This window comes from Bombus impatiens, unplaced genomic scaffold, assembly GCF_000188095.3.
Source record: "Bombus impatiens unplaced genomic scaffold, BIMP_2.2 scf_0442, whole genome shotgun sequence".
Lineage (NCBI taxonomy): Eukaryota > Metazoa > Arthropoda > Insecta > Hymenoptera > Apidae > Bombus > Bombus impatiens.
This window is the reverse complement of record NT_176861.1, coordinates 1,695,562-1,767,650: the sequence shown is the minus strand read 5'-3', so window position 1 is coordinate 1,767,650 and position 72,089 is coordinate 1,695,562. Positions and strand designations below refer to the sequence as shown.

General features: G+C 36.2%; 2 protein-coding genes across 2 annotated transcripts in view; both read right to left on the bottom strand.

Annotated features, from left to right (window-relative positions):
• Nucleotides 1–36,216: 36,216 nt before the first annotated feature.
• Nucleotides 36,217–52,735, bottom strand: LOC112213034. Its single transcript, XM_033321401.1, has 4 exons — nt 50,837–52,735; nt 50,664–50,777; nt 36,424–36,546; nt 36,217–36,360 (listed from the first exon to the last, which is right to left on the bottom strand). Exons 1-4 carry the CDS (start codon nt 51,422–51,424, stop codon nt 36,217–36,219), a joined length of 969 nt encoding a protein of 322 aa, XP_033177292.1. The 5' UTR covers nt 51,425–52,735.
• A 1,050-nt stretch (nt 52,736–53,785) lies between these two features.
• The window catches only part of LOC100742153, a 90,319-nt gene continuing 72,015 nt past the window's right edge, over nt 53,786–72,089 (bottom strand). Inside the window, exons 7-17 of the mRNA XM_033321400.1 lie at nt 63,316–63,435; nt 61,215–61,384; nt 60,384–60,574; nt 59,899–59,931; nt 58,945–59,063; nt 58,618–58,804; nt 58,220–58,417; nt 56,010–58,127; nt 55,803–55,906; nt 55,492–55,694; nt 53,786–53,866 (exon numbers count right to left, since the gene is read on the bottom strand). Coding sequence (XP_033177291.1) covers nt 53,786–53,866; nt 55,492–55,694; nt 55,803–55,906; nt 56,010–58,127; nt 58,220–58,417; nt 58,618–58,804; nt 58,945–59,063; nt 59,899–59,931; nt 60,384–60,574; nt 61,215–61,384; nt 63,316–63,435 — 3,524 coding nt within the window. The remainder of the gene's footprint in view (nt 53,867–55,491; nt 55,695–55,802; nt 55,907–56,009; nt 58,128–58,219; nt 58,418–58,617; nt 58,805–58,944; nt 59,064–59,898; nt 59,932–60,383; nt 60,575–61,214; nt 61,385–63,315; nt 63,436–72,089) is intronic.

The following is a 72,089-nucleotide window of genomic DNA, read 5'->3' as shown; positions in this document are numbered from 1 at the left end:
CAATAACGCGGATTTACTTAAAAACATCGAGCCAAAATGTTGTATATAACACGAAAGAGCAAAGGTAAGATCAAATTGAAAAGTTTCATCAGGAAGTTGCACGGTTTTGCCGGGGATTTTCGCAACTTTCCAAGTCTGCGAAGTTTCCGTCTGAAACACTGTCGATATTGATAAGAAGATACGTTGTACTTTATATTTACTGTCTGTGGCTTACGCTATCGGTTCTCATACCACCTATCGACATTGTATCCTTAAATTTTCTACTGTTTCTCTTCACGTTACAATAGAGTACACTAAGTTTACTACGCTGAACAACTGTTATTTCTGCGGATTTTTATATTTCAAGCTTTGGTATGCTACGATCAAAGTTTTTGCGCAAAACCAGAGGAATTTTAGTTGATTAATTGGTTAATTAACCATTGTTGGAATATTTATTGGAGTTGTTAATTGATATTGGTTAAAACTTTTGGCACTTTTGGGACTGACGAGACAATAAACTTGAAAGGTATTTTGTAAACAAGCTACACGATTATTGTAATCTTCCTGAGTTACAATTTGTGTATTATCCTTTGCAGTTTTGCTGACGTCTAGAGGCATAGAATAAAGACTTATTATTGTGCTCATTATTGAAAGAAAAATCTGTCTCAGAAGGATCAATCACTGTATTCTGCTCGATAAAAATTGAAGTACCAGAGAAGTTACTACAAAGACAAATAAAGCAATACATATGTGGATACTTTCGTTAAGATCTCAGTTAAGAATCCCATAACAACGCTATATACCATAAACTTGTATCTTAGTCAACTTTATATTGATTTATACTCGTTACACTTATTATTTAGTCAACATATCCATGTTGGCGAATGAAATATCTTCTATATAATTCGATATTTCACGAATAGCGTAGGAGACAAGACAATATTCTCAAGCAACATCTATGAATTTCCATCTTTTATCGAAAGATCAATTCAACAAGCCAAAGTGAAAAGGATAGGTAAATAAGCGAAGAGAAAGAAGGACAGGACGAACAAGTCGTTGCAACTTAATTTGCTGCGAAGAGAAAAAATCACGAGGAAAAATATTTCAATCTCCTTAGTACTTCGAATCGAGCACCCTTTGAATAAGAAATTCAATTTGTTCTGTATTCTTTCGAAATGAATGTAATTTCACGGCGTATCGCTATGTCCCGGTTAAAGTAAACACTTGTGCAATATGCAGGTGAGTCGACGTAGCTAACATAGAACAACACGCAACGTGCTATTTCATTATTGTTCCTACACTGTTTCATAGAATATCGCGGTATGATCCGTTCCTCGAGTAAACATGCTTTTCCTTCGCGGAATGATGGCTTCTTCATCGTAAACGGTTGGATAGTTTGTCGTCAAACGACTTTATTCCATGAAATATGAGTAGCCGAAGTTCACTAGGTTTCGCACGGAAGATTCAATGTATACATGCACATTCAATTATCCAACTAATTATCAAACCGCTGTACTACTTTTTGTGTAACGTGTTCTTATGTCTTGTGAAACAACAACACAGAGAACCAAGGTTGTTAGCGTGCTTTCGATATGTAAAGGGGAAAAAACATTTTCGAGAGATGTAACCGTTTTTTTTTATGCTGTACTCTAACAAACATACCATTAGGGATTATGGTTTCAACAGGAACGAAGACGAATCCACAACAAGAACGCCTGATGTGGTGTTCGAAACATGTGAAGCGGAAACGGATATGGAAAGACACGAGATATTATTTGCTGAGACCGTAACCATTTGCATTGCTTATACTATCTTTCAAAATAAAGAGGAAATACAGTTAAAGATATATGTTTTCGTATTTTTATAAAACAAATAGGACTACTTATAATCATTAAAAAAATAGTTCACTTTTTTAATGTTTTTCACAATCTTATTCAACAGCGAAAAGCTTAAGAACGTGAAGTAAAAATCACGAAATTATGGGAAAAAGGTACGTGCCAATTAGGATCCGCGTAGTATGCAAAGAACGTGTTAAATTACCAAATGAAGCAATTACTTGTGATTTTACGTTCTTTTACTCTACTAACACGAAGAACTAACTGGGTAATATTTTGTGATTATTCCCTAATGCGTCAAGGAACCATCGATTTAGAGAAAATATTTCTATAAAATATTTCTCCAAAAAAACATATACGACACGTATCTTTCCCATCGACAATTATTCGTACAAACATAATGTTCACCTTAAGAACTGTAAACATGTCCTCTCTAATGTCTTCAAAATAATTAAATATAAAGAAGCAATATAAACGCGAATAATTGAAAACGATAGAACTATTAAACAATCGTTTCAGTGTCGAACGTCGTCATTTCTTATCCGTGTTTGGAACACTTACGGAAATAAGTGAACGATAATTTCTTTGTCGACGCACCGGCATCATCTATTATATTACAGGCTGGACGCGAGGACAATAAATCGAATGACGTATTGGTCGCCTTCTTCATCAGCATCTTCTACGTCATCTATTATGTGGAACGTCCGCTCTATTGAGCAACGCGACGGGATAATGCGTTTTGAATTAATCGCTGAAAGAAAATGCCCAGCGGGCTTGAGCGCGAAGGAAATAGGAGGGATGCTTTGCCGCCTCGATTTATTCTTACGCAGTCTCCCTCGTTCAATGGCCATTCGTCAATTACGCCCTCCTTCGTAATAGGAATCAATAGGTCGAGACGAATCCAAGGACCAAGGGTCATTTTTTCGACGTTACAGGCTGTATGTTTCTTTTTAACGGGCAATAAGGAAAATATCGCTACACTTTACAAGATATGCCACGTACGGTATTTTCTCAACCTGCACTGGTGATGAACTAACGAGTATTATGTGTGTAATGTGCTGAGATATATGTACGTACATAGAATCGAGGAAACGTGCTAAAATGTAAGATACGAGCCGCTTATTTATCAAATCGGTTAACTTGACAAAACAAAGCGGATAGAAAATAAAATGCCACTTCCGCGATGCTCAATTGCGCGTAACTAACATTTACAGGTTTTATTTATGGTATAACACCTACCTTTTTATCGGTAAACTAGAAAATACGCAAAATGTGAATTCCAAAGTATTCAAAAATACTTATGGCAATATTTCGCACGCGCATCTTGCGGGAGTAGTAGCGGGACTTTAGTATAAAAGTTGATGTGATAGCTATAATTAAAATATAAAACGTTTTGACATTCAGACTGTAAAAACTTTAGATGAAATATGGACCCCTTCCCTCTAGTTTCTTTCTTTTTTATCTTTTTTCGTTTATACCTTTCTTCTCAGCTTATTTCTTTGCTTTGTATATCCGCTTTTCTCTTGCTATGTCTCTTTTTCGTATTCTTCTTGCTGTATATTTGCTCAGCCAATTTTGAATAATTCGAAAGCGCGTTCGAAGCTTTGGATCAGATTAAATTTTCTTCGTATACGAACTATATCCGTCGTTTGTTCGTATCGAAGATTATGCTTCGCATACTAATCCTCGATAAATTGAGAAACCGAGTAACAAAACTCTCGCCTTTTTCTCTCGTAAATTTGTCCCGTTATAAAACGACTTTACCATTTATGAGTAATGACATGATTGCACATACGAATCGGTCGCATGTTAGTAACGTGGACCAGTTTACTCGATGTATCAGGCAATGCTCGTTAAGCAATTCACGAGCTGCACATGCGTGGCAACGTGGATCGTTACCAAAATTAAAGGACTGACCTGTACTTGGTGCAACGACATTTTTCATCATTAGAAGCAACTTATCGGCGAAAGAAGAGTCGTTTATCAAGAAATCATCACGCGAATTAATTAGGTTCTAGATTTCTTGCAGTTTTATACCACACACGTTACGAACTTCTTTTAGTATAGTTCGAAACCTCTACTAGTGAAACCTCTACCTCATTTTTGTCTGTAATAACAGTAGAAGGCAAAAAATTAATTACCGTTATGTCAGAACACAAATTTTTATTTTACTTCTTATTTCTGGAATTATAAGTCTGCGTTGACGGTCTTCAGTTTATTTAGAACCACGATAAGAATAAGAGTATTTTAAATGCTTGTGAAAAAGAAATTCGATCAATCGTTGGTCCATAATTTTTTCTTTCATCTGATTGGTATGTACGATATTTTTGATTCGTTAGTACGGAAACATAATTTTGATTATGGAATTTGAGAGATCCGGTTTTATTAACGCTTCATGCATTTTTTTTTTTATATATATATATATATATATATATATATATATATATTTGAATCGAAACCTTTGCTATTTATTCGTGCAACTTGATACGACCAGGCAAAGAAAAAGAGTACGATTTACTGTATGGTTAGCAATGACGAAAGAAGAATGAATTACATAGGTTAGTGTGTCATTATTTTCAAAGCCGATGTCGTTTTAACTCGCTCTACCATGAGCAAACAAATGTTCGCTACGTGCGCAACATTCTAAGCACCTGGTATTTTTCAAAGAAGAAAGAAATTTCTGATGGACGAAATTCGTTTCTCTGCAAATATACTGGCTTAGGAAAAAACTTAATCGAAAGAAATTGTCCAAATATTACAAGTAGACTGGAAACGTTTATGCATTTGTGGAAAATTTAGAGATGTAAAATTAATGTATAAAGAATGTATAAAGTACAGTTATAATATGCACTGTACGAAACAAATCTCTAATTAGATTTTCTTCCTCTAATTATATCCATAAAAATATGATGTACAGTTTAATTGTAAGTTATATTTCATACTTTGCGACCACATTATATATGTAATATATGCTATACTTGCTGTTTGTATTACATATTTTTTATGGCAATAAATTTCATTTCTGTCCCTTGGTGCATCCCTGTTAGAATTTAAGAATGGAAAAAAGTAAAATAAAGTTTATAGTAGTTGAAGATAAAATATGAAGTTAAAGCTACACGGTAATGTGACACTTAAACACAAATTAATGATTCCCAGATAACTTTAAAAATAACTGTGTAAATAAAATACGTGAAATAAGAAGTTTGTTTATCTCACAATGTTTATTACGCTCGACGTAATACCTTCTTTCTTGTAAAAACTCCATATACTTTTTCTTACTCGTTATTTCATCGTTACGTCGTAATTATAACGTCTGATACAAAAAGGCTAATTAATTCTTGGAATAATATTGACTTCTGAAAAGTGTGAATGGAATAACTAAGATTTCTTATCTGTCTCTTTTTGGCTCGTTCGTTGAACCAGGCGAAGATACGATCGAAACACGAGCGAAACAGTATCGTGTCCCTCGTGTTTCTCGCGATCGATTAGACGACACAGACTTGGTGCTTCTTTTTAGCGCAAAATTTGACACAAATTCCCGCTACGTGCCCCACACTGCTGTAATTCGATATTATCCAGGTAATTATGAACCGTGGTCGTACCAATTAAAAAACTGTGTCACATTACCGGGATTACACTGTAATTAGACGCAAACCTGCGCGACGTCACAAAGGGAAACAGTGGCAAATAAAGGTGGAACTGAAAGCAATCTTACATCGCGGTTTATCTCGACTTCTGATATTAATTACCAAGAGATATAGAGTCATTGATATAAAATAAATAAACGTAATATCGCGTGCGTTGTTATTATTATATATAGCCAATCGACGGCCTGTGTGAAATAATCACATTGCACGATGTAAACACGCGTAAATATGATATACAGGGTGGTTGGTAACTGGTGGTACAAGCGGGAAGGGGGTGATTCTACGCGAAAAAAGAAGTCGAAAATATAGAATAAAAATTTAAAAATTTGAAAATTTAAAAATTTGAAAATTTGAAAATTTGAAAATTTAAAAATTTGAAAATTTGAAAATTTGAAAATTTAAAAATTTGAAAATTTGAAAATTTGAAAATTTAAAAATTTGAAAATTTGAAAATTTGAAAATTTAAAAATTTGAAAATTTGAAAATTTGAAAATTTAAAAATTTGAAAATTTGAAAATTTGAAAATTTAAAAATTTGAAAATTTGAAAATTTGAAAATTTAAAAATTTGAAAATTTGAAAATTTGAAAATTTAAAAATTTGAAAATTTGAAAATTTGAAAATTTAAAAATTTGAAAATTTGAAAATTTGAAAATTTAAAAATTTGAAAATTTGAAAATTTGAAAATTTAAAAATTTGAAAATTTGAAAATTTGAAAATTTAAAAATTTGAAAATTTGAAAATTTGAAAATTTAAAAATTTGAAAATTTGAAAAGATTCTACGCGAAAAAAGAAGTCGAAAATAAAATTTGAAAATTTAAAAATTTGAAAATTTGAAAATTTAAAAATTTGGAAATTTAAAAAATTAAAAAGTAACATTAATCGAGACAACGATCTATAGTGAGATCCGTTATAACGAGACGTGATAAAGTGCACGCGTACCGAGCGAAAATTCAAAGTCGACTTTCTCGAAAACAAAGCCTCGAACGAAAAATTTTTATTCTATATTTTCGACTTCTTTTTTCGCATAGAATTCCCCCTTTCCGCTTGTACCACCAGTTACCAACCACCCTGTATAAGTATTTCAGAAAATATGTTCTTAATTTTAAATAAACAGTGTAGAAAAAGAGTAATCAAAGTTCCTTGATTCTTATATACAAAAACATTAAGACATTTGCATAAAAATAATAAAGAGAGCCTCGTCCGTAATATTACTCGCCCGTATACTATATACCATAAGGTACGAAATTTACTTTACCTATATAATTTTATGATACTAATTTTCTAAACTATGTTATTCCATAAATAATACCAACATTATAAAGAACGAAATACGAGAATTTGGAATAGAAAAAGAAAATACGTATGTTTGTAACTATTTGTATTTCGTAAACTATATACATATTTTATCTCGTGTTACTTATGCAGAAGAGTTTGAATAACTTATTAGATAACCTAATAATATTAACGTATGTTATGGAAATTTCATCTCTGATGGAAAACGCGTAATGTAACAGAAATTCTGTTTAACGGAGATAAAGTTGGATTAATTAAAATTATAACAGGGTACCAGGCTCTCCTATCAGCCATATGTGTATATTCATTTCAAATACTTAATTAAGAACCGTGATGAGCATTCCGTCAGTCGTATTTTAAATTTCGAATTAACGCTACATTTCGGAACATCAAATTCGTAAACATATGTATTTTCTTGTCAAGTTTTGTACACTGCCATAAATAATATTTAAAATATACAATTCCAACCTTTACTATAAATAATATTTAATAATTATATTAAACACGGATTTATTCGTCAACACCATTGTTTTATCGATCATCTTAAAGCCATGGTCAAAAACTCGCAGGAAATATATCCAGAGGAAGCTACGTGTTCTACTACATAAATCATCCGATTAAAGTTTCACGAAGGCCTGTTTCGAAGTTCGTCGACTCCAGCAACGAGGATTCACGCGATACAACGGATTCGCTATTTTCACGCGATACAGGGCAAAAGGGGCATTCCTGTGTGAACAGATAAAACATCAAGATTTTGGCTTAGTATAAACAAAAATTTGCCAGTTCCTTTCCAAACTCTTTCTGCTTATCAGTAAAAACTTATCCCGCTCTCCCTCTCTGCTTATCAGAAAGAACGATTTCAGTCCCATAACGGTGCTTCAGAAAACTGTTCTCATTAAATTCCAATAAAATTTGAACTCATAATACCTCGGTCAATTACGATGATCTTCCAGTACGATAAGAAAGATAACGATAGACGCGTTTCAATTGTATGATCGTATACTGAAAGTATATTGTATAGTGAGAGTTTCGACATATCGCTATATAGATTAGGTTTATTGTAAAAATTAGATCAAACCATTCTTAGTAATAATTTATTACCTCTAATTTTAAAGATAAAGGTAAGTAAAAAGAATATGTACATGATACGTCTTTTCTATCATTCCTGTATCAGTCGATGGTAGCATATTTTACATCTTTTACGTTACGACGATATCTAACCCATTAAGGACGAGCAATAATTTTTATCGCGTAATATCGTAATATCAAAAGCATCAATTTCTTTGAATTTTATAAAATCCTAAAATTTAGACAAAAGAGAAAGAAGTGAAGATATTAGGCGTGCAAAAATTCCGTAACGTTCTCTTTTACAATCATAATGCGAAGAAACAGAATTCCAAACTGCAGATTCATCGAACAGGTACAAATAAAATATTACGTTAATAAAACATGGACCATATTACCATCTTTTCTCTCCTCTTTATCTTGTTCTTCCTTGGCTTTAAATAATACAGACGTAATCTTGTCATCAGCATGAAATAACACACAAACCCTTAGACATTCGCGGAATGATAAACCATCATCTATCCGATCCATCTTCTTGATTCAACTAATTCACTTCTTGCGACAGTTTCCTGCAACTCGTTCCCTTCCAGATTAATCTCTTTGGTGGATGTTAGTGTACAAATGCGTGAAGCATTAACTGACAGTGGCTGTATCCCTCTAGGAAAATGCGTCGTACTATCAACGTGGACGTAACGAGAAGATCAGATAAGGGATTAGACGAGCACAGGATTAAACTGGTTTCTAACAAGTGACAAAAGTCCGGCAAGTCGGAAACTTTCGGTAATAATTAAAGCGCGATATGCCTGTACAGCGTGGCGTATAACTGGCAGTAGTTAAAGTCGAGGTTTCGAGAGACAGCCGCAACAATGCGGTCGTGTTACGCTGAAACTGTACCGAGAAAAGTGATTTATAGAGATAGCGAAAGACACGTTTGGCTGATGTCGTCGTTCGCTGTGGTTAACTGAACCTCGTGGTGTCATCGTATTCTCGCCAATGGAAAGGGAACTGCGGGCAAATGTTACGCGAATCGTAATTATTCAGGGACGCTTAAAAGGAATTGTGTGAAAGGGATTAAATAGCGGAAATTTTGATATTCATCCTTTTGTACCTCGAACTATCTGCTTCGAACGAAAATGTGCAAGGGAAAATTATAATCTTTTGATTCTATTGCGACTTGGATTAATATGGATTATGTTTGTTGGTTTTTCTATTACTATTGTAGGAGCTTGACTTTTTAAATTTGTCGTGTATCGTACTTTTCATATTTTAACTTTGTCTTACATATTATATAAACGCAAGAACGTAGGTTATATTGATCCAGAAGTTAACACGTGGAACAGAACACGTAGATATATCTTTCTCAGGGAAAATCTTCTATCGAACGTAAATTTCAAATTTTCTAAAAGCTTTTTCAACTACGAGAATCGATTTGATCTTATTGTGTCAGACTAAAGAATCATATAGTACATATCGATTTTAGAATAACAGATATACGTAACACATTATACCTGTAAATGTAAATCTAAGCAAATTTTCGATATTTGACACGCACGAAAGATTTCAGTATGCTCGACAATTTACGCAGAGACAGTCGATCGAACCACGGAAATAACATCGTGGCAGACATATCGACAGAAGTTGGTTCACGCGCATAAATTTGTGACTAATACATATCGAAGGAAAATAGAATGCGCAGGAGATTGTACTTCCTGTATGCATAATATGCATCGAACTGAACGTTCAATCCGCTTGGTTCTACCTATACTGGTTTCAGTTGCATTTACAACGATATCAACGTAATATCGCATATCCGTGAGCCATAGCGGAGCGAAAAAATTCGAAATAGATACCGCCTTGTATATCTAAAATACCGTATCCGATGAATGAGAGATTTCGAGACTACGAACGAAAGAAATCGTGTAATAAAAAGAAAAGAAACTAGTAGCGTATGTTGAATCGATGCAAAGAGGAGAATGAATATTTCGTTCGTATTTCACTCGATGTCTTGTATCGTTGTACATTGGCAATCTTACCAGTTTTTTATTTTTGTACACTATGAAAATTTAATGAGACAATTTTCTCGTATCGAGTACTCATTATGACAACGGAAACATATCTGTAAAAAAGACGCCGAGTTCGTGAAGTCGCAACTTGTTTGTTCGTAAAAAGGGTCGACACCTAAGAAGAAGCTCAGTTTGGACAGGACAAGATCTACAGTTTCGATTGCTCCCAAATACAGAAAATACATTTTGAGCTTGGCAAGTTTCCATAGAGCTGTACATTTTTTACGCGAATGGAAGAAGACAACGAGGGATTCCAATGAGCAAGGAAAAGGTAAAAGAGGATAGTCGATTTATTTCGGAGACCACGTTCGAAAGGTGCAAAACAGCTTAAAAGCAGATGAAAATTGCGAGGAACTAGAAACGGTATCCCAGAAACAAGGAACTAAACTATAGAGACTAGTCTCTATAAGAAAGCTTGCCAAGTTCAAAATGTATTTTCTCCAATTAGAAACAAACGAAGTTGTAGATCTTGTCCTGTCCAAACTTGGCTTCTTTTCAGATCTCTATCCTTTTTAGGGACAAACAAGTTGGAAGGTCAGGAAATTGGCACCTTTTTTATAGACATGTTTTTGTTATGATTTCATTTATTTTTGCTTTTTCATCGACTTTAGGCCACCGCTCTGAGTCCTGTCTTACCGTGGCTTGTGCACCTATTCGCATGCTAAATTTTAAGTTTCTGACACGTCCGCAAGAGAAAACAGTGCTTGAAGGGGATTTCAACCTTCGGATTTTGAATTCTTCGGTTCCCAGTTTTCTCATATTTCGGATACAATGATCTGCCTTTGTGGCAAATTTGAAATTTCTAAGTTCTTTACAAATGCCAATTAGATTTGTCAGCCAGTCGGTCAGTCGACCAATCAATCGGTGAATCAGTTGGAACAAGGAATCGACGATTTTTCAATCTTTGTAAATCCCAAACGACTTCAGGTAGAAATGCGAAATCGTAGTAGCATTTTCTCAAGGTTAAATCCAAGATAAAGTAACATAATTTCCATGATCTTAGCATAATGTGAGGCTGTGCTACAGGGCGGAGAGGTCAAAATCGCTCTATGTCGTTTCCTGTAAAGGTTGCCGTGTTGGCAGATGGCGAGCGAACTTAGCTGGTGCACTGCCGTGCACCTCGATTATAAGAATACAATATTCGAGGGCAAAAATATGGAACATTCTGGAGAAAAGTAATTTTGTTCTTCTCGGTATTAAAATATAAGTTATTTAAATCTGCTGGAGTTTCTTATAAACATGTAATGGTTTCGAGATAATATAAAAAATATGATCATCATGCTTACCAGAAAAATATTCTCAAGGATTTTGGAAAATAAGTCAAAAGCGTAATAAATTATTTTATTCATAATCTAACAAATGTGGCTACTTTTTCGTTCGTTTGAACGTAAAACCACTAATATCGTAGAATTGAAAAATACTCCCGAAAGTTTCGAAAAATATATCAAATGGACAATAAATTATTATTTTTTTTCCGATTTCTTTTTTCTTCAATTGCGTATAAAATTTACCGATATTATAGATCCACCCCAATTTTGAAGTTTCAAATTCGACAGAATTTTGGACAATTGTTTTTTCACTAACATTTTTGAATTTTTTAACAGTGTACATAGCTTTCTCTCTAACAATATGTCCAAATCGTTCAAAAATTCTACCTACAAAGTAATAACAAGTCGCTTACAGACTTGTCTATTATACCCTCACGATGTTATTCAGGTTATAAACGAGATAATTCTTTATTTGTACTCGCTTGTATATGCGTTAAGTCGCTAGAAAGTTAACGAAGCGTTTAATGGTCAGTCAAGCACGATGACTATAATCTTCGTTCATTGATATAATCTGTCACGTGTATTACGTTGCTAGGTCAACGAAGATTAAACGTAGCAAAGAAAATTTTCCTGTACGAAGTACGAAGTGATTCTAAGATCCAGATATTGTGAATTATGTTTCACTTAACACTAGTTACTGTCGCTCAAAACGAAGATCAAACTATTGTAATTCGATTCCAAGAATTAATAGAATACAAAGGATGATCTTATCGAAACGAATATAAAAGTAGCATTGTAATAGTAGCAGAAATTACAAATTATGAATTATTATTAATTATTAAACTAGAACAGCTGTTTATGAAAATTCCGATAATGGCCGCTATTTAAACTTACATTTTAAATTTAGTAATTAAAATTAAATTTAAAAACTAACGAAATCTTCAGACTTATTAAAGCAACAAACATTAACGTTCTGTGAGGCAATGTTAGTGCAAGTGTACGCTGAACACTATGAATATTTATTGTATTTTCTACGATATACGTAGATAAATACACGATTTTATACAGATTAAAAGAAAATCGTGTATCTGATAAACATTGCCATATAGTGAAAAACAGAAAATTCCACAGAAGCTTATTTCTTCTTTCAATCTACATTCGATTTGCATATATAAATATGTATGAAAATCGATAAAAGGTAATAGAAATTTATTATACATAAAAGTAGCGTCTAAGGAAATTCAAACCCGATTCTCTGATCTAGTATTTTACTGATCTTAGATTTACTGATTTAATGAGAAAACCGAACCATTATGCGACGATCAATATATTTTAACTTTATCGTATCATCCTTGAGGTATGATATTTCAGCCCAGCGCACAAGTTTACTTTCTCACAAAATCATTTCAACACGCTAATCCTTAATAAATTGTGTATTGAAATTTAAGATTCTTCCGCCATTTCTTCCTGGGTAACCATATTCGGTAGATAAATAGGTTAATAAAATAGAATATGAGAATAGAATCTTTGAAGTTTGATCGTCAGCTTTAATCCAGCGTATCACTCTTCGGCTACTGTGAAGATTCATTTGAACATAGATCTATTTCATTCAACACGTTATCGCTTCTGCACCGACCGTTTAATGAAATTTGAATTGAACATTGTCCAATCAAAGGAAATACCTTTATATTCATTAATAGTTAGCGGAAGACACAGACATTTACAGGCAAATGTAATTTTCAAATTTTCAATTTTAAAAGCGTGTCGTTACTGTTACGTATCGATACTACTGTGTTGTAGATTTTTATGCAACTTTGGAAAGTTTAAGACTGCAAAAATGCGAGAATCAAGATATGTAAAATTATACTATAATAATTCATTAGTAATAAGAAACATATAGATGTAATATTTCACGAGTTTTTATAGGTCCTATTCTTTTAGTTGCATTCACACAACTACAAATTTACATAAACATCTGCAGTCTAATTATCCAATCACTTTACTTTCACCAAATAACAATAAACATTCAACAAATAATAATAAGTGAACAATCCACTCAAGATATATCTTCCACTCGTACATAAAATAGAAAAGGCATTGAAAATTCAGTATTTAACGCAACAACTTGTCATCGAGATACCATCGATATACGTGTAACCGAGCCACATCTAATAAGATTTTAAACCTGGGACAAGAAATAAATTTGCACGTCTGACAGATATCACGACTATCTCAGACGTTTTACGGTACAGCTTTTATCCCTCCGTGCTGCTATTTCAGCAGAGAAACAGTATCTTTTCCAATAGCACATCTAAAACGATAAACAATTACGATAGCGGAAAAATAGTTGGAGCTGGTCGTCCTTGCGTTTAAATTGACAATTTCTCGATCCATAGATTCTGCATCAAATCGATATACATATGTATGTAAGTGGAATAAGAACACTCGATTCTTCGCGAAGAATTATTCGAGAAGATCTCTGTTCGTGCAGCTACGAGCAAAATAACCGAAATGAGCTTCGAATCGAGGAAAAATAAACAAGCGAAACGATTGTGAACGACGGTAGTTTACTCGGAAGGTTTTGGTAGTAAGGGTACCCTCATATGGACTGTCGGGACCATTGCCTAGTTCCAACAAAGCTCGATGATTAATCGCGTCTGTAACCGTGGCCAACAGAGTCAATAAACGATCAGAGAACATTTTACTTTGTCAATGACAATCGTCGTTTTTTCGCCTCGGTTAACGAAACGAAATTGTGAGAAAGAAGTAATTTTTTGGTTTAATCAAGATTGCTATGCATAATCACTACGTTGCAGATATTACTAAGAGAATTCAATATGAATAGAGATTTATTTCGTTTATTAAATGTTATTAACGAATATTTTAGTTTGTATATTTTACACGATACGAATTTTGTATATCTTTAAATAAATTTAAATAAATAAATGATATGATGTAATGTAATGTAAATAATATATACAGAATATTATTACGAACAGTAGCATATTTGTATGTACATTTCACCGTCATAGAATATCACATTATGACAATGTGATATTCTATGCCCAACCCAATTCCTATGGTTCAAAAATTTCTGTACTTTCGAAAAATATATAATAGAATCGTTATCAACGTTGCATGATTTCTTGTTTCAATTTTATGTTAAAGTTTTGCTGAAATACTTGTTGAGATAAGACTGAGATCGCATAAATATAAAATATCCAAGATAACAGTAGAGTTAAAGTTGTAATTCTTAGAATAAACCCTTCAAGAAATACGCAGATTTCTCTCTTCTCGCATTATCGTCGCTGGTAACCACATAGGTGCAGCTAATGCGACGTTAAAATCTATCTAAGAAAGAAAATACCGAGGTTCTCGTGTGATATTATATATTATATATTCACGCAGTGTAGGAATATTTTTAAGGACGGTATTATGCGCTTGCTAGTCCGTAGTACATCGCACAGATCGAGTGCTTTTCAGCGGAATCTCGTGAGCTTGGAGAAAATCGTCGAAATTTCAGTAACGTAAAACGACTGAAGAAGAACTTGGGTTTATCCAGGGTTGTCAGTCGCTTAAAATCACGACATATATTTCTCGGATAATATAACTGCGAGTACGTGGTGCGTCACGTAACGTTGGAGTCGGTATAAGTTTGTCAACAGATAACTCAGATTTCAATATTTTTTCTCTTAATCTTCATTTCTTTGTATCAATGTGACTGTATTATTGTTTTCACTTGAAACGCTTAAAATAATTGAAAGGCTTCAATTTACACAAATAAGCAGAATAACGAAGGTTATATTTGTTCAGAAAAGGTTTGTTGCTTTAGTCCTGAGGAAACTGGATCCGTTAAATCTGAATATGAATAGAAAATATTTCTAGTCCTCATTGTTATGATTTAATATTATAAATATAATTTAATATTTTTTGTATATTTTGCAAATTTTTGTATATTTTGTCCATTAACAAAGAACTTAGAATTCATGAATCAGAAATACATTTCAAAAAATTGCATTTTCAAAAAATTCAAACATTTTATAGAAGCTAGTTTTCTTCTAACATTATACATTCTTCACGCATATTTCACTTTAATACGCTTCATACAAAATTTTGCCTTTCAATTATTTTCTGCGTCAGTCGTCAGTACCAAACACAAAAACTAAATATTCCATTAAATTCAAGGAAACTGGTTCTTGAAATTGAAACAAGAAATAAAAAGAACATGTCTCTTTATTTCATACGTGACATTCCATGGAACCTCTCTTCACATTCCTCCGACCCTCGTCCTTCCCATCGTAACAACGTAACTGAGGCAGAGGCCGAAATCTACCGGATAGGTAGAAACGTGAGTTTATGGCATGGCACTTGGAAAGTCGCGTCATGTAACCGAAAGTTTGAATAGCAATCAGTGAAACCGAGTGGACCAGGTTGATCGTGCTACATTTCCAACGAAAAACGGTTCTGTCAAGGGAACGTGAAAAAGAAGTAAAAGAACAAGTCGATGTAGCGAAAACGAGAAAAGGTTGTTGGTAAGGAAAGAATCTGTTTAAGAAAATAGTAAAAGCTGAATTGTGAACACAACGACTCTAAGCGGTCGGTCGTTACGCGACGGTCAGGACGTTAAATGAATCATGTACGTTGACCTAGGGTTGTCCCACGAGAAAAGGAAAAAATATTTTTATTCGTCGGTAAGTGGACTTGAGTACCACAAGAGAAATATAGGATAAGTCCACTTTTATTAATTTTCTGTCTTTTATGTCACTCGCTGGGTAAAAAGCTATATTTCATATGAAATATCATAGCTACAAAAAGTATTAGCGCGCAATTGTACATTTTTATTACAGCTCTTACGTACTAATTCATTACGCGGGATTACAAGAGTATTTAGATATTCAGCATGGAAAGCTTTTATCTCTCCACGTTGCATCTATGTGTTATGTAAAATATGTTGAAATTTCGTTACTTCTGTAATAAGACACGATTATCGTGATTATATCGGGGTATTTTTAAACCAATCTGAAAATATATACAGGGTGATTGGTAACTGGTGGTACAAGCGGAAAAGGAGTGAAAAATTTAAAAATTTAAAAATTTAAAAATTTAAAAATTTAAAAATTTAAAAATTTAAAAATTTGAAAATTTGAAAATTTAAAAATTTAAAAATTTAAACATTTGAAAATTTAAAAATTTAAAAATTTAAACATTTGAAAATTTAAAAATTTAAAAATTTAAACATTTGAAAATTTAAAAATTTAAAAATTTAAACATTTGAAAATTTAAAAATTTAAAAATTTAAACATTTGAAAATTTAAAAATTTAAAAATTTAAACATTTGAAAATTTAAAAATTTAAAAATTTAAACATTTGAAAATTTAAAAATTTAAAAATTTAAACATTTGAAAATTTAAAAATTTAAAAATTTAAACATTTGAAAATTTAAAAATTTAAAAATTTAAACATTTGAAAATTTAAAAATTTAAAAATTTAAACATTTGAAAATTTAAAAATTTAAAAATTTAAACATTTGAAAATTTAAAAATTTAAAAATTTAAACATTTGAAAATTTAAAAATTTAAAAATTTAAACATTTGAAAATTTAAAAATTTAAAAATTTAAACATTTGAAAATTTAAAAATTTAAAAATTTAAACATTTGAAAATTTAAAAATTTAAAAATTTAAACATTTGAAAATTTAAAAATTTAAAAATTTAAACATTTGAAAATTTAAAAATTTAAAAATTTAAACATTTGAAAATTTAAAAATTTAAAAATTTAAACATTTGAAAATTTAAAAATTTAAAAATTTAAAAATTTGAAAATTTGAAAATTCGAAAATTTGAAAATTTGAAAATTTAAAAATTTTAAAAATTAAAAAAATAACATTAATCGAGACAACGATCTACAGTGAGATCCGTTATAACGAGACGTGATGAAGTGCACGCGTACCGAGCGAAAATTCAAAGTCGACTTTCTCGAAAACAAAGCCTCAAACGAAAAATTTTTATTCTATATTTTCGACTTCTTTTTTCGCATAGAATCACCCCCTTTCCGCTTGTACCACCAGTTACCAACCACCCTGTATATATATTTAGATGCATTTCCAAGTTTGCTAATATAATCATGATAATTCAATCTGTTTACAGTACTAATGAAACTTCAAATTTGCTTTCTATAACACACGAAATCTATTCGTCAGATGCTGAAATATCTTTCCACTTGCTTACGGCCATAAAAATTTAATACTATGGAAATGAAATACAGAATCTGAGAAAAACAATTTCGAATGTTAAAATTACTCTCGAACACAACATGAGAAATATGTTCGACTTATCGTGTTTTTTGATCTGTACACTTCAGTAGAATCAAAAACAAGGACAGTGTGACACAGTTATCTTCTCTGTCTGTTCTATCCGATTGCAAGGTGTACGCCACTGTTTCATTGCGGATCGTGCTTTTCGAAACAGACCGCGTGTGCATCTGTGCTTGGTGTTTTCAGATCTGTGCTCGACTTTGCGTTTTGCTAGGATAAAGCGGGAGAGGTATTAAAGGAAATGCCTCGGTGGCTCGCATGACTAAAAGTCGGATTTGGAAGTAAAAGGCTCGGGATTATGTTTTGTTCTCGAACAACTACTGTAACGTGTAACTGTTGCCCGGAACGATATTAAAATCGGTGTTAAAAGGGATATTACGTATATGTTATACGTTACAGATGTTTAAACTTTAACAGCCACGAATAATGGATTTCACCGTAATTGTTTATATCTCTGTTGAAATTGAGGTTATTATTATTATTACCGTTATTATGGAATTAACGAAATTATTTAAATAATGGATTTTCGATTAACAATCGCTTGTATTTCTCTGGAAGTTATTGTCTGAAACCCACTACCAGAGAATTAATCTTATCGATATTATCTATATATATATTTAATAAGTATTATATATAATATATAATATAATATATATTATAATTAATCGGAAAGAGTACTTGGGCATCAAAATGTCTATGAACAAGGCAAAATACCAAACTTTTTTAATTAAGCGCTTCTCAGTGATAATGAAACTGACGATAGAACTGAGAAGCACGCTCCGAGAGTATACTCGTACTTCCATGTAAAGTGGCTCTTATATAAACTCTTTAAGTCGCGTTCCAACAATATACTTTGCCTACGGTGATGTTATTTAATCAGTAACAATAACATGAAAATGAGGGGGGCATTATTAAATCCCTCTCGCACGATTGAATTAACCTTATTATTGAAATTTTACATCGCGAAATTTTAGCGAAGTTTTAAGTTTCAAATTATGCTAATTACACCCGTCTAAAAGTCGTTCACTGCTGTTTAGATTATTTCGTAATTTATTTCCGAAAATATAAATTCCAAATAACTTTTTAAACAATCTTGCGATTACTAAAATTTCAATTATCTATTCCACCCAAATAGAATTCGAAAAAGGTTGAAATTGATTTGCAAGTAAAATATCTTCTCGAAACGAAGAACTCTCGAGGTCCAAGTTATCGTTCAAAAACGATCGGTAAAACTTCACACATATTGTTTTACCTTCAGAGAAAGGTGTAAAACTTGTATTATAAAAAAAGGACGACAAAGCCAGGGAACGATGAAAGTGCCTCACCTTCACTGCCAGAAACTTTCCTTTCTTAAAAGCGTCCTATTCGTCCAGCAAAAATTCGTCGCCAGCGAATGAATAATTATCGTATTAGTTTCACAGCAACTTCACGAACAGAATAATCCACTTTCACGTTCTAAAACTCCGTTCGCCAATATTTTGGAAAATCTTCGACGCCCGTGTAATCCATCATTTGCGGTATTTACATGCAGCCGTGAAGTGAATGCAGTCTATGTTTCCGCGAAAAGTAGCTCGTCAATGTAATCGCTCTCGTTGGATATTAATACTAAGTTTCCACTAGCTTATCCATCAAGAAACTGTTTTCCTCGCTGGAGATTACACCGTGGTTTCATAATGTGTTCACGATGCGTATTTATTCGAATACAAAGCTCTTTACTTTCGACTCATTCAGATTTGTTCAACTTGCCTTTGTCCACGAAAATTACGTAATTTCATTATATAACGGAAAGTTAATTAGACGATGGACTCTCTTGTATATATCGATTGATTCGTTCGATGATAAAAACTCAGCACATTTCCCACGTGAAATAGCAATTAACAAGCTTGCCAGAACCGACTGGTAGGATTTGTTGCGTCTTGTCGGTTGGAAAAAATGTTGGATTTAATGGAACGTACGCTTTTATCTCGTTATCCATTATCGCGTTTTTCCACGTATAGATACTGCCTCGGAATCAGGGTAAAAGCTTTTCAACTTTTGCTTCCTGTTTCGAATTCATCTTGCAGCTACAAATGTAAAATCCGCTCCAGTGTTTCGGAATTTTCGTACCAGCTAACGTCCGAAAATGGAGTCTGCTGCATTTTTCTCAATTAATTCGTTACAAAGGGAAATCGTCGTGAAACATCCGATAATCTGTTTCGTTCAGCTTTCATCCTTACGTTTCACTCGTGAAATTACGATCGATCGTTGTTACAGTTACAAGACGAAATCACAACCCAGTTGTAGATAAACTCGACCTAAAATCCATTGTACAAATCTTCAGTTATGTAAAAAGAGTAACAGAATTTTATGCATCACAAGTTGCAAATTATCAGCTCTAGTTAATTGTTCTATCCGATGTAAAACTGTGAAATTGCGGGATTAAAATCTATTAATCTGTTATGCAATCTTTCGCTTGCCAATTCACTAATATTATCGCAATAATAAATATCGTTGAATGTCGATGGAAAAATTCTGTTCTTTTGTTCTTTGAATGGCAACGCGTTAAAAGGTATTGGTCGTGCCTTTCCATTGCTTTCTACCTGTATTATTAAATACGTCGCTGTTGAATTTTTTTAATTTTATTATTGAAATATTCTTCTTTCTTCTTGTGCCGGAGTATTGAACATTTTATTCTGCGAAAATTACCAGCGTATCTAAAAAAAGCTTCGAAAGCTACTTACGTTGAATATTTTCTTAACCAATACTCTTTATAGCAATTTATTAATCACTTCTTTCTAGATCGTTTATTTGATATTTTTATTACATTAATATATTAAATATTTACATTGTATGTATAGACGATCTATTTCAAGGATCTACGATTTCTAGAAATCTCTGGATGAACTTATAAATGTACAAAAATAATTCGGTGAAAAAATAACTTTTCTGATCAACCTAATATGATTGTTGGTAACTTACTACGTAAGGCAACTCTGACAGAGAGATGAAAACGATCGCAGCTTTAAATACTCGATTTCCGTTATTAATATTTTATTCCGTGACCTAATTAGGAAATTATTCGTTATAAATTCAGGATGACCGATACGCGACACGTTTAACGAACTAGACGTGCAGCTGCACGTGAAAGAGGCAACAAACGGCAGGTTGAAGGGTACAGTTCGCGTTATTATAAACCGCGAATCGTATGACAACTGCGGTTACGAGCGAACTTTCGCCATGGAAAATTCGAACTTTCCACTTCGCGGTCGTTCAAACAAACTCTCAATTATGACCGGTAAAAACGACACGAGTGAAACTGGAGACGTGCCAGGAGGCCACCGTGCAACACGTATGCAACCAACGTTCGTCATCCCTGAGATCCGACATCATTTCCAATCATTGTTTTCGCTTGTCGAGCCAAATAACTATGCCAGTTATATCGTTGACGTCGATGTTGAATTACGACGCTGCTCTTTTGCGATGATGATTTTCCATTATTCATCGTTGCTGTTGTTTTCAATTTTCGCTCCATATTATGTATCATATCATGTATATGTACAATAACATACGCGATACTTGATTATGTTTACGATTAGTTTGACGAGGCTCAGTTACACGGTTTAATTATAGCGCTTGTGTTTCATGTTGGAAAAGTTTGCGTAATAAATTTCGCCAAAATGGGAACAATTGTATCGCGATAGCTTTTTCGATAGATTTATTTCTGATACTTTTGCGATATTTTTATTCGACGATGATTGTGTCGTTCGATAATTTTATAACATATAATAATACGTTATTAATATAAAATAATTAATATAGAATAGGGTTCTATAAACCGAGTATGAATTTGTAATTTATTTCAATAACGATAGGCTTCGATATATAAATTGTATCGATTGGTAAAACGTTAATACGAATGTATTGACTTGAGATAAGACAAATTCATTGATAAATGGATTGATGTATAAATTCATATACGAGCAATTTTTGATATGGGATTTTGTATAAAAGCGATCGAAAATTACCAATCTATCAAATGTTTATCTTCGCGTTAATTCTACCAATCCTTCGCTGTATTTCCCTTTTATTTCTATTATATCATATTATATTGTATTATATTACGTTATATTGTTTTATCGATTTATTAAAATTTAAAGACTATATTTCAATCAGTTTTATTCTAGGAGCAAGATGAAACGAGCTCCGTGTACAATTCCCAAATTCCATATATGACAAGCTCACTATCAATACCAGAATTTCCCTTTTATTTCTATTATATTATATTATATTATATTATATTATATTACGTTATATTGTTTTTTCGATATTTATTAAAATTTAAAGACTATATTTCAATCAGTTTTATTCTAGGAGCAAGATGAAACGAGCTCCGTGTACAATTCCCAAATTCCATATATGACAAGCTCACTATCAATACCAGAATTTCCCTTTTATTTCTATTATATTATATTATATTATATTACTTTATATTATTTTTTCGATATTTATTAAAATTTAAAGACTATATTTCAATCAGTTTTATTCTAGGAGCAAGATGAAACGAGCTCCGTGTACAATTCCCAAATTCCATGTACGATAAGCTCACTATCAATACCAGAATCCACAACGATAAGAATTCATCTACGAACCTATGAATCTTACATGGACAAATAAATTCTTCCTTCCTTGCCCTAGCTTAAACTCATTCTACGTTCATCTCCTACTACAAATAGCGCATACGATTAATCGAATTTTCAGTCGTATCAATTAAAAAGCCAACTTTCCCATTCATCGATCTGAGACTGCGTTCCTCTTGAAAACGCCACAAAATCCCATTACTTCTGCACCACTTTGATCCAAAGAAAAAAGCAACAAGCGCATAGAGGGGAAGCGCATAGACGCAACCACGTCCAAGGATCCTCGCCTCGAAAAACGTTAAACGAAGCAAAAACGCAGGCAGAATGTTTACAAGCGAGACGAGGCTTTCAGAGCCAGTGCTGTATCCATCCCCGAAAACCTGGTTCAGCACGCAGTTTCCTCTTTGATCCCAAGCGTAATAACTTCTATACTACGAAATAAAATAACGATGTTTCGTCTCTCTTTGCGGTGCTTGGTCGTCGCAAACGTCGCGATACGCGTACCTCTTTCTCTTCCACGAGTTTAGCCAGATCCATGGTACGTTTCTTTTCTGCGAAGGAATTCCGGCGGATGGCTGGAACAGAAGGGGGATCCGAGATGGATACACAACGGCTAGATTTTCGGTAGTTCAGAGCCAACAGCGGAAAGCACTTAAAAGCGTTTGAAACTTGAGTATCTCGTTGGCGGAGAGAGAGAGAGAGAAAGAGAGAGTGAGAGAGACGGAAAGGAAACGGGTCGACAGAGACAACTTATCGCCGGTTTCGCGATTTATCGCGACGAAGGGAACGAAGAGGCGAAAAAGAAAACGGGAACATCAGCGCGGAGACGCGTGCGGATACGTGTAACCGTTCTCACGCCGTTGTCTTCGTAAAAGCTACCATTGTCGCTTTTATTGCTGTGTCGCTCGACCGTTTTGCGTCTTTCGACGATTCGCCACTGTCGTCTTTCTGGGTCGAGCATTGAAAACGAAACGGAGCTCTTTCTCGGTTCACTTGGTTCGGTGTCGCGCGTCTTAACGTTCTCTTGTCTTGTACGTCGCTTTAGGATAATCTGGCGTGTTCGCGTGTTCGTATTTTCTTACTTCGGAGTAAGTAGCGACGACTGTGATAACTCGCACGTCGAGACGTTGGTTTTCACCATGCAGGATGAAAGTTGTAGTAGTTAAGCAATATTTGAAGATCACGAAGTCCAGCTTGAGGAGATACGATCGCGCGGTTTAAAAAGATTTCTTCGCGTTTTAACGTACCCTGCACCGTTCCAACGAAGAAATACTTCGTTATCTCTTGTTGCGTGCTTGTTCATGGTTCTTAAAATTTTACATAGTTTCTTCAATACCTTCTGTATAAGAGAAATAAACTTGAGAAAGGTTCGGAAATTCGTCATAGAAAGTACTTCCTATTTCAATTGATAGTCACAAGCTAAATTAAGTTGAATTTCGTGAAAACATTTGACCCGTTCGCATGTTCACGACGATAAGGAACACGAATTCATTGTTACAATTAATCAGTTAATCAGATATATTCCACAATTATTCTCCGTCCTTTTATTTCGTTCTCTATCATCCTTTTATAAAACATCCATTCTAACGACCTTCGTTATTTAGATATCAAACTTACAAGAAACATATTCTTTGTAAAATGATTTCGTACAGACGACACGCTTACGAATAGTCGCGGAATAGAATTTCGAGATATGAAATTTCCAAATAATCCTCGTACCAACGAGTGGTTAATTGTTTTTTAGGTCAGAACGACTCGACCAATCGATCTCATGTAGGACAATATAGCCGCTTATGCCATATGGCAGATCTATTAGAGTCTGTCCCGTTGACTTCAGTTTCGTATCACGGCAAATCAATCCGCCTGAATGCGCTTTACCGCTGAATTTCGGCCAGGCCGTTCCCGTCACTTCGGTAGCGTGGCAACCGTTCGGCAACTTCCCCCTGTGCACGAGTCAATTCCGCGGATCTATCGACCGGAGACCGACATATTGCCGAACATGAGCCCCTACCCGAGGACCGAGAAAGTTATGAAATCGCAAATGATCGATCGATCATCCGATTTTCCGCTTCAAGGGCATTCTATGCCGAAGAAACGCGTATCACCAGGTCTAGTTTCCTTGGAATGTTAGCTAAGGGAATTGCGAAATCTTGGACACTTGCCACGTGAACTGTTTTGCGACCAAAAGTTACAATTGGGATGGAGCCTCCTTTGTTTTGCTTGCGGAAAGTTTCAAGTACTTTGCAGGATGATAATAATCGTAAATGTTGAAGATTATGGCACGGTCGTGGGTTTATGAAAGTGTTTTCATTTTGCGAGTTTTAAACGTTAGAAAATCGAAAAATTAAAAAATTTGAAGATTAAAAATTGTTTAAATTCGAATAGTCAGATCTTCCAAATATCTTCATCTTCGAATTAAAATTGAGTCTTGGAATCTTTGAGTCTTCGCATTGTTCGATCCACGAAAGTTATTTAAATATTTGAATAGTTGAATACTTGAAAATCTGACAAATTATTTAGCTTACGATAAATGGTACTATATCTTCTCATGTAGATCGTATTAAGACAGCGTTAAAGGTAGTAATTCAAGTTGGCTGTCAATTAGCGATGATTAGAATTCGAACGATCGAATGTGGCTAACATGTGAAACATTTTTTAATCGACGAATAATAGATACTAAATTTTCAATATTTAATCCGGTAAATTGTGTAAATAACATTGTAACGGTATAGAATTCTGTCGAAGCATTCGATAAACGGCGATTTGAAATTCTAACCAATCAGCCTTGAATTCGGTATTTCATCAGTTTCCAAGTAATAATGGATTCGGTCGAAATTTGCAAGCAGCAGATGTTACCATGCGGAATGCAAGAAGCTCGTGCCAGCGAAGACTTTATCGATGTTCCATTTTGCAATGGATTAATCAGCAGATTAAGACGAGATTCTATCAAAATTATGTAAATGCGAAAATGACAACTCGCAAGATCCTCAGACTAAATATCAATTTACATTACATACATATCTATTTCTGAGTGTTAAGTTTTTCAATTTAATTCTACCAATTACGATGTAATTTAGATTCGCTCGTGTTCCTTACTTATACCAGTCGTGTTTCAATTAATCAACGTCGCTCGACGAAGCAGCTCGTGATTTTAAGATTAAGGATTCGAGTAGAAGCAACCAGGCGAACATCGAGAAACGGAACCTATCTCACGTTGTATCTTTTGCAGATTCAGCATAATACATTATACGTATACGTGTATAGTAATGGTAAAAAAAATAGGAGAATCGGGATTCGAGTCCGAACCCGTGACATTTGTCTTCCGAAGAATAATAATTGATAATATAAAAATACGATAATAATTCATTTCGTAGAGGACCTGTGTAGAGGATGGTTGGTCGATGAGGTTTAATGACGAGATTGCTCGTCGTTGAAACCGTCGAATATATTTAAAATGATAATTAAATTAGTACAGATAATGTTCGCAAAGACGCTCGTACTAACGGGTTCGCTAAGACTCGTTAATTAGATCGCCGATGATTCGTTGATAACTGGTTGATAACTGATCGACAACTGACTGTAACTCCTTTCCTTGCGATCACGCCCGCTTATTTATACTGGTCGGAAAGTTTTTCAGGACAGAAAAAGTTTTTCAAGCCAGAAAAAAAATAAAAAAAAATACATAAAAAAAAGCTCCGCTCCCCAGAGGCTTAAACCCAAAAACTGCAACATACAACGAAAAATGTAAAGCGCCGATACAGCATGGCTACGTATCGGTACCTTTGCCTAACATACCATTACAAAAATTCATGTTTATTGTGAATAATGTACTTAAAATCTGTAGTTTTTGGACTCGATAAACTCCTTTGTAAAAATACTGGTAGGAAAATTCAAATTCATCTTTGTTCGACAGTTGAACGTAGCAGCGACATTGTTTTGCCCGGAGTTTATTTATTATTACACAACATAAACAACAACATGATTTGAATTGTCCTGTAACTCATGTGCGGCTACAATTTCATTTTCCCAGGAGGAGAGTCGCATCTCATGAATATTGATACACACGCGATAGAATTTCCAATGAAAACATTTAATCTTGAAAACAAAACTAATATTGTAACTGAAACACGTGTGCTAAATAACTTGATAAATGTAAAAATCGATCGGATAAATAAGTTCTCAGATATGTATACGTTGTAAATAGATAAGTGTGCAAGTGAGTGGACAGAGATACCGATTGGCAAATCGAACGAATTCCAGAGGAAACGAACGACGAATCAAATTAACGATTGTACAAATAGTTGGAACGTTTGACGAGCGGAGTTGAAATTAAAACACATAAAAACAAAGTATCCAATCTATTTGAATGTGGATCACCGATGTGGATATAAGATAAACTGACGAGCAAATAATTGTAGAATAGAAAGATACAAAAATAAATAGGCAGGAATTGAGGGAAACGAATTTATTAATCGACGAATAAATCAATGCGTAGAACTTGAACTTTGGACAGTGCGAATTCATTAAGCGGCAATCGAGCGCGAAGGGTTACGACCATAAATTTCACGCGACGACGTATTACACTATATAGAAATGTTGGGTTTCGGGGCAAGTTTCGGCTTGGAAAAAATGTTAGATAAAATAATAAAAAATACACTTCGATAATACAACCATAATGATAATTTAATCTACGCAATGACGTTCGCTCAAAGATTTTACTCTGAATTATCCGAAAAATTATTTTTCCTTTGCCAATTTTGCACTTTCAATTCAACGAAGTTCGCTCTGGTTAGGTGTTGTCAATAGTTTTTCGGACATGGTGATAAATCATGTTGTTACGATTTTTATAGTAAGTTCTTATGACAGTTTCTGTGTTATTTTTACGATTCTATAAAAAAAGATGAGCCTATTATGTTGTTTTCCTATTTTGCAAAAGTTCATTTTTTCTCTTTCATTGCTTCTTTTTCGCTAATTATTGTAATTTTTTTCATTCGCTGTATTATCCCGTCAAAAAGTACATTGGCAAGCCGTCCTATTTTAAACGTCAGGTAGATTCGCTTTGTTCGCGTGATAATCTCAAACACTTCTCTTTCGTATTTCTATTAGTCTAATCTAAATATTCAAAGATACTTCGTACCTTCTTGTCATGAAAATATTTAATTGACGCGATCAAAATCCTATCTGGTAAATCGTAACGACGCGTTTGATACGATTTCTTTCGTAACAAATAAAAGAACAAACAGAGACAAGTATAAAAGAATACATTTAAAAAATTTGCAACGAATCATAAAATAGAAAGACGCATCGTTGTCAGATATTTCGCGGTAGAAGCTGCCGGTCGAATCGCATGAATGCAAAAGATAACGGAAAAAATCTCGACGAGATTAATGGGTCGATCGATTCGCGGTTGATTCGTTTCATGAATATTCACCCGTGCCGATGGATTCGCCGACTAATCATGATTAATCGTATACATATTTATGATTTACGGTTAACCCAAAGCGATTTAAAGTTTACACACGACGAGATGCCGGTCACTATTTATACGCTATGAACACGCGCAGCGAATTAAAATCGACATAAAGTTCAATTCTGCTCGTCGACTTGTCGCTTATCGTCACGAATCTATCCACTTATTGGTATTCTAGTCGGTATTCCAGTTTATCTACTGATTTCGTTCACGTCTGATAAATCCGACATTCCGGATAATAACGTTCGAGAAATTTAATCGATTCTTATTGACCACTGTGAGAGGAAAAATCAGAGATTCTCGTTCGTTATGACATAATAATCGAGATGGAAAGAAATGATTTATCTATGGGACGGAAAATGATATCTTTCATGTACATTTCAAATCAGGTAAAATTATTGAAAATTCAAAGTAGTCGTCACGTTTTTTAATTAGATATTGTAATGTATCTTTTGATCTGAATGTTTCAAACTCTATCGAGAAACTTTCTAGGCATACCAATGCTATTCTTAATGAATATATCGCCATTTAGTTCGTTTCAATACTTTTTCATGGACGTAGAGATTCGATATTTTCTCACGTTACAATGTCAGTGAAATTTCAAGATGTTTCGACGCGAAAGCTTTTTGCTCCAGGTACACAAGTACTATCGTGAGCTAGTGTACTGTATAGCAATGAAGCATTATGCCATCCAAAGATGCGAATGGAATCAAATCAATGGTGTTTGACTACTTTGTTGTATGCATTTCGATATTGTCCCGACGTTGAAGCTCGAGAATCCTCAATGGGAATACTTTATATACATGGGAAGCAGGACCGAGATGGCAGTGTGAGTTCTTTGGGTTCCTATTCTGCTTCTATTGGTAGCCAATACGTAGAACGTTCGAGTTTGACGCCTCAATTCACTCGCGAGATGACGATGAGTAATAGGAACGTGTGTTAGGGTAAATTGTTCTCTTTACGTAGGACGTGTTGGAGAATTGCGTGGGCGTAGCTCGATTAATATAGAAACTTGGAATAAAATACCACATGATTTGTATAATCACGAAGAAGGCGAAAATTTCTATATAAAAGTTTAGTTTATGTTACATTAATGATGGCGATATACATATTATTATATTATTCATGGAAAAGTATATTTATGTAATGTTAAATACGTAATAAATAATATATCTATTTTATACAAAATTTCATTTATTGATGTAAAAAAAGACAAAGCATACCAAGTGGATTCAATTGCAGCAAATATTTGCTATGATTGATCTATACTACTTCATCGAATGGATTCTAGAAAATGAAATAATAAAACAAATAACGTTGGACTGCGATGGTTTACAAAGAAAACGCAGCAATGTTTCGCAACTGTATGACGAACATTTAATTGCCTCATAAGACCGACACTATAAAGAATTTTTCATTCTTTTGATAGTAAATACGAGGCAAAATGTAAATTAAATTAGATAGCTGAAAAGTACACGAATTTTATTAGAATTATGTTATTTATATTTTCGTTCTGCGCAATTTCCATTCAATTTCATTCCAAAAGAAAAACATTTTTATTTCCTAGAAAATTAAACTCGGTTTCAAATAACGCTTGTCATATGGTATAGAATAAAGTATAGAATTTGCCCTGCTCCTATCTCTTCTCCCATAATTTTATACAAAGAATCGGAATTGAAGCAGAGTTCTCTATTTACCGGATCTCATTTTTCACACAAATTCTGCTTTGTTCGTTTAACATGCTGCCACATAGCCAATCACAAAAGCAACTATGTTTGATATTCACAATCGGTATACTTTAATCGACGTTACGACCAGAGAAGAGAAACTAAATACGAATCCATTTTCGATAAATATTTGTTATTCTACTGTACAACGATGATCTAATAATTGGAAAACGAAGATAGCACATTGCGCGAATATATTTCAAATGACCAAGTATATACAACGTTGGCCATAAGTATCAGAACACCTACTCGTTACGTTTATTGGAAAATCTTAATAAATTTTATTTCATTTACTATTTTCTATTACATTAAGACGTTTATAATAAAATATCTAGAAACCATCGCTTGTATTAAATATCAGCGAGTCTTTTAATACTTATGGCCATCAGTGTACAGGTATAGTATCATCATAAAAAATTCATATACCATCCACCGAAATATTTGCAACTAAATGTGTCTCCTGATTTCTTTCTCGTCTTTCGTCTTTCCATTCGCCTCGTGTTTCTTCATAATCTTTTCTCGTTCGAGTCACGATGAAACCAACGGAAGATACCGGTGGTTGTCGCTGTCAGGAATTTCGAACGAGCTCGACTGACTTTCCTTCGCGTTCTATTCGAACCGTCGTGGCTGGCGAAAATCACCGGGGGCGACGGAGACCGATTCTCTGATTGCTCTCCGCCTAGCGTCGAACTGCGCGTCGCATTCCGTGCGTTTCACGAACCGAGCGAAAACGCCCGCGAAATGAAACCCGTGAGAAAAAAGCACAGAGACACAGAGAAGGAAGAGAAAAAAGGAGGAATTCTGATATCGTCGAGGTTCGGGTGAAAAAATAAAAGAGCATCTGTCGGTAGTGAATTTTCGACAAAGCCTTTTCCATAGAAAATGGCGGAGAACGTTTCGAGGGCGAGAACGTGACCTGGCTAAATATGATTGAAAATCTTGTAACGAAGTATCAGATTGTGACATACGAAATTAGACTGTTGGATTTGATCGCGTAACACGTTTAAATCTGTCTTACTTTATACGAATATTTTTATCTGCATAGATGTTTCGTATATTATTTTACAGCTAAGAATGTTTTCATTTATATAAAATTTTAATTGGAAATGTTTTTTTAATTTTAATAATTTTAATTTTAATTGTTGCGATTTAATGTTGAAGGGAAATATGTTTGCACGAGCTGTCAGTGATCGTGACGAGGAGAAACGCAAAGTGAATAACACACAGTGTTCTCGCTTGGATCGTCCAAACGATAATCGATTAATTTAAAAAGAATTATAAAAAAAACTAATTGTGTAAAAAGTAATTGAGTCTTTGAAGGAACAATTTGGATGCAATAATATATAACGAAGAATCTGTCGCAATCTATTTGGACATTATCTTGTAATTTTGAATTAGTAGAATTAGTACATTATGGCGATGTCTTTGCTGAGGAGTTAAGTATAAATGAGAATGACAACGTTACTGAAGAATGAGATTAGAATCGTTGGAATTGTAAAAGAATTATAAACATAAATCGCATTGTAAATTTAACTGATTGCCAGACTACCCATCGACCAATTTGTAAATTTCTGATATCGACGTTTTCTGAGATAGAGACATTTTACAATTAAATATCAAAATATAAAAGTGCAAGAACAAATTCACGATATTACGTAAACGATGCTGAAATCTTTATTTAAGCTTATAACCAATTTATATTAATATAAATTCTATTACAAAAAGGGAAAAAAACGTAGAGGGAAAGAACACAAGAATCCTGCGATCAAAAATCATATATCAAATGTTCATCCTCGTCAAAAGGAATCAAACACATCACCTTAATAACATATCGACGAAAGGATTTGTCGCATCGAACGTCCACGAAACGTGTCCGAGTTTCACACTCTAGGAAATTCGACAAGTTGTTTCGAATGTCGTTAACGATCCAAAGGGACGATAGACATGTCGAGATACGAGAGTCGCGTGTCGGATTTACGTAGAGAAGCGGCGTCGGATAAAACCAAACAAAGCTGGCGGCCGTAATGAAGCCTCGATCAAATTGTACGAGACAAATCGGCGGAACGGTGTGATTCGCTTGCCGGTAAATGCAATTATCGATACACGAAACGAGCCAATGATTTCCAGCCTGGCATGTGTCACAGTAACGCGTGCCATTTAACGCGTGTCCAAGTGTCTGGCGGAAAAACCATGTGTACACACCGTATTCATCCATGAAAAATAGATAAACCTTAATAATTATTAGGAAATTATTAAAACCTTTAGCAATCGTTGTATCATTTGAAACCTTAAATTACAAAGATACATATACAATCAATCGATCAATCAATAACAGACTCGTTAATTATGTACAATTAAGTTAAATATCTTTGTCGTTTATATCATACGTATATCGCTTGTTAATAAACGTTTCAATCATTCTCGACATTTGTATCGTTAATTTTCCTATTGCATTTGTCAGTATTTGGTTCTGAATTATGTAAATGATTGCACATATTTTAACCTATATCCTTTTCATATCTTTGATCGTATCTCAAGAAAACTGCAAAAGCAGCATTCGAAAAATTCTATAACTGACAACCTTTTTAGATACAAAATAATGAAATGATGTAATTACTAGAAAATTAAAAATTTAGGTAAATATATAACTATAATATTCTAGCGAATCCATGTGTACTTAGAGTCTTGCTTCAAAAGGTAATGAAAAATGATTCGTGATAAGTACAAATGGAAAAACATAATATCACATTCAACAACATTATTGCGACATTTTATAGAAACAACAACTACGTTTACCGCGCAAACTACGTCGCAAGCCACAGTTTCAAGGCATTTGCGAGATACGTAGTTCTACACAGGATCGCGTACCAAACATTAAACATCGAACGTGCACGTCTGAGCGCGGTGAGATCAATTATGCGACCTCAACCCGGTAACGACAGTCTCTGCGCAAAGGCAACTCCAGCTAACGAACAACAACCGACCTGCACAAATTACTATGACCCGTATCTTTTCATATTTATCTAATCAAATTCCTATCCAATCAATTGAACACACTGGAAACTCAACGAGTCGCGAGGCTACTCGAAAATTATGATATTTATGGAATCTGGACCGGAGCCAAGTAAACGCATAGAGAATGGTCGTTCCTGGCGATAGTATGCTGTTGCCATTATCGGCTCGTAATGAGCTGCTCGTCGTCGATCCACCTGCAACGGAATCACCACCGCGAGCCACCGCTAATAAACCGAAGTACGTTCGACTGTCGGCCGATTATTCCGATCGGACCACGAGTTCGTCGTTCTTTCCAACATCGTCCCTTTCTCGTTCTAGATTTTGCGAGCTCGTTGCGGTGATCCACGAAACCGCCAACTACCGGTCACCGGATATTTACACTTTCTCGCTCGACGAAACGCGTATAATGGCGGAACAAGAGGATCAAGGTAGAAGAGGCGACGCGAATTAACGTAATGAATAACGATCGGCCGGTCGTATCGTGGCCGAAATTGACGCTATTCGATGTACGCTGGCGATGCAACCGCGCCGTGTCGTTACCTGTCAATTACGAAAATCGTAATAATCCGTTAGTAGCGGCCGTCAAAGCCGACGACAATGAAATTTCAGGGGCTGTCCTCGCGATACCGTGTCGTTTCAATTTCGACCGCGTTGCGGGATTAATCTTTTGCACGATTAGAAATTCATAAAGGTGGGTTCGCTTGCTTGTTCCGATTATTCTACAGCGTGAAACTGTGCTGTTAACGACAAGCGCGGCATCGGTAATGGAAATCCAGGGGAGCTATGATTTATCAAATTGAATTGGGCGACGTTCTTACAAGAAGCATTGTGTAACATGGTAATGTTGGTGTGTTTGGGATATCGATTTAATTGTTTGTAACGGATAAAGTGATTTGTTTCGTGGAGACGACGGTTCCGAAGCGTGTCTCACTTTATAGAAACAGAGTTTTTATCGTTTAACGAGTTAAAGACACGAATAGACGATGTATTTAATTGGAGGGCCGAGAATCACATTGGTGCGAGTCGATCCACTGCTTGTTTCTATGAAATAGCGTTTTGTATTTATCGATACGAGAAGATTGCGTGTTCTCGAGTTATGAAAACGTATCGTGACAGGGAATAAAGTTATGGCTTCGTTAATTATGGAACTAAAAAGATGATAACACTTAACACTTGAAATATGTGATCGTAATTGATCTGAAATATTTGTATTTAAGTCGATTTAAAAGTATCACGTAAAACTCATTACAAATTGCATTCGAAAAAAGAATTACTAACAAAAGTATCTTCACAGACAGTAGAAAGTTCTGCAGTAAAATACAAAGTAAAATAGCGAATCAAATTTAAAATTTCAGTTCTAATAGTATCAAAACCAGAATGAATTCTACATCCGTCGACGTTTCAATCCTGTGCAATATGAAATCCTTTTCTTTTAACATTGCGCTATCCGGTACAGGTAGAAACCTCTGGTTATTGCATAACACGGTTCTAGATCCCAAGAGAGGATAATATAACATTGATCTTTGTCACTGTGGCGTTCTCTCGGGCATCGCATAGGTTTTAAAGCTGTCAGATAACGTAAGACCATTTATTTTATAATCCACCCTTTGTACAAAATATAACACACAATTTCTCTCGTGCAACTTTGATATGCACGTAATAGTTTCCTTTCATTTCGTCCTAATGTTCGCATGTTACATTAACTCGTGTAACTCCGTGCTATGAAATCAATTATTTTCACCTAGTTACTTTCCTTTCGTTACCTTCTACTTTATCGTTATAATAGATTGTTAGATTTTCCTCTTTCTCTCCTGTAACATTATAATTTCAAAGCCAATTTCCTGGTCGCCGAAGCGATTTTCTATACGCGAGAAACACCTGCGAATTTCGATGTCGATCAAAAACGAATTTCTAGCGACCGTATCGAGAAGGAGTTACGTTTCCAGCAAAGAACTTCCACGGAACGAAGTTCTAGATATCGAGGAACTCTCTTGCATAGCCCCAAGAGAGAGAAGTTGACGTTCACAGCGCATTCATCTCCGGCGTGTTACCAGTCTGCACGTTACATGACGGAGGGCGCGAGTGGACACGGTCTCGTGTGCGGAAATCGAGCCTCCTCGCCCTATGGCCTCAAATGGAGAACACGAACCGAAATCCAAGCGGACGATTCGCACGCGAACCAACCCAAGGACGACGCTTTTTCACGCGAGCATTTCTGTCTTTATACGCGGCTCTGTAACCTCCTCTTCCTCTCCGTGTGCCGGTTCCTTCTCGGAAACTATTCGCCGCTCTTTCAAGTTCCTACATATAATACTTTTCAACCGAAGATACGGACAAGTCGGAGTTATAGGGGATTAGGCGCCTACTTCGTTGCTCTCCCCGATATTTATTGGATTGGCGATAACGAAAGCTCGTACTTTTCCATCTTCCTCTTCTTCTTTTTTTTCTTCTTCTTCATCTCCAGTACCCTGCTTCTTCTCGCGTTAGTAATAACGATAAAAACTCGGTACACTTGCTTTCGCGTACACTGCAGGTACGCGATTTAAATGTGACTGTGACCGCAAATTATCGAACCGTCCCTTCACGGTTAATCAGAATCGTTGCTTGAAAAATCGTTAAAAGTGCGCCTAATAATTTATGCCGCGCCAATTCTCGTCCCTTCTCCCTTCTGCCGCGCTTGTGTTATGTCCTTTCTTTTCCTTCCTCGTCCCTTCCTCTCGACGATCCTCGCGCCGCGATCACGCGTGTGTTCGCGATACGAAGAAGCGGCCTTATAACCCCATGAATAGTGCACCGTGCGGAATGAACGATTGGTAATGTCGCCGTGGAATCTCGTTTGCGTGCGTGAAACGCTTCCCAGGGAGGACCGTTCCGCGGAACGAATTTGATTTAACTCGAAATTCGCGCGCACGCTTTATGACCTCGACGAACTTTCGGGAATAAAGTCGGATAAAAGCCGCGCATCTCTGCCGATGAGGAGTCTACCTTCGCTCCTTCCCGCAAGTTCTCCGCACCGCGGATTAACAGAGCGTATGTCAGGAAAATAAACACGTAATCGAATGGCACGAATAGAATCAACGTCGCGAGTATCGTAACGAGACGTTGTCCCGAACGCCTGATTCCCAATACGGTAACGTTTGTCTCAGCTACTGATAATGGAAAATGGAGAATTCAATTTTTGTCTACGATAAGAAAAATATCGACATTACGTAAACTTGTCTACGATGATACTAAAACTGATTTTAATACGATCTAAACATCGAATGAGATGAAAATTATTTGTTGAAGATTTCGACGTTCTGTCAATTAAAGAGAAATTATATTCGTCGTTCTCATATGTAAAGTTACTTCACCAATTAACATAAAACGTGCGTGTATTTGTAACAGAGACAACACTGTCCTTTAAGTCTCGTGCTATTAACACCAACACTAAACACTAACACTAACACTAACACTAACACTAACACTAACACTAACACTAACACTAACACTAACACTAACACTAACACTAACACTAACACTAACACTAACACTAACACTAACACTAACACTAACACTAACACTAACACTAACACTAACACTAACACTAACACTAACACTAACACTAACACTAACACTAACACTAACACTAACACTAACACTAACACTAACACTAACACTAACACTAACACTAACACTAACACTAACACTAACACTAACACTAACACTAACACTAACACTAACACTAACACTAACACTAACACTAACACTAACACTAACACTAACACTAACACTAACACTAACACTAACACTAACACTAACACTAACACTAACACTAACACTAACACTAACACTAACACTAACACTAACACTAACACTAACACTAACACTAACACTAACACTAACACTAACACTAACACTAACACTAACAGTAAACACTAAACACTAAACACTAAGTACCAAAACATCAAAACACCAAAGCATCAAAACACCAAAGTACCAAAGTATTAAAGCAGCAAAGCAACAAAGTACCAAAGTACTGAAGTTGAGGTACTGAAGTTGGAGTACTGGAGTTGAAGTACTGAAGTGCTGAAGTTATGAGGTACCGAAGTACTGAAGTACTAAAGTACAAAAGTACCGAAGTTGAAGTACTGAAGCGCTGAGGTAGTGAAGTACTGAAGTACTGAAGTGCTGAGGTAGTGAGGTACTGAAGTACTGAAGTGCTGGAGTGAAGTAGTGAAGTGCTGAATGCTGAAGTACTGAAGTGCTAACGCACTAAAGAACCACCAAAGTATGAAGGTACTACTAAAATACTACAAAGAACTAAAGTACTAAAGAACATGAAGTTGAAGTCGAAGTTGAAGTCGAAGTTGAAGTTGAAGTTGAAGTTGAAGTTGAAGTTGAAGTTGAAGTTGAAGTCGAAGTTGAAGTTGAAGGTGAAGGTGAAGGTGAAGTTGAAGTTGAAGTTGAAGTTGTAGTACTGAAGTGCTGAAGTAGTGAAGTACTAACGCACTAAAGTACTACCGAAGTGCCGAAGTACCACCAAAGTACTAAGTGCTAAAGCACCAAAGTACCAAAGCACTAAGCGCTAAGTTCTAAAGCACTATTTCACGCGTTTGCGATAACATCGCGCTGGGTAAAAAAAGTAATCACACTTGGCATATCGTTTCACACAACGTTGAAGTTTCATTCAAAAAATTGACAAAAAGGAAAATAAAGGGGAGGGGAAAACAGGAAAAGCCGTATCAACGTGGTAATACAACCGCGATTTTTATCACGATTCGTTATGCGGTATCAAACATCTGACAGACTTCGGATAATACGAGAAAAATATAAAAAAAAAAAAAGAAGACAAACAAGTAAGAACTAAAGGTGGAGCAGTGGCAAGCGATGATTGATTTTCTTTGTCACTGGGACGCAGACGTGATTCGTGACAAACTTTTCAAGTGAGATGCAGTTTCTCATTTATGGAAGATGAATAAAAATGATGTCATGTCTGTTGAGAATTAAATTGCAAAGTTCCGTGTAATTACCTCGTGCGAAAATTATGCCAACTAGTTCATAACACACGCGAGAACACGTAGAAATGCTACTATACAGCTACAGTAAACTGTGGTCAGTTCGAAACTTCAAATAACCGTAGAATCAAAGAGACGTGGGCCTTGAAAAGTATGGAAAATATGTCTAGACGTGACGTTCAGAAGAATTCATAAGAATTCATAAGATTTAAACAAGCAATTCTCCAACCTAGGATTATCATGTGTGCAATAATTGGATAGAAACTTTTCTTAGTGATCGACTATTTAAAAATAAGTTAATGAGAAACAAATCAACTGATGGTTAATTAAAAATAGACAAAAGGTGGTTATTTATTGTGTTTAATTACGAAAGTCACTCTATATGACTTAACTACATGACTTAAATAATTGAATAAAAAGCGTCATTTTAGTAGAATTTTTCCGATATCGTTTATTTTACCCGTATCTTTTTATTGAATATTTTTTCGTGCAAAATTTTTTCCCTACAGTTAGAAAGCTTGAAACTGATAATTTTTATCAGTACAATAATAATAACAATATTTATATATTTCAGTCGTATGAAATCCGAAATCATAGAATTCATTAATATGATATTTTTCTAATAAATCCCCTATAAGAATTAGAATTGATGGAACGTGAAAATTATAATAAATTTCAAACTTGAAATTATAGTCACTCTGATATACTACTCTTTTCTTCTATTTCAACCCAATCCTTCCGTTTTAAGAAACACGACAGCGAATAGTTATCGAGGTTGCAGACACGCAACTTTGTCAATCTCCCGTGCATCTGCCATCGCTTAATGGTAGCTAAGTTCTTCATATCCTGTGCTTTCACTCGTGTTCAACTGCCATAACTCCATTGCCCGTTGTGTTCCCAACGGGTCGATTTTCTCGTAACCATTAAGTCTCCGACCTTAAATTACCACCCATTAAGTCAACGTTCGCTAGCCAGCAATTCGGTGAGAGACGGTTCCGAGAAACGCACCGTCTTAGAAAACATCCCCGTTGAGCTCAGACGCCATTCGTATACTACCGCAAATTGGATATTGTACTTAGTGGCGGTAAAACAGTAATAAATAGTTTTAAATGCATACGACGATATTACGAATTATCTCAGAGGTAGACCATTTCGTATTTATGAAAGTGGACTTGTTTAGGCAACGAACATAATATTTTTAACTAGATCGATTTAGATTTCGAACGACTCCATTCAAATTGGTCGCAATAACGTCAAATTTGTCGTTGAGGTAATTATGGTATTTTCGATAATTCGAGCAATTGCACTTAGATTTCTTCGTAACAAAATCTTTTGATGTTTGAACTATTATCATGATAGTTTCAATACTTCGTTGTTGATTTAAAATTATGAAATTCTTCGTTAAAAAAAAGTGTCAAATTTACTCGCGTTTGCGATAAAAATAAGCTGACCCCATTGCGTTACTAAAAAGGTCGTAACTGTAATAATAAAAAATCTAGAAATGTAGGCTTCCAATTATGAATATCGTAATTTATAACGAAACTGTATGATAATTTGAATAATGACGGATGAAAACTATAGAATATTCTCTGTAAAAAAGTTAGTAGAAACAATAGCAAAAACAAGAAACATTTATTGGCACGATCTACTGTAACTTGAAAATATAATCGAATAACACGGAAATTAAAAAATAGTGGGTTCGATGAACAAACCGAATACGGCATTCACAAACCGTAATCGAATTTTCATTTATGAGTTTATCCAATATACACGGCACATTACTAGCTTTATCATTTGAAACCAATCAATTGCAAACGTTCCATTCACAATTCACCAATCCATAAATTCTCATTGCTGTGGCTCGTGGTTACAGAATTGGCACCTGTTCCTTTTCTTTCTTTTATTTTTTTTTTTTATTTTTTTGTTATCTTTGAACGAACAATACTCGCCGATAACACAGATATTTTCATTCGAACGGTGGAAAAGTCGTTAACAAAAATAATATCTTGTTTGGTCAATAATTATAATGCTCTGACAATCTGCGTTCCGATGTATTAGGTTGTCCGAAAAGTTTCTTTCGTTTTATAAGGAAATAATAGACGCACAATGTTTTTTGTTTTATATTAGTTTATTGAATTATGCACAAATATAATAATAGAAATATAACGAAATGGATCATATCTAATTCAATAAAATAATATAAAACAGAAATTGCTGTTCATCTATTATCATCTTCTGAAACGAAAGAAACTTTTCGGTCAACCTAATACTATATTAATTACGTATTCCTTGTTGTCTAAACCAAATATAAATGTTATACTAAGCGAACATTGAAAGAAAAAGATTTTTAACAAACCAGTAACTATACGAAGATAAGTTGTCATTGGAGTGAAATTTATTTGACGAGATTCGTTCAATAACGTAAAGATAGCATTTGTAGGACATTTACCGACTGAAAGAATTATTGAATCTCGACTTAGATATACGTATTTCGCGCTGAGTCTGCGTAAATCATTCAAAATTTTCGTTAATACCGGCTCATGGTGAACCGTTGAAATTTCCATCTCCGGACACTTGTTCGTTGATATGATCATATGGCCCCGTGATAAAGTATATTGGGAGGTGCCTCGTGCATGTTTAATCACCTTGTCATCCCGAGAACGTGTCATCTTCCGTACGACTGAACGTACTTGTCACTGTGACGTGTTCTTCGGATAACTGTACCGCACTCCCGAGTAAACTCGGAAGATAAATATTTTTCTTCCTTTGTAATAATAAAGTAGACAATATATATATGTATCAAAGATAAATATTTTTATCTGTTTTTTCAATTTCAAACTATTATCCTTGTCTTGACCTTTTTGCCCTACTTCCACTAAATATCTAAGAATTAGTATATTAATTTAAAATAATAGATATTTAAGAATTAGAGTCAGATATATCTGAAAATAAATGGCTAGATCATTTCGTCATCATTAACAAAATTTCATATATTAAACGCTAGTTTCACGCATCATAAGTTGAATCGCCGATATTTCAACCCTTTGCGCAGGCAAACTCGAACGTTTATTCGTTTCAACAATTTCAATTGTAATATATATAAAATATACGTAGTTTCTGTATTAAAACTTCGCTTAATCATAATATACCAAAATATATATACGTACACATGAAATACGTCACAAGTTTCGAAGATCTATTTTTCAAAGATTTTAGAATTCGTAACCATAAATCGAAATATAAAGGGCGAAATCAGTTTATACGCACGATTTCACGATAAGAAGATGTTGACGCGAAAAGTGAAGCTTTGCTCGGGAAATACCTTGTTCGCCGACAAATTGCACCTAATTTCTTGTTACAGTGCAACAAGACATTGTACTCGCCTCGTCGGTTTCATGACGTCCGGTGCACTTTCGTCTGACGATTTTATATGAAACTTCGATCGTTTATGGGGCATTATACTGCGGTGTAACGCTTTGTAACAACAATTTAGAGACCGGACGCAAATTGGCGGTATCATACCACTGATACCGTTTATTCAACGTCGTAATAATACACCTGACGACTTTGCTCGTCTACCGTCATAATTAAGGGCAAAACATCGTGCTGAGATAACACTCACCTGCGGCCGACTATTTCGCACGATCGATCGATCCGATTCTCGGACGAGATTAAACAAATAAAAGTACTCACCTGTAACAGAAAACAAGTAATAATTAGATAAATATATGATATATCGTATACAGGTTAAATTAATGAGAAGTGTGTATTATCTAAGATAAGTCGATACCTATATTGGTTTTATCGAAAAATATCTTAAATGAAATATGTTGCATTTCAAGAGTCTGATCGGACCGACGCGATTTTAATTTCTAATGTCTTACATTTTCTGAGATATCGAGGTGACTGAGTTTTTTTAATGACACCGTATGTTATAATATTATAGAGTTCATCCAGTTGGATATTCGCTAGAAAAAGATATTTATTTATTCATATCGAGAAACCATTAGTTTGGCAGATATTTTAACTTTTATTTGTCAATTTTAACGTATGCACATATAGATATAAAATGTTTTTCTTATTGTGAAAATATCGTAGAAATACACAACTCATAAATTCTTTATAATTATTCGAACGATTTGAAAGATCATAATGTCATTGTATTTGTTAATATCAATTTGACAATATTGTCAATGTTCTAGGCCACGAATGTATAACATTCGTTGTATCGACAGCAATTGTTCGCTGATATAATTATCATGTCCGATAAGATAATATTTTTCACCTTAGGCAATGTTAAATGTTTGTAATCTGATTAAAAAAGCTCGCTAACATTTCAGAGAATTTCGTGCGAATGTAATCATGACTGGTAAAATTACGAGTGACGACTAAAATACTCGTAATTTCATGAATTCCGGTTGGCAAACAGATCCTTCTTGAAGGGCGTTTCATTTGAAACTCAGCACACATTCAATTAGTCAAATGTCAGAACCATCTGTAACGTGGCAGGAGACAGACTAATAATTCCAAAAGGATCGGTACATAGTAATAATTCAGCAAATTTCAATTTTTAGTTTGCTCAACAGCATTTTCATACGAAATTGAAAGATTTTCGTATACGTATTAAATGAAATTAAAATAATTCATTCAAATCTCAAAAATCTGATTGACAGAGAATTAAGTGGAAACACGCGTGTCATAATAAAATTCTGCCAAGGTAACGAGGATATTGATTACAATGCGGAACCCTGGAATTTCTTTAAATTCAATAAAGAATTGTATTTTTAAATCGTTGTTTCAACATCCGCCAGTCGAACGCAGTAAACATCGTGCAAAGGGCAATAAATTACACTTGCATTTGAAATGTATGCAGATGGCGGGAGTAAACTTCAACGGTAAAGTTTAAACGATATAAATTAAAAACGGAAGAGGCAATTTGTATCGACAAACACATTATTGTTTTAAATTAACCACGTTCACACGCAGTACCACGAGATTGACGAAATTTGCTCGTAAATAGAAACAACTGTGAAAGGTTGTTCCCATTATTTCCTTGGATATCATGAATAAATATGAGCTCTACCTACGGTACCGAAAATGCCTCTAGAAACACGCAAGAGAGAATAGCAGATGGATGAGCGAAATAAAAGGAGCCAAGAGAGTCGTCCCCTTTGGCAAAGATTTAGGGTTCAGGAACTGTAGAATTTTGCTAACAATATTGCGTTGGACGATCTTTATTGCATAGACTGAAAGGGAAGAACAACAACCCTCGATCACAGGACGAGATTTCATCCACATCAAATGTAATTGAGGATTTAAGCTGGCGTTCTTTAACCGAGAATATCTAAAGCGATATCCCGATTGATAGGATCACACGAAACAATCTTACAGAAGAATTGTCCCAAGATGGATATCGTCGCGAAGGAGAAGAAAGTATTGTCAGAGCACAGAAAGAGATAGTTGTCATCTCGTTTGACTGACGAAACAGATAAAAGGGTACGTTTCCAGGGATTTGAACCAGAAGCAATTCGACCGATTCAACAGATATGAACATCTTCAAAGCGAGCCGGGGGCCAGGGCATCTTTTAATTTCTTTTGCATCGGCCAATCTCTTCTGTAAATACAAAATCGTTGGAAATTGAAAGGACCCGGTGCAGGACTGCTGTGTTCATACCGGGAATTAAAAGGCAAATGTTCTTTTTATTTTTCTAGACAAAATTCAAGGGGATCACTTCGTACAGTCGTATGTTATCTCTAGACTGCGGATATCTATGGAAATTCATCTTTGTACGAACATAACTGAAAGAATAGCACACAAGCGGAAAATCATTTCGCCTACTAAATATTGGAACGAGTATCGCGATACTTTGATTATTTTATAAACGTTTTTCTAAATATTAAGCGCGTTCTGCGCATTTGTACTCCTTCGAGTTTCCCATAAATGCGTAAAAATTAACAGTTTAGTTATCCTATCTCTATCAAAGATATTGCGTTTAAAAGTACAAAAATGTTCTTCGAAATAAATAATTTCCAGCGATAGACGATAAAATGTTTTTAAGTGAGGATCGTGTATGGTTATGCGTGTGACTAGTTGTACACAAGTTACAAGAAAGCTTACATACTTGCAAATATGTAGCGTGGTCTGTCATAGAGCCCAATTATGGAAAAACAGAGTAACCGCAAAAAGCGTATAAAACGAGTTTCTTCGTACGTTTGAATAATTTGATCGACGACCTGATTTAGTGTAAAATTACAGTAGTGTACAATATTTCGTTTAAAGGAGTCAGTAATACGCTTACTTAAAATGTTAATGGTTGAAACTGTAGAAATTTACGACCATTTGCCACGAGAACTTTTCTTTAACATATACCGCGTTCTTCCATAATTGAGCAACAAGTATACTTGATACAAGTAATATTCAGAAAATTCTAATATTTTACCAAACTATTCCATTTCTCTGCAACGGTATGCCAATCATTTATTCTTTTATCGCGTGTATTTTTTAATATCGAAGCTTACGGTGTTTCTTATGGGCAGATTTAAGAAGGCTTTCTTAGAATACGACAACTCGAAACCATAAAGTTAGACAATTTTCTCAACGATGATAAAGAAAATTCGTATGTTGTAAATCGTGTTGCTCAGATGTACGCGTAATTTATGAGACGATCCAACGAACAACCTCGATAGAAAACGTAGAAAACTTTTCGTCCAACGCCCACGTCATTTGTTACACTGACGTCTTACAAGTCAATCATGGCTATGTTAACGAGAGCCTGGAAGATTAGCCGTGCTTCGTGAAGGACGTGCAAACCAAGACTGGAGTTGACCGCGGGATCAGTTAATCCCGGATTGATCGTTTTCCTGTTCCTTGCCGACATTGTCCATCGACTTTGCGTTTGATATAGGATCTCTTATCCCTTTGAGCACCCTCTTCTCGATAAAGCTGTCCGCCACGAGTTCGATTAGGTGCTTGCATAGTAGGATGTCGAGGGTGGCACGATAGTTGAACTAGTGTTATGAATGTGTTTGCCTGCGAAAACACGTGCTCCTCCGTGTGTTGTTCGCACGTCGAAAGGGTCGTAATTACGTACACGATGTTCCACAGCCAGAGAGAAGGATGCTTAGACAGGAAATTGATTTTAGCCTGTTGTCAATGCGATAAGGCCACGATGGGTGTTAAGTTCGTTAACGCGCATTACCAGCCAAAAATTTCCAACTATATCCGAATTACAATTATATCGAATCTTGTGTTAATTTCGTTATTTATTTGAGATTAATGACAAATATATTAATAGCGATTTACCGTATTTTCATCGATTTTCTGCAAAAAAGATCTGTCAGATTTTCTAATTTCTTTAATTTTTCATTTCATTCTTCCTATTTACTTTAACTTTTCAATTATCAGATTCTTTTAATTTTGACAAAATTATACGTTAATATCTTTTTAAAGACCTTTCATTTCTATGTCTGGCGATTCCAAAGTTTAAGATACGACACGTGCATGTAAGTTTCAATTTCAGCGAGTGGAAATTCGAGGAAATTAAATATATTTTAATATCACGGATAATATGTTTAGCCTATAATATTGGTATTAATTCTGACATTTATAACCCGTACTTTTCAAATTACTTGTAACAAATTTTGTATATATTCTTCGTACAATGTTATGTACAAATGCTTTCTAAATATTAAGGACTACAACTAGGACGATCACAACTATTTCGCTTGAATATACGATTATGAAAAATGTCTGTGCAGTATCCTCCAAGCTATTTATGTCGACCACGGCTTTCTTCGCCATACTTCCACCAGAAATATTCTCCGATTTATTTCACTCTAGTCATATTTCTACCTCTTTCCCTAAGTACGCTATAATTCTCCATAAAAACGATTAAAGCACGATTAAAATTACCGCGGAAAATACTTCAAATTCTCCCACAACATAAAGCTACAAATTTCTCGTTCAAAGATATGAAATGACAAATATTCGAAGTATCCTTTCAAGAAGGATACCTCGTTCTCGAGGAGGAACTTCGCTGGTCATCGAAGCATTGAAAAATGTAATGTCGCGTATGTCAGCAAATTTCTCTTTTTCTTTTTTTTTTCACTCCCCTGGGAATCGTAGGAAGTGCACAGATGGCAAGCACGAAGTTTTCTTCAGCCTGCCAACTTTCTCACACGTGGATATTTCCGCGAGGAAAGTCGAGCCACAGATACGATGGTAGTCGCGGTTGGCACACAAACAGCACATATTTCTACAGCTCTATAGGTGCAAGAAAGATCGTCGTATTACTGATACGAAGATAAATTTTGATTGTTCGAACCTCCTTTTACATTCCATATAACGTGAAAAGATCGATCAATCGGATCGCTAGTGCTGGACCGAAATTCGAATGTAAACCTTGTACTTGCCGGACGATTGCCTCGTTTAGGACAAGACTATTCGGGTTAGGCAACGGTTTCTCGTTCTGCTTAATGTAATTGCTCCCTTCGTTTTGATCATTGGCGCTGATTATTCGTTAGAATTAACTATTCCAAGGATGTTATAGCGATATAAAAGAAGATTATCCTTGTAAGTCTTTTCTTTATCTACACGGTAATCCTCACTGCAGAATTACAGATATAGGTAATTCCCTAAAGAATTAAACACCGCGCCAGATACTCTCGTTAGAAATCATATACCTACACATATATCGTATTATAAGAAAGAGGAAGGAAATAATTTTCGTCAAAATAATTTTTCGAGATATTTAGAGTTTAATTTTTACGTTATTACTAGCGCGACACAGTTGTAAACTTAATATACTAAAGCCAATTACGAGTTCGTAAGAAGATTTCTGAACTTTTAAACAAAATTTAGCAGAAAGTTTTGTTGGATATCATCGATTTTGGTGAATACCTTCGGGACCAGAAATTCAAGACTCTAGATTCTTCGTCCTAAGGGCGCGATATTAATTAACAAGTTGAATAACTAATAAATATTTATGTCGTATAATGGAGAATCAAATAGAATTATAGTTACAGCTTGTTTCTGATCCGTGTTTAGTCAATGAGAAGTTAGTAAACAGAGGTCGAGGTGAGCGTAATCTTGTGATAGGCAATGCTCAAGTCTAATTAACGTCGTTGATCCAGAGAAATTAATCTCATACAGTTCACTTGAAACTTCGCTTCAGCTTACAATTTGATGGTAACAATTAGGTTGAGTTAAACTGTACCTCGAACGATTCTTAATTATCGTATTACGCGATTATTTCAATCAAGAGCACAATATTACATCGTCGAGGTCTCCTCGTACAATAATTTATCGATTAATAGATTTCTTTTTCACGATTTTCTGTCAAATAAACCAATCAAATATCTTGCAATTTGTAACATTTCATTTTGCTTTATTATCGAGCTTATTGCTCTAGAGTGCCAGGGAATTTATTAATACTAATAACTCGTGACGTATCAAATTTCATCAATAATAGTTCGACTGTGCGAGAGAGTTCTGACATCCAATATCGAAATAATTTTGCCTTTGGTAAAAAAAAATATGTCTGCCTTTGTCGACAGTGCCTGATCAAATTAGTCAATTTGTTCGCGGCTCTTCGACTCTTTGAGCAAATAACGTAAAATATTACAGAAAAACATCGCCATATTTCAACGCCTAATTCTTTCTTTGATCGGCGTGCATTTCCGCGCTACAAGAAGCTTCGTTCATTAACTTTGTACCATCGCGTGTACACTGTACACTGTATTTTTTCGTAAAACGAACGCCCATTGGAACGAGTAACCGAAAAAGTTCTCTTGGCGCACAGGAACGACCGGGGAATCGCGAGAGAAAAGTTAGAAGTTAAAACGTGGCTTGTGTTCCGCGAGTGACACGTGGAAGAGGAAAAATTACCAGAAGCTACGTGACCGTACAAAACTATGCAAATTGACAAGAGATTGTCATTGTCGAGCAGTGGTTCAAGTGTCGAGGATTTTCCCCGAGGATTTCTGGTCGCCTACTCAAAAATTCCAGGGAGATCGCAGATATCTTCAACGACTATGAAACGATCTTCTCACTCTTCATCTTTTTCTATAGGCTGCGATGTAGCGTCAAAAACATTCAAAATTCTGGATTAAACTTTCATTCATTTAACTTGCGTTGAAGCAATTTCTACAGAACAGTGAAAAAGAAATCTTAAATTGAAAGTTATTCTGATGATCTTTCCACGACGAGTGGATTAACTTTTGAATGTATTTCGATGTTTAAAAATACAGAAAAAAATGTGAAACTAAAAATTTTGGCAGGTTTAAAAAAATGTTTAAAAAAATAAACTTTAAGGTGCTATAACAACTATTTAAATAAACATTTTTTCTGCCTTTGTTTAGTTCACTCAGAAGAAAAATATATAATAATTTAATCCTTTTTTGGTTTTTTTGTTTCAGTCAAGAATTACGAGGTGGATCTTTCCCGCCGATTGAAGACTGCAGCAACAAGACGCCCATGAAATAGGCTTAGAAATTTGTTATAGTTTTCTTTTTTGCTTAAAAAAAATTTTTTTTGTATTCGTTAAATATATAAAAAACCGTACCTCAAAATTCAATGACTTCATTTCTTCCTTTCCCTTCTAAAAAAAATCACAAAAAAACACTGTTTTGGAACATTCTAATTCAGGACACCTCCTTAACAGTTCCTGGAATTTATAAGTTTTTAAAAAGACATGCTCAAAGATAATCCCTTACTAATTCGATGTCTAAATTTTCGTGGATTACCATCAATTACGACGATGGAAACGTTTCATGCTGTTACTCTCATCTTGAAGATTCAAGAAATTCGTTGTCATAAAATTTAATACGTATTACTTTAATTATATGCATAAAATATGAACACGAGGGCGCAGGCGATGTTTGTTCAATTTTAGTACATTGTTAAATCTTCAGAGATTACATTCGTTGATTTTAATTCAGACAATTTCCACCAATTTGTCCGAAATTCCTACGATTGTTGATTTTTTTCTGCTATATGAACTTAGAATATTCGAAGAAACGGAAGACTTTTCCTAGAAAGAAGGTTCCGATCGAACCTCGTAAATCATCAAACTCGTGTTTATAAATTAGGAATATAGCATCGTTTGGAAGAAATCTCCTGTTATTTACTTTCTTATAATCTTGGTCTGATAATTTGCACATCTGTATAGACAATTGTATCGTGTAAAATGTCAATACGTTGAAAGTTATATCCAGAAGTATTTGCACTGTCAAGTGTTTGAAAGTGGAAGCACATGCAGAACGTTGGAAAGTATTTGCATACGGAAAGTGTGTACGTATCTAAAACATGTTTCGAGATGGCGGTTGCCACGGAAGGAAGAGGAAATTTCAGAGAAATCTCAAAACGTAGTAGGAAAGCGGAATATGAAGAAGAAGAACATTTCGAAGGGAATACGATCGTTCTTTCGTATAAATAACATTACGCAACTATTTATCAACCAAATCTTTGATTCTGAATCGTTTATTTGACAAAAATCCTCGATAAATGCATGCTTCGTTTTAGAATCAAGTTCTATTCGTCGAACAGTCTTAATGAGTTGGATCTATTCAAACGATAGAGATTCTTGAAAATCTTGTTGATTAACGTAGAGATAAAAGAGTGAAGTAAATGGCAAAAATATTTTCATTCGCATGTAAACATTTGTTTAATTAAGCTTTGACGAAGCTTGTAAACAGAATAAATTACTTGTAAGTAAACGAACATTTTTTTCTCATATTACGACAATTTTTATGAATGTATGAATTTCAAGCAAAAAGCAACATAACGTTGCGTTAATGTACTCATAACCGCTAAAATGATTTTACAAAATGGAAGAAAAGTATATGACATAAATTCTAAATGCGATAAAGCATGACAAATATTTTTTAATATCTCAATATACTATCCACTTTTACAATAGAACTTACCGAAGAAACAAAATGATGTATTCAAAGAGTTCCTACAGTTAAATCCCGGGATAATCTCCAAGCACGAGAAGCTACAAAGTGCTTTGCACACAAACAGCAGAAATAAGTTTGCTGCTTTACGGAGACAAGTACATTTTAAATAACTTTGAACATTCCAACATCTTATTAACCCTTCCATGCTGTACCGACACTCTACATTTACGAACGGTATGAATTAACATATGTCGAATAAAGCAGGCTTTTACTTTCAGTGCATTGCATATTTTTTTACAAAATTCTTCGAAAAAAATGTTTTTCTATTAACGATCGGCAAAAAATAATTTTTCTTACGGGGTTAAAAAACATGGAATTCTAAAAGATTTAAAAAAGGTTTAAAAAAGAAAAAAATGATACAGTCAGCAAAAAGCTTGTAAAGTTAATCTTCGGATAATCTCCAGGCTCCAGAAGCTGTAAAATATTTTCTACACCTATTGCATATGAAAAGATAAAATTCTAAAGTCGCAAGAACGAATATGTTCTTGGCTAATTCCTTCGACTAAACCGGCAAAGTACAAACTTTTCTCGTCGGATGAAAGGATTTATCCAAAAAAACGGCCATAACGATGAGCGTTGTGAAGAGAATGCAGGCCACCTGCCAATACAGCAATCTACGGAAGAGAGTGAGAAAGACGGATGTACCATGAATGTTTCAGTCCCTGTAAGTGTCTCTCGCCACGACTGCAGAAGCTGTTTCAAATTTAACAACGCGTCTCTAGTTTTAGCTTCTCTATCATACACGGTCGATAACATCGCTTCTTAGCGTACACGTGAACACGATCTCGTTGAATGTATGAATGCGACGACGTAACAATGGGAAGAAATAAAAGAAGAAGGTATACTACGTAAAGCTGATCACGCAAGACGTGATAAGTATCCTAATTTTCTGATTTTCTCATGTTATTTACTATGTATAAGTAAAAAGACGAACGACCTATTCAATGCAAACATATGAAACTTTCGCCAACAGGTGACCAATTCACCAAGTTCTATGAAAATAACTAACAGTATACTGTTATACCAAATAAAAAGCATGACATTTATGTTTTTCCCCTACGATGCTCTAAACGATCTATAAACAGTGTTAAAAATCGTGAAACAACAACTCTGGATACATAAAAATTCCTCTATTCTTCTGCTAAGCTTAGTCTAACAAAGAGTATATTCTCTTTCCAAAAACACTATGTATTGGGTTGTCCGAAAAGTGTCTTTCTTTCGCAAACATGTTTTTTACAACAGTGCACCTTCATAGAAACGTGAAACCAAGTCTGTGAAATGTTTATCTCAACAGAACAAAATGGATCGTACGTAATTCGACAAAATAATATAAAAAACCTGCGTCTATTGTTTCCTCATAAAACAAAAGAAACTTTTCGGACAACCTACTATCACGCTTAATTACATTTAAATTACAATTGTCTTTCTCAAAATAAGTCTATCCAGCAGCTGATACTCTGGCATCGCCACATTATCAACCTCAAGAAGTCCGGCATCTTGCAAACCACTCTCAGACGTTTTCAAGCGAAGCTTAGAGCAATTAAAACTTCAATCATATTCTCGGTCTCTGAATGTTTGCCTTAACTTACGAGATCTCGCTTCAGGCTTCTAGGACTGAAGACCATGATGCGTCTGTGTTTCTTGATGAGTTTGCTGAGCCTCTGCGTTCTTTGAGCACAAGTTAGAGGTTTGTCGGATACATGGAAATCATCCTGCATTTCGTCCTCGAGGTCCTCCATGCTCTTTTCCATCGGCGGACTGTGTCTCGGGGTCACCGTGCTCAGCGGCACCACTTTTGCGATCAAACTTTCGCTTCTAACGCTCCACGTGGACGCGCCATACCTTTTCATGTTCATCAGATCGCCTATGCTATCTCTCACGTACAAATTTCCCAGTTGGAGGTTCGCTCTTGACAAAGCTGGCGAATGTGGAAGGGACTCGGAGCATTTCTCCGTCGATCTAATCACATCTGGTAGCACCGGTTTACACTGCAGCTTGTCCAAGTCCGACAAAGAAGATCCACGGCGAATTCTCGACTTTAATAATTGATTCTTCTTGGCTATTTGTTCCTTCTCGCGATGCACGCTCTTTGAAGACAAGGAGGACTTCATCGCGAATAAGCCTGCTTTCAGAGGGAATAGTAGAGCCCATTCGGTGGACTTTTCACGAGCCTCCATTTTGATTTACTTTTTCTTCCTATTTGTATATCGAACAGTTTCGACGATTCAACGATCGACCGTTGATATAAAAAAATTGTAAAACGGACAACAATATTATTTTCGTCGATTATAAAAAAGTTTCCAAAAAATGTACCAAACGTTGGTAGAAAAAAAAGAGTAGCGAAATTCGTTGGTGCGCAATTTCTACGATATTTGCAGATCCTGTTCACAGAGCCGTGACGTGTAGTTACACGCAGGATATCATTATCCACGCGATATACCGGCGCGGCATCCGGCGTGCCGCTTAAGCCCTTCCGGTCAGACCATTATCAAGCTTCGGAAGTTGGAATTTGTAGAACGCCGTTCTGCATTCCAGCCACGATTGTTCGATAATTTTCCAACGAGTTTCGTCTTCCAGTATACAACAAGCTCCGCGAAACACTTTCGTAATGCAACATTACCATCGAACAAGACAGCAAACACAGTTCATTGTATCGAAAAGTTCTCCCGAGAAGATCCTTTTACCCCGTTAAATACACTACACGACCATCGATCACGTAAATTTCACTGATTATCCTTTGCGAAACGGGACGTCTTTGTTCGTCGAAATCGATGAAACACGAGGAACGAAGGACGAGAGAATAAAGAACATCCTGTTTCTCGCAGCAGCCCGATCAGACTCTGTGACGGATCGTACGGGAATTAAGGCAAAGGAGGTGGTCAGCCCCTGACGGACCTCTTGGTGATATTTTCACTTAAGTTAACACGACCCCCTGTGTAGATGTTCCCTTTGCGGGAGCTATCGGCGATACTTCCGTCTAATAAAAGCCTAATAACGATCGATAGTGTCGCTGCTTCGGCTTTCACTCTTTTCTTCGTCCTCGATGTGGATTCTTCCGTGCGTTTTTCAAAATACGCTACTCGAAGTACGCTGATAGAAAATATACTTTCCTGCCTCGTTGGTAGATGGTTTCACGTTGTCATCTAATACGCTACTGAAGGATACCAAGTTCGTTCGCGATGACAAGTGGCAACGATGATAACGAAATAGCGGGAGACGAGACCTTGGCGGTGAAGGTGATACCACTAACTCTAGGCTGCCAACTCGATATACGGGCTTCCGATTGCGGTTAGGCCGACTGGCCTACATAGATTGCGGCCCTACGAGGTCCTATCGCGGTAAAAGAAACGAGCCTCTGCAGGGAAGATGGCAGGAACGTGCCTAGCCTTCGAATGCAGATTCGTACAGTTTCTTTTCACAAGGTTCATATAGCTATGTCTTGACCGTTTCTTTTTACTTGCTTCTTTTTTTTTAGAAACGTTTGCGATTATTTTACCGATAAGTGACTGCTGGATACAATTATCGGATATAGCGAATCATACAACTGGAGAAATTATTTTAATGTGTTATCTTCTGTCAATTTCATAGTAACATCATAGTAACGCGACTCGGACGAGAATAATTGAAAAGTGAGTCAGTTCTTAATATCAACTGATAAAATATCTTATGAAATATTCACTTGTTATATGTACGAGACCTTCCAAACGTCGATGTTGCTAATGTTAATACGAATACAATTTATTTAACAATCCATCGCCACGTATCTGTAATAAAGAAATCTTTAAAATTGAAAAATTCTGACGAAATTCGAACAGGTCTTAAAGAAATTGTACGAGAACATTGTGACCTACGAATACGTAAAAAATGGAGTAATATCGCGAAGATCTAGTCGGTCTGGGAACCACCTTAGTGGTTCGGACAGGATGAAGTATAAAAGTAACGGTCACTGATGTCTACAGTGAGCTTTTGTAAATCGCTTTAGTACTATCGCAATTAACAAAAAGACTCGTCCGGCTTAAAGCTTCCCAGATAAACGGTTGTTTCTTTTACAGTAGAAAAATCAAGAGACAAAGTGGCCATGCGTTTAGCTTTCGCGAGATAAGCCGACAAATTTCACCGCAAAGAAGCTCTTAATTCGTTAAGCTGCAAGGGATAAGATTTTAAGAATTTAGCGAAATGTAACCACTCGAGGAAAAAACGATACGTAAATGTTGACACAGATAGCTCGATTTAATTCTTTTATCCGCGCTATTTTAAATCGCGTTTGGGCGTACGGGGATAATTTCAGACCTCGGTTACTATTTTCATGACAGAAATATGACAGATTAAAATAAACTGATTATTCTGCAAATATTTTTATATGATTGCTGTAGATGTTTCATACAGACGTCAGAAACCAAAGTATTACTAAAAAATAAGATAGAAGCACAGAGTACGTAGCGTTCAGTTTCAAAATTCTTTAAAATTCTATCCAATCGAAAACATGATAAACAATTATTAAAAGTTAGAAATGTTTTATCTCATAAATAAATCATTTGCTATTTCTCTGGACTTTGCTTTCTAGGTTCCTCTAAACCACTTTGTATTGTTTCTACATCAAACCGATACATTCCTCTCGTCTAATCACAAATTACGGTCTAAATAGAGCAATTAAATCTCCGAACGCGATATAGGCTACAATAGCAATAATAGTAAGAATAATAACATGACGTAAATATAGAGAGCTTCACGATCGATTTGCAGAAAATGTAAATGATATTCGCAAAGTGTAATATGATGCTGGAATGCTGGCTGGCTCCGGTGAAAATTTTCGCAGCCGGACCATGCGAGCAAACAATCGGCTTCGTCTCAGCATGCGTTACCACGAGGAATTTACATTTTCTATCGTGGAGGCGAATTTCTCCGTGGTATATATACATATATCGACTGCGATGGCTCCCAGGAGCGCGTCAGGTGCGTACTTAGGGTGCCACGATTGGGTGACAAGGTTGCGTTAATGGAAGTTTCGTGTCGCAGCTAGTTAACCGTTAACCCATCTCTTGTCCCCTCGATGAGCGACGTATTTTTAAGGCAGCGAGAAGGCCGATAAACGTACCCTTTACTCCGGCAGGGATTCCTTTCCACGCAATGGGATTCGATTCACGAGCTCTTTTCTCTTTTTTTTCTCTCACTTTTCTCCCTCGTTTATTCGTTCCGAGAGATTCGCATTGAGAATAATCGCATTGAATTCGCTATTGTAACTTGTCTCTTATTCAGGATAGTTACGCCTCTTCCGTGTGTGTCTATGTATGTGTGGGTATTTGCGCCAACATAATCTCGTATTTCTTCCCGAAGGTTCCCGATAAAACACTAATGAACATTCATTGTTCGTTTACAACGACTGACACCGATAATAGCGCGACTGTTATTTCTGCCGTGATATCACGACGTATTATTCGTAATTTATGCATCGGTGCGCCTTTGCTTTCTGGGACGTGTGTAATATTCGGTGACTAATGCTTGTTCGTGGTTCATGAAGTGCTTTTTTACACTTTCGTACGATGAAATTAAGCAAGTTTTAATTTAATTTATACTGATACAATTATTTATATTTATATAAGTTTTTAAGTCGTTAAAATTATTTATAGTGGTTAAATTAAGGGTTTCGTTAGTTTCTAACGCTTCGATATCAGATAGCATATCACTCGTCGATTCAAATTCATCTACGTACGTATAACTTGTGCTATCCCGTGAACTACCGATAAGGATCAACGAATTTGTGGCAACCTTCTAACTGACAACGAACAATACGACCTACACGGGTGATAAAGTACAGAACCCATAGATGCGATCTCGAGATCGATAAACGTACGTGACGAATCGATGCAAGATAATAATTGACAAGGCTATTGTTGCAACAGCGAAGGACTAGTAAGAAAAATGCGGGTTGCCGGCATGAAGCGCTACATTTTTCGGAAGGTCGCCGTTTAGGTCATTGGTTAGCGCCTCGGTGTGACGGAAAGTCATTTTCATTTTGTTTAAGATCTGTATATCTATTTCTATAGCAACTTCACTATTTCAGCATAGTGGATATCTAGGACTGTTTGCCAATCTATACTATTATCTATACGGTATCTTATAAAAGTCCTCTTTCATTGAAAATTCCATACTTTTTAATATTATTTAGTAGTCTAGAATTAATAAAACACTTCTCTATATAACAGTATTCGTTTTGAATACCTAAATCAAAATATGATTTACTTACCCGCAGCTGCATTACTATTTGGTTATACGCCCAATGCCATCGTTGCCTTGATGTCATCTCCGGTCGTTCTTTCAATTGTGTAGGCACTGAAGCAGCTCCAACCATCTCGAGGAGTTCCTTATCTGGTGGTGGCTCGGGTGGACTCCTCGGTGGAGTATCCATTTGAACACTTTCTTCTAAGGATGCTTGTTTTGTTATGCTTCCTGTAAATAAAGAAGCAAGAACATTAATATATAACTTTTATCATACACATATATATTCGCAAATATATTCACAAAAATATAATAAAATACAGAATAAAGAATAATTACCACGTGGACTTTCGGTATGCGACATCGGTGGCGTAGTTTTGTACGTGTCCACCAACGAGTCTTCCCGAGAGTCACGAAGCATTCCGTCATCACCTCGCTCGTACCTTCATAAATAAACATAAATAAACATTCAATATATACATATACGTATTAATATATGTCAATAATTCTATATATTTTTAAACAATTCTAAATCCATTGCATTACCTTTCAAGAGACTCGTCCCTCATCTTATAATCGTCATTCACCGCGCTGCTCAAGCTGACCTCTGGTTCCTCTATAGATTCTTGGTCCTTGAAGTATCCACGCGAATAGCTCTCAGTTCTGGAAACGGGCTGAAGAGCACTGACGTTTTGTTCATAGCTACCTCTCGTTTGGTACGAGTCTGTCCTGGTGAGAGGCGGTTTGAAGGTATCTTGCGTGATCGATGAGAAGGAGTCTTTTCTTGGAGGTTGCGCGTATGAACCTCTTCTGCTGTACGATTCATCGGGGAAGTGGTCGGAGGCGTAAGAATCTCCTCTGTTTAATTTTGGTTTCTGAGAATGCTGGCTGTGCTGGGAAGAATGTTGACTGAGTTGACTTTGATGCGATAGCTGCGAGTCTTTTCTCTGTGGTTCCTTCGGTATGATTTCTGGATATTCCTCGTCTTCGATAACTTCCTCCTGACAGGATTCAGTTCTCGTTAATCGTTTTCCATTAGCTCCTGTGTGAACCATTGCCGTCACCGTCATACTAGTTGGAACGTGGTTGGCTGTTACGTGATTAACCATCGTTGTCGCCGGCTGCGCCGTACTTTGCGGAGATTCGATCAAAGTAGGGCCAACGGAGCTAGAGTCAGCAGCTGTTGAATAGTCGCTACTGATTCCTTTCTTCTGTGGAATGCTACTAATTGAACTCACGGCAGTTTCGATAGACTCCTTTAATTCGTCGTCCTTAGACTCCAAGGAATCTGTATGTTGTTGTACGAGTGGGCTAGGTCCACGTTTCTCGAACTTCTTTCTTCTCTGTACACCAGTCGAAGATATATCCTGACTTTCCTGAGGGGGAACGTAATAGTCTGACTCGCTCGACTGATATCCGTTCGTTCTCGTCTGACCTCTAGGCGTAGTTACCGACAACTCCGGAACTTCGCTCGTTCTTCTTTCCGTGCTGGTAACTGGACTCTCTTTGTAACGTTCCTTGAAGGGTTCCTGATAAGAATCAGGATAAGACTCTTCGTATTGATTATAAGGCTCTTCATACTGATTCTGATAGTCATTTTGATACGATCTACTAACGGTTTCCTCTTTGCTATACGGCGTTTGATAGTCAACGTAGTCCTTTTGTGGTCCTGTTGTGGTATAAGTATCGCCGTAATTACTTTGTGACGTAATGGGTACCTGAGTGTACGGATCCTGCTGGTTGTAGGTATCTTCGCTGTAAGTATTTTGGCCATCCTCCTTATATATATCCTGAATGTATGTGTCTTGATCGTAGATTCGTTGACCGTACATTTCCTGATTGTACGTATCAGGATAAGCCCTTTGATAATCAGTCGACGTATTTATATTGTACTCAGAATCGTATTGCTCTTTCGGGTATTGATTGTATTTATTTGTCACGTTATTTTGGTCATATACGCTCGATGTAGAGACGCTGTAACCGTCGTATTGCTCTTTATACGTATCTTCCCAGTAAGGTTTCTTCCTGTCCTGATATTGTACGTTATTCTGATCGTAACCCTTCACCTGATAATTATCATCTATTATCCTATCTCTGCTTGTTTTCCTGTATTGATCGTTTGGTTGGCTAGTGTATTGATCATTTGGCTGACTCACGTTCGGATATATCATATCTTCATACGTATTCCGATAAACCTGGTTATTCTGTTGCGGGTAAGGCTCTTGATACTCGTCTTTATACGAGTTTTGTAAATACTGTTGATCGTACCTATCCTGTGTCTGTGGCTCTTGACACGAACTAGTATACTGGTCATCGACCTGGGGCATGTAACTGGACCCGTATTGAGTTTTGTCAGGCGCGTGCATTTGGACGTAACCTCTTTCCTCGCTATATATACTGTCAATATAGGTATCCTGAGGTAAATTATCATGGCTGCGATAAGCGTAATTGTAGTCCTGGTTGTAGTCAGGCTTGTAGTAGCTCTCCTCGGAAGGAGTTCTAGTCTTTGGCAGTTGCCTGCTCGGTGTGGCAGGTAGAGAGACAAGTTTACGATTGATAACAACATTGCTTGGCTTTGTTGGTGTCGGAGGTAGTTTCTTTCCAGTGCCTTCTGTTCGAGACGGCGGTCGTTGTTGCGGTTGAAGCGGTTTTCGACGACGAGTGCTACGACCATTAAAAACGAACACAAAGGTTCGTATTAATATACTTATTTTGGTAATATCGATATAATTGAAGAAAAGGAAGCTGACTGATACCTGTGATTGAGTTCCTCCGATTCATAACTGCGTTGTCGGGTAACTATTGGTCTATAATCGGGTCGATGAATACCGATACTAGATGCAGGCCTCTGTGGAAGCGTTTTTCTATTCCGTTTGTTCTCATAATAGGTGCTAGTTCCTAAATACCATTTCCCTCCGCTATCCCATTGTCTATCTTCGTCGTCTTGACCATACCTGGTGACACATTCAAAATTAAAATAAAAGAAAGATTTAACATATCTTCTATATTTATCTTCTATATTTAAATACTTCATCTATAAATAAAGCAAACCGATACCTTATTATTTTCCCTAATTCAGTTTCTTTTACATCGCGTTGTGCAAAAATACATCGAGATGGAAAGTCAAATAATAGTACGTAATTACTATACTCACCTTTCATCTTGATAACCGTATCCCGTGGTGCTATCGTAATACTCATTGTACCTAATGTCTGTTTGGCATTCAGGATACGTAGCGCTCATTTTCCCCACTCTTCCATCGCTGCTATATCCGTCGGTATAATATGGATGATCATCGTACAAAGTCATCTGTCTTTCCAAAGACGGTCTTCTATGAGGACCTATTTAGATGCAGAAATAAACCGAGTTAAGATCTCTTTTACTATTGTTAGAGAGACGCGTACGTCATAACATACATCGAAAGCACTAATGTATCCATTGTTGGCCGAAAACCAACAGAATATGCTGCTTTACGTCTTACCTCTTCGTCTCGAAGTACTCGTTGTGGTACTTGGATAGTACTCTGTGTCGCTATAGATCCTCGTTTCGTCGACTCTCGTGCCATGATAGTCGTAACCCTCGCTATGCCAACCATCTTGGCTGAAATCACGGGACCGCGATGAGATAAAACCGTAATAATCAGATAGGAGAGATAAAAGCGGAGATGAAATGACCCGCGTTAAATGATGATGTTTGCTGAAAGCATGATACGCTTGGTTAAAAGGCGTCCCCAACAATTCCCTCGAATATTCGCAGCGTCACTAACTGCGCCATGCAAAACTACCTGTGAACGCTCAGTGCATTCTCTTTAACTTATTAAACATCGAACTATAGTATCTTAATCTACGTAATTTCTTCTTTCGTTTCTTCCAATGCTATCCTGTAAATATTGAAATTCTACGTTCTGTTTAATTCTGTCATAGTTTGCGAGTTAATTTTTATCACGTACAGATACAAACGACGATTTCTAATGAATGAACGCGCGAAATATCTCGTTCGAAGCGTTGTATGCAGAATACCGTGACGCGAAATATTTCATTCGTAAATGCAAAAAGGTTAATATGCGACCAACCGTTGCATCGATCTTTTATGTAACAAGTTTAAACGATTTGCAATTTCATCGACGGGATAAAATAAAAATTACAGAGTAAATGTCGAATATGAACAGCTACGAACGATCTACGGAGAGCTGCGACGAACTAAACGATTGCACAAATGTTTCATCGTATGACGAACTATGTGTGTTTGATTCGTGTGCTACGTTTCTGTAAAAGCTGTTTCGATGGTGTTCCAAGGCACAGGGCTGAACTAACGGTGACACGCTAATGAAGGAGATGTTAGATGAAAATGTGTGATCTACGGTTCAAAAATGCGAGTTATACGATAAAAATCGTAGACTTTCTCACGAGACAGAACTGGGGTACTCGTTTCGTACCTGTCCTCGTAATCCCACGTGTGCTTCCGTCGTCTAAATCAGGCAGAAGAAAATAATAAACGTTTTTTTTTTCCTCTTCGAATCACGCGATTCACGACCAGAGTCGTGCACATTGTTTCCAGTTAAGTTCTAAACATTCATCGGATACGACGAATGTACAAAAATCTATTTCGCTAAAGTTAAATGCTAAACTATTTTTTCACTGCACGACCTTGTTATCTGTCATCTTTTAACATCCAGCTATAATTATTCAAGTAAATTTATGTTAATTTTTATTTCAATGCAGTAGCAACGAAATAGAAAGAAAAAGAAGTTGGAGAAAGAGAAAGAAGTAAGTTACTAGTAGCTGTATCACGAGTACTGGTCATTGCAAGTCGTTTCAAAGAAGTTTTATTGTAGCAACTGTTATTTCTGCTATAATGCGCGATACTTTTTATCGATTTCGTGTGTATATTGTGTTTTAAGGCTCGGTAAATGTCAAATACCTGTACTCCTTATAGTGTCTTGGTCTACTATTGTAGAAGAGTGGCTCGGAAGATTCTGAAGTGTGCTGAGACTGATACCTTTGCGGTGGACCTTCTTCGGGATATGGTTCGTCATATCGTGGACTGTGACCCGATCCACCATAGCCTCCGTAATTACTCGGAGCTAGTCTTCCTCCGACTGTAGCTGGAATCTGATGGCATGAACAATCGATAAAATACGGTTCCGCGAAGCACGCTTTCTACGAGATACTATAGACGAGATTTAATCTTTCAACGAAACTTAAATGTCACTTCCAATAGAAATATAATATATTTAAGAAATTTATCTTACGTGCTATATTTAACTGATTTAAAAGGAACGAACTACGGTAGGTTTTCGATGTCTGCGAAACAAATTTTATTCGAGTATTACAAATAAATTAACGTAATGTTTATAAACAACGATTAGAGATAGTGCTTCTATCAATAATTTCTTTGTATAAATTGGATGACGATATTTTAGAATTTTTGTTTCTTAGGCTTCTATATCTTAAATTTACGATATTTCTATATTTTTATTTAATAGTTTATAAAGTAACAATGCTTCAGTCTTTAATCTATTCGCATACTTTCTGCAGCGTTTGATAATTCAACCATGTTTCTGTAGATCCTTTAAATAAAATTTTGTAAAAATATTATTCTTCAAGAAGTCGATAGCGATCTAATGTTATACCTTAAAACGACGAAAGAAATCTCGATCGGCGATTAAAGAGCAACGTCTTTGTGATATCGAGTGATTTCGAATGTTTATAATTGATAAACAGAAATATCGAAGTATGGTTCTAACGATACCTGATGATCGTCCCTCTCGTAGCTATTTTCTCTGGAGGTCTCGAGGGATCTTTGAGGGGTAGCCAATTGGTTGGCAGCGGTACGAAACTGCGAAGCCGAGCTGTTTGCACCCTGTCCGCCGACTGGATAATTCAGATCTGACGTATAGTCCGAATCCTCTGAGTACCCCGCTGAAAGACAATTCAAATGTAATGTTACCGTGGCACAGTGAAAATCTTTCGTTGCACAATCGTGAGACTCGTGTTGTTCGAAAAGAAAATTTCAAATGCAGAGAGAAACAAGTTCGCTAACTGTCGTGCGATTTAACAACCACTTTTTCTTACAGGCTAATTGAAAACACGTTCGGAAGCGAAAAGATTGCTGTCTTAAATAAAATCAAATGTACAAATTGCGTGTAAATGTGTGTAACAATGCAGAGATAAAGTTGCTGAAAAATATCCTAAGATCCTTCTAATCGTGAATTCTTCCGAGGAAGAAAATATCGGGAACGAACCACGATGAGTTTTCCTTCTGTTTGCTGTCCCCAGGGCAGAGAAGATATTAAACGACGATTACCGGAATATTGTACTGGAGAAAGAAAAAGATAATCGCGAACGATATTCGTTTGTCTTCTGCCTCGTAAAGCGTATAATCCGTCGTTTCGATCGCGTTAATTTTAAATGTGCTTCACCGGGAACGAAATTGGTCGATATTGGACGAATCCGAAAATTGAAACTGTGCAACAGCGGGAAACAGAAACGGTTAATGTCCATGCGATTTGATCGTTGTTATCGAGGTATTTGACGTGTCAGGAGAATCATCAGAATTCTCGTTCAGGGGAAAAAGGAGGTCCACAAACGAAGAGGACGAAACAATTGAAAATGAAGTAAAAGGAATGAAACAGGCGGATCGACGGAGATTCCACTACTTGCATGGAACAGAAAAAGAAAGAATTCATCGTTAAACAAACTTTACCATGCCAAGGGTGTAGCGATCATTGATATAGCGACAAATGATTTTTGAACAGGGGCTGAATTTTTAGGGATAAGTTACCGACGATTCTCGATGGTCGATAACCAACAATGGGAGTGGCATTTTGTAGCGTACTTGCTGATTGAAAATATCCACGTGCATACTCCGTGGATAATGCAATTGCAATTGCATAAAGTACTCTTATGGTCGGTGGTCGCAAATAAAACAAGAAAGAAACGAACATCACGCTGGAATCGATTTTTATGCGAAAAGCTGGCAGCGTACAAAGCTTTTGCTACGCTAATCGGAGGTAGCGTTCGAGCGAATTTTGTCTAGAAGCCATAAACAAAAAAGCTTCTGCGAAAGAACTGTAAAAGATAAAAATCAACATGACGATACGACTATATTCGCTCAAAGCTGCGATTATACTTACAACTAAAATCAACGTAAAACGTACTTGTAAATGTGTGAAATTATTATACAATTTTATTTCAATCGAGTTAACATACGCGTTTTATCTGTACGAATTTCATCGTAAATCGACTATATACCGACGTCTTAACAACGATTTAACAAACCCGAAAAAACAACTACTTTTTCCACTGTCCATTTAAACGGAAATCTGTACCATACGTTGGGCTTGTACACGAATAAGAAGATAACGATAATTACACAGTTTATCCGAGTTTAAGTGCAATTTCACAGATCTTTAACGTTCTCTGTATATTCACTAAACAAATTTACCAATTAACCATATCCTACAATTCGAATAGCCCTATATCCACGGCACGGTGTCGGATATATAGAGAAATAAAGAATCGAATGAAATCGTACGATCGATAAATGCGAAATCATATACGTAAATATTCCATCGTTGGTCCGCCTGCGATCTGCAATTCATCCAAACGGAATGATAACGATGATTTGATCGCGGCCAACGCAAAACGCATCGATAGGGGAAACATTCTACAATTATAATCGATGTTCGTGATATTTAGCGCATTAAAAAGGAAAATGAAATTAGCGCAAGTGATGGCGCACAGGTGAATCGCGTCGAGTGTAGCAATTGATCGGGGACGTTCCTCTCGTGTTAGAGAGAATATTCGAATAAAACAGCAGCCACTTAAACAGTGACTTGGCAAGTACTTACAGTGGCCTATATTGTACAATATCTGTCGTCGTGCCTGTTCGGCTCGTGCTTCCTGGTCCATCATGTTGTTCAGCATTTCCAGCTTCCTCTGCAGATCGGCCGCCTCCGTGTTCTCGGGGTCTTTCGAAAAGATAGACATCGGTGGGGAAATGGTTAATCGCGGCTGTCTCGACTGTCTCTACTGTCTCTAATCTGCATCGATTACGTTTTATAGGTACTCGACAATCTGAGGAAAGACGAGGAGAGGCTGCCTCCTCGATTCGTCATCCCGTTATTATCTTACTATTCTCAGGGTGTGATATGTTATGTTCTCTAACGAGCTTTACAAAATGCATGAAAAATCGGCTATACTTGTTTCTTCGATAATACCCCGCACCGAGCGCTAATATGCCGTCGTCTTTGAAAGGAAACTCGTGTTACGCGCTTACTTTGCGCATTACACGCTCCTATCCGACTGAGTATCTACACGTTGCTTGAAAGATAACCATCACCTAAGAAGATCCTCCGAATTACGCTCGAACCGATCATCGTCTAATGTTCTTGATTAATAAGTCGTAAACGCAACACGTTCGACGTTGTGAAAAGTAGTTACGTCCGTAATTACCGTACCATGTCGCCGTCGTTGTTGCCATTGTAGCCTAATTTATTCTGAACCATAATTATATACTACACAGGCATTCGAAGCCGTGTAAATTGACCTGCGGTCTTGCTCGCTTCAGCGGTTTATTAATATCGCATTTGAACGAAGTATGGCTGGCATCGTCCTTTAGAGATTCCATCATAAACGCGTGCGCATCGGCTGGATCTACGTAACCAGCGCTAATTCCACAGCTTAAGAACGATTTATTACGCAACCAGTTGAGTGACTCGCGTCGAAACCCTTTGGCTGACTAGCGTGCTTGAGAAAGCAAAATTACCAACTTAAACCCTAAATGAAAACTACGCGAGCGTACGCTAGAGATCAGAAGTTTCAGACCATCCCCTGCTTCCCTCTTCTTCGGTGAACTGGAAATGAATTGCTACGTGGAAGTTCGAACCGTTTCATGATCGTGGACGCAATCTCAGGGGGTGAATTTGACCTGTTAACCGAAGAGGACGAATAAACTCGTCACTCGAATTATTCATCCCTTACGTATAATACTTTTATTTAGCGATTCCTTCGCGCAACATTTTATTTTTATTAATAATCTATTATATCATATTTGTATAAATACAAGATTGAAAATCGACTGGACTGAAATGAAACTTACTGAAATTATTGAATTAAACTCTGAAATTACTCTCTCGTTTTATGATACAGTTTAATTGGAACCCCCTTATTTTGTGCTTCTATTTAAATTCTGACTTTCTGCGCGTACTTATTTTCGTTTGAATGTTTCTACCTCAAATTGTTTACATTGCAGTTTAATTTTACAAACACACACATCTGCATAAATTAACATAGGTATCGATCGTTGAGTCAACATTATACGTATACTATAGATACTCATTTACTATACTCTAAAACGTAACAGCAAAATACATAAGCCTACAATCAGTCACGCATTCGTTAGTTTATCTAGCTATCGATAAAAATAATTTAGACGTAGTTGTTGTTCGATCGTGGAACATACGATAATATTCTAAATGTTCAATAACGTAACTGCTAGCAGTCCGGTTAAATATGAATGACAAACAGATATTTTACCTTCTTCTTTTCGTGTTCTTGTTGAATTATAAAATAGTACGACTCCTGGTTTCCATATCGTGAAAGTTTCAACATGACGATACAAGGAGAATTAAGAATTTCGATTTCGATTACCTTTCTAGCCGACTCAATTTATTTCCTTATCGTCGATAGTTAGACTCGATGTAACAAGAAAGTAACATGTGCAAGATATATTTAGTCTACCTAGTTTTACTTTGATGATTTGGCAGCAACTTATCGATTACGTACTATTTCTATCGACTACAGAGAATGTAACCTGCGAGAAAAATAGGAACAAAGTAGCAAATAAGTTATAACGTATCTACTAGAAAATATGTAACAAAAGTAGGAAAGAATCGAGAAACAAAGAAATTTCTATCTGTGCAGATTTCTAGACTCTGCCAACTTATATACGCACGTTGTATAGTCAGTAATAAGAAAATATACATAATTTTGTATAAAAATCTAAAAACGAGATTTAAATCGCGATATATGTATGTTAATGCGTTGAATGTAATGTTTATGGGCGTGTTAATGGATTACCATACATTTAGCAATAATCAGTTTAGTGAATTTAATTTGTTTCTTAGAAATACACGGTATGCGTACGTTGTATGATGAAATGTGTTCCAGTCACGCGAATATTACTTTTATTGTTGGCATTCGGGGTCGTATCTCATCAGACAAAATCGATAAAACACTCATTCAAGGAACTTAGCGTTCCGCAAACCTAGATGCGAGATAATGACGAAATCGTGAAAATCGTACTTTCTGTGTGTAAGCATAAAATTTCAAAAAGATCGAACATCCTGATTACACTGATTCATCCTAAACTCACTCTATCGAGTAAAATAGGGCATCTTTTTTTAATCTCTTTGTAGATCGCACACGTGACTGTAAGCTTAATAAAAAATATATAAAGTCATTAGATGAATAATACTTGAACTTTCTCTTTTCTCTTTTACGTTCTACTCGTTTAATAATAAAATTGCCGATCTTTGATACGTTGCACGTAGCTGATTTAAATTTAAAGCAACCTGACAAAAATATATAACATATACGTAATCTTGTTTCTGTTTCAATAACAAGTTACCAGAAATTGCACGTTTTTAGTAAGTAACAAAACAAAAAATTCGACTTTGGTCATTTTGACTAATTCGACAATTCTACGATTAACAGTGTCTCTCCTTACTTTTCGACCGCTTTGAGATAGACAACAAAGAGATAAAAATCCTGTAGAAATGGAAGGACGAAATTAAAGAGCAAAAGCACAAAATCATCAGAAGATAAACAACACCTGATCTTCGTCTTTTCTTCTCAACATTTTACCTCCTTAACAATGCTGCTTCTTAACGTTCTATCCCTTTATTAGCTGGATGATGAAGAGATAAAAATGCTGTACAAACCGAAGAATACAATGCTGAACAAAGGTCTGAAACAATGTCAAGCCTAAGACACCAGCGCCGAGATTACGTTCAATGTTAATGCGTTCCAATTATCCAGGAAAATAATCGCGTCGGCTTATCCTTAAACACGATTAAGCAAACGAACTGTTAATGAACGTTAAGGACGAAAACTGCGGAAGCCCTTCGCAAACCGAAGAGACCGTCTAAGGAATCCTAATCCCTCGGTTCTCCGCAAAAATCTCTCGTAATAATATCAGATATGTAATACGGCCGCACGAGCCCATTAAAGTCGGATTTGAAGCAAGCACAGAGTAAGGTGAAAAAAAGGAAAAGACGAGGCTGCTGGGACTAAAAAGGATGAAGAGAAGAGGAGTTGGAGTGGAAAAGCAGACGAGAGAAAGAGAAGGAGAGAGGGAGAGAGAGAGAGAAAGACAGAAAAAGGAAACGAACTCGATGCTCTCGAGCATGACCCTGACCTACATATTTTGCATTCCACCGTTTCCTTCCGACGCTCAAACATCGAGCAGACACGTACGAATTCGCGGTTTGTCTTCTCCAACGTATACCGTCTCTTCCGGTGGCGGACCACCACTCTCTTGCTCGTCTTTCGTTCATTTCTTCTCTTTCCTTTCGTCCCTTTCCCTCGTGCAGCCGTTTCTCTGTCAAATCAGCGAGGAAGACACCGTTCGTTGTTTCTAACTTTGGTCTGGATGCAATTAAAAAAAAGGTCAAGCCCTGACAGGAGAGCGTCTCGGCAGCGCGAGTAGTTCTTTTCTTTGAGACCTCCCGGTCCCTGTTGGCGAGGCTTTCGCCGCCTCCAACCCCTTCCAACCTCTTCCCACTGTTCTGCCAACCACCCCTTTTCTTATCCCACCACGATGCCGCTTCGTGTCCCACCACCTCATCACCCCAAGTGCATCGAGGTCCTCCACCCTGGCACTGGGACGTCTCTTTAAAGTAAAGAAAAGAAAAAAAAAAAAGAAAACTCTACTGGCTGCACTTCAGCCATTCCGGTGCTCGAGCCGGGGATCAAAGTATTTTGCACTTTCCTGTCCACCGTGGTCATGCTCCCGCGAGCACAGTTTCGAGGCTCGACGCGGCGCGGCGTGTCGTGTCGCTGTCGCGATCGATCGTTCGAAATAAATGCAATGGAAGAATGCCACGCACTGGTGGTAATAGTCGGACGAACGATAACAGCTAGTCGACGATATATTGACAAACTTCGTAAGAAGAAAACAATGGAAAGAGGAAGCGTCTTACCGCAGACCGTCTTTGTCAGCCGAAACTGACTGACTCACAGAACCTCGAGTTTCTCTTTATGCCTTTCTTTAGATCGAGTCTCGTCGGCTCTACTTGTCATTGGCGGTGTGAATCTCGACGTGAAACGAATCATAAGGCAAACTGAAGGTGATGCGTAGGATTTACGTGAGAAATGTTTTTTGCATAATCCTTAAATGAAATATTCTTAGATGAAATTATGATCTTCTGACGCTAAAATGAGGTTAGAGGCTAGTATATACAGCAAAAACTTCTGGTGTTTGTTTTTTCCAAATTTGCAATGGATATCGAACTGCAGACTTGTCTTATTAAAAGAAAAGTCAGTTTTGGAAATTAGAGACAGAGCGAAATTTACATGAGATTATTCATTGTCACAAATCTGGGATAAGTTTAGACGATCGTATCATATTTCAAGAACGTTGATACAAGCTAAGTATCAATAAAGTATACTACGTAGGAGTAATAAGTACGATTCAAATACCTAATTACGTTAATCCAAGAGCTAATATGTTTTCAGATCGTTTATTTTGAAAAAGTCTATCCTCATTGAAAACCGACATTATTATTTAAAAAAATACCACGATCGTTAATATTGTTAAGAATTATTTCAACGATGAAGTATCTAATCAGAAAGCAGAAAATGTCGTGTAGTCGTGATGAAGATTTCCGAAGTACGTATTTCTGTTTAAAGAAATTACCTACAACGAAAGACAAGAGGAAGACTATTCTCATAAATGCTAAGTATCATTTGCAAATCGTTAAATAGGGTCACTGATCCTTTGTTACTGTAACTCAAACAGATCTTTTATGGTCACGAAAGGGTCATCCATTGCGAGATCATCTACGATAGATCGTGTCATACGAGCTGAACGTTATTTAGAAAACCTTAGGATAAACATTTTTGTATCTCACCTACGCTTAAATTTAATTCAATCCATCGTGATTCTTAACTTAAGAATAAAAAACAGAAATAGCGCATCTCGGCCAAGCTACAGTATTTTATCGCAAACGGTTAAAAAACCAGAATAATACGATCCGCGAGGACTTAAACTCTCGCCGCTACACGTAAACGCTATTTTCAATCTCGAGTACTAAGCGATCCATCTCAATAAAATTCAGCGTAAGACAAAATACGTGAGCAACTAAGCGGCTATGTTAACACCAGAACAGGTCTGAACTGGAGTCGCAGAAACTTGTTACGCAAACAACACTTTCGCTTGTACGTGCAAACATCCTCGTATCCAGCCAGCACATTCAACCATTATCCCAACTACTTTTCATCTAACCTTCGCACAAACGTACCATCCACCACCTTGCGATTCCAAACCATACCTGACTTTCGATTTTCAATGGAAAGCCACTCTGGTTAAATCGAAACTGGCTCGAGTCGAACCGTTTCTGGTTCACGATATCGAGCTTTCAATGCCTAAGAATGGTACAAAAGACGCAACGTCGGAAAACGAGCTTGACCAGCGAGTCGAACTCGATGAATACTGCTTTTACCACGCGAGAATTGCCTACCAAGAAGCCACGGCGTAAGTTAATCGAGTTAATTGAGCTCTCCGGTTGTGAAACGTCTATTTGACTTTTAAAACAGAACTGTTACCATTGGATCTTTCGGCTGCGGTATACGATATAATGTACATTGTTTCATCCTCCGGGTTCCAACGATGGATTAATGTGTTTCGAGCCCGGAAGAGAAAAGGCGACCCGCATACACCGCAAGTTCACGAGTCAGCCGAGCAGATATACCAGACAGAGGAAACTTTAAATCCCTGAAAAGTCGTTTTCGTTCTGCTAATCGCCAGCCGCCACCTTTACCTCCTCTAATCTCATGCTGTCTGGTTTACTCGTTCGGTTGTCTGCACGAGCCAGTTAAAAACCGTGTGATTAGTCTATCTTCGCTTGGCCAGTTTTGTCAGCGATTTTCCACACGACAAGGAAAATTAGAACAGCCGAAGAAGGAGAAACCCAGGTCACGCGTACAAGATTGCTCGAACGGTCATGGAGATAGCCCCGACGAGCATGAGACAGCCTTTCGAATGGTTAGAAAAGAGTGCAGCATAGAACGTGGAGCTAATTTCGGTGCAGCTGAATTTACCGCGCACGAACAATCGACAAAGTTTGCGCCAGGTCCCTGTTCCATCTGGTTTTCGAGTTACAACCGTTTTTCTGGCGTAATAGTCATCTGCGCGATTCGCCGGAAAAGTGGCGAAGATTATAATGACGGTTGACGCCACCCGTGAGATTTCATTATACGCTTTTACCTACTTTTTGAACGAACTAGTTCTGAAACGGTTTAGGCTCGCTTTGAAACTCGTAACGGAGATTAAACGCATCGACAACCTTGGAAGCTGTTTTCTTGATATTTTTGATAAAAAGAGGCAAAATTGCTCGTAATTAATTTATCATAAATCCGTGGGAATTCTTCCATATCCCTTTGATTTTAATTTTATTCGTGTGAGCTCAAATTTCAAGAACCTCGACATCTCCCGTATTTTATACAATTTATTGAACTATACGACACTCTGTCAGGTAAGTCTCGGCAACTACATCGATACATCTCGATAATCGAGCTCCGATTAAACACATTTTGAATCGACTCGAGCCCTACTACTATCGAACATAGATGCAATTTTGATCATTTCGAAAGAATATGAACGTCTTTTACTCGGCGAGTAAAACGTTCTCAAGAAACATATTCGTGCAACTTAGAAAACTTGTAAAACCCGATGATCAAAGGTCGCACAAGTATCTTACAGATTTTAAGCAACGATTAACCAACGATAAGCCCTGTAGAACACTAAAATTACGGAGGTGTGTAAGGTTTCTGCGTCCTATACTTGCATGGCCCACTTTATGCAAACTGCATGAATTTAAAAAACCCGCCCAGAACTTCCTCGTTGGCCTTCCACCTTCCGTCCCCATCTGCCACTTAAAACTCTAAAGTCACGCTAGAGGGAGAGAAATTAGAATCTTTAGGGTGCTATTAGATAGTTTTAAACCGTCATGGCCTCTTGAGGTTCCGCAAGGTAAAGATCCCTCGCATCCTCTATTCTTCTAACACTTACTACTTCCATTTTCCCTGTTTGCCATTTGATTACTCTTTTTCTTCCTATCTGCTCTGCCCATTTAATTATTCCTCCTGCTTTTTTTTCTAATTATCACTCTCAAGAGACGTTTTAAAACTAGGAAAACTAGAACTTCCGTTTTTAATAATAATTAACTGAACGCACAAAGCCTCAGTCAACCAAGTTTGGTAGAAACAGTTTTTCCAGTTTAAAATTACAATCTTGTTTTGAAAATATTTCCACATATTTGATTAAGAGAGCCATTCGAACGGACGTAACTGGTAAAATTGATGAATATAAATCAATTTCAATAGAAATGTTTTTTACTGTAAAGCTTTTCGAAATATATCGTTTCTGTTATTTCCAATGATAATTTAATTCATGGATTTAAACCAATAGACTAACAAAACACTCGATTATATTCGTTTTCGTCGTGATACGAATCTTTCTTTCAAGCAACGTGTACGATTTCTCGAGCTTCTCAAGGATTGAAACGAAACGGTGTCTCGTCGGAGCGATATTTTCCTTCGACAGGATTATTTTCTAAACCAAGATTCATACGTGATTGTAAAAATAGCCTCGCTTTTCGAAAGAGTAACGCGAACCTAACAATAACGACTTATTTTACGGCGGACTAAAATAACCGTTTACCCCGATATTTGTGCTCTTTAATTATTACAAGATACCCTTTCTTATCGTAAGACGCCAACGGACGAGCAAAATACAACGTTCACGATGCTAGTTCATGCGTGAATGAAAAATTCTAGTCTAAAAGGTTTGCCATTCTAATCGAATCCATTAGAAGCATATACATATATTATATAGTTACGTTATATTATATATGTATATGTATATAATATATCGAATAAAAGTAGAACGTGTCATCGATCAGTTGGCGAAAAACGCGTGTTCGACGTTTCCGTCTGACAAAATCGTACGTCGTGATGTCGATAAAAATAATCGCAATGTATAGTTCGTGTAGCAAACAAAGGAGCAAGAAAAAGAATCGAAGGTAAAGGAGACAAAACGTCTACGGGCAATTGGTAACTGATTACAGTGTCGCAGCCATAGCTCGATGTATCTGCAGGTACCCTCTTTCATATTTGTACATTTCAAAAGAAGACAAGTTTTGCATCAAATAGACGGTTTTCACTAACGCTGTAAGTATGACAGCTTCTCGAAGCGGAAAAGATCCCTTCTATTTCTCTACGATCTTTGCGCGTATCATTTTAAATCTATCTTTAATTTCATATTTGATTCAATTAATTTTTATTGATCTTTTCTTATTTTTTTTTTCTTTTTTTCTTTTTGCTTTAATAATCCACATTCCCC

Coding starts and splice junctions, on each gene's coding strand:
- LOC112213034 (XM_033321401.1), bottom strand. CDS start 51,424: ATGGAGGCTCGTGAAAAGTCCACCGAATGGGCTCTACTATTCCCTCTG. Junction 36,547..50,663: donor TTATTTTGAGAAAGACAATT/GTAATTTAAATG, acceptor GTGGTTCTTTAG/TGCGTTAGCACTTCAGTACT. Junction 36,361..36,423: donor TTCACTACCTCAGCGCTTCA/GTACTTCAACTT, acceptor TCATAACTTCAG/CACTTCAGTACTTCAACTCC.